At 37.9% G+C, this 72,089-nt stretch overlaps 1 pseudogene; it reads right to left on the bottom strand.

Moving 5' to 3' along the window:
- Positions 1–22,222: 22,222 nt before the first annotated feature.
- On the bottom strand, positions 22,223–60,316 carry LOC131903891 (vomeronasal type-2 receptor 116-like; annotated as a pseudogene).
- Positions 60,317–72,089: the final 11,773 nt, after the last annotated feature.

The raw sequence follows: 72,089 nt of genomic DNA, 5'->3' as shown, positions 1-72,089 counted from the left end.
GTATGACCTGATGATTCTCTGGATTTCCTCAATGTCTGTTGTTATGTCCCCCTTTTCATTTCTGATTTTGTTGATTTGGATGCTCTCTCTCTGTCTTTTGGTTAGTTTGGATAAGGGCTTGTCTATCTTGTTGATTTTCTCAAAGAACCAACTCTTTGTTTCATTAATTTTTTGTATTGTTCTCTTTGTTTCTATTTTATTGATTTCAGCTCTCACTTTGATAATTTCCTGGCATCTATTTTTCCTGGGAGACTTTGCTTCTTCCTGTTCTAGAACTTTCAGGTGTGCTGTTAAGTCACTAGTGTGAGATTTCTCCAGCTTATTTATGTGGGCGTTTAGTGCTATGAATTTCCCTCTTAGTACTGCTTTCATAGTGTCCCATAGGTTTGGATATGTGGTGTCTTCATTTTCGTTGATCTCTAGGAAGTCTTTAATTTCTTTCTTTATTTCTTCCTTAACCCATTGGTGATTCAGGTGGGTATTGTTCAGTTTCCATGAGATTGTAGGTTTTCTGTAGTTTTTGTTGTTGTTGAAATCCAACTTTAGACCATGGTGGTCTGATAGAACACAGGAGGTTATTCTAATTGTTTTGTATCTGTTTAGATTTGCTTTGTGACCAAGTATGTGGTCAATTTTAGAGAAGGTTCCATGGGGTGCTGAGAAGAAGGTATATTCTTTTTTGTTAGGATGGAATGTTCTGTAGATGTCGATTAAGTCCATTTGAGTCATGACATCAATTAAGTCCTTTATTTCTCTGTTAAGTTTCGATTTGGGGGATCTGTCCAGTGGTGAAAGTGGGGTGTTGAGGTCTCCCACTATTAATGTGTGGGGTTTTATATGTGATTTAAGCTTTAATAATGTTTCTTTTACATATGTGGGTGCCCTTGTGTTTGGGGCATAAATGTTCAGAATTGAGACTTCATCTTGGTGGATCTTTCCTGTGATGAGTATGTAATGCCCTTCTTGATCTCTTTTGATTGATTTTAGTTTGAAGTCTATTTTGCTGGATATCAGGATGGCTACACCCGCTTGTTTCTTAAGACCGTTTGATTGGAAAGTCTTTTCCCAGCCTTTTATTTTTAGGTAGTGTCTATCTTTGAATTTGAGATGTGTTTCTTGTATGCAGCAGAAAGATGGGTCCTGCTTTCGTATCCATTCTGTAAGCCTATGTCTTTTTATAGGTGAATTAAGTCCATTGATATTGAGGGATATTAATGTCCAGTGATTGTTCATTCCTGTTATTTTTTGGTGGTGATGTGTGTGTACTTTTCTTCGTTGGGGTCTACTGCTGTGGCTTTATCTATTGCCTGTGTTTTCGAGGTTGTATCTGACTTCCTTAGGTTGGAATTTTCCTTCTAGTGCTTTCTGTAGGGCTGGGTTTGTGGATAAATATTGTTTAAATCTGGCTTTGTCATGGAATGTCTTGTTCACTCCATCTATGACGATTGAAAGTTTTGCTGGGTATATTAGTCTAGGCTGACATCCATGGTCTCTTAATGTCTGCATTACATCTGTCCAGGACCTTCTGGCTTTCAAAGTCTCCATTGAGAAATCGGGTGTTATTCTGATAGGTTTGCCTTTATATGTCACTTGGCCTTTTTCCTTTGCTGCTCTTAATATTCTTTCTTTATTCTGTATGTTTAATTGTTTAATTATTATGTGGCGAGGGGACTTTTTTTGGGGGTCTAGTCTGTTTGGTGTTCTATAGGCTTCCTGTATCTTCATAGGCATTTCCTTCTTTAAGTTGGTAAAGTTTTCTTCTATGATCTTGTTGAATATATTTTCTGTGCCCTTGAGTTGGTATTCTTCTCCTTCTTCTACCCCTATTATTCGTAGGTTTGGTCTTTTCATGGTGTCCCAAATTTCTTGGACATTTTGGTTCATGACTTTGTTGACTTTAGTGTTTTCTTTGACTGATGAATCTATTTCTTCTATTGTATCTTCAACGCTAGAGATCCTCTCTTCCATCTCTTGCATTCTGTTGATTATACTTGCATCTGAAGTTCCCAATCGTTTTCTCAGGTTTTCTATTTCCAGCATTCCCTCTGTTTGTGTCTTCTTCATTTTTTTCTATTTCCTTTTTCAGGTCTTGGACTGTTTCCTTCATTTGTTTCATTGATTTTTCTTGATTTTCTTTCAGTATTTTATTGTTCTCTTCCAGGACTTTATTGATTTCTTCTAATTTGTTTGCCCTTTCCTCTAGTTGTTTACAGCGTTCTTCACATTTTTTTGTCTTTTCCTCTACACGAGCCTCTAGCTTCTTCATGATGACATTCATAAGGCTATTTTCTTCTGCTTCTTCCAATTTCTGATGTTCAGGTCTAGGTGTTGGAGGAGGGCTAGGGCCTGGTGATGGTGTATTACTATTCATTTTGTTGTATGTGTTTCTGCCTTGACGTCTGCCCATCTCCTTGTGGTTCGTTCCTGGCCTTATCCGCACACTTGGTTCAGAGCTGACAGATTCAGGAAGTCTCTCTCTCTTGTCCAGATGGGAGCTCTCTTGTCCAAATTTGAAGTCCGGGGCAGGATGGAAGCTCTTGTTCAGAAGGGAAGTCCGGGGGAGGATGGGTGCTCTCCTCTCTCTCTCTCTCTCTCTCTCTCTCTCTCTCTCTCCTCCAGATGGGAAATCCACGGCAAGATGGGAGCTGGGGGCCAGCCTCTAAGTCTCAAGAAGAGGCTTGGGGCTCAGGCGGATGGGCGTGGGGGCAGGGCGTGGAGACTGCAGGGTCTGCCAGGGGTCTTGGAGAAGGAGATCCTTCCCGGTGGGGCTAGAAGGGCACCTGCCCGGGGACCAGAACCTGGGCCCAAGTTGGGCAGGTCTTCCCCGGAGTGGCTGGTGCCCAGGGATGGGGTAGGGGGCAAGCTAGGGCACTCACCTGTGCTTCAGAAGGGAAGTCCTGGGCAAGATGGGAGCTGGGGGGCCTGGCCTCTAAGTCTCAGGCAGAGGCTTGGGGCTCAGGCGGATGGGCGTGGGGGCAGGGCGTGGAGACTGCAGGGTCTGCCAGGGGTCTTGGAGAGGGGGATCCTTCCCAGTGGGGCTAGAAGGGCACCTGCCCGGGGAGCAGAACCTGGGCCCAAGTTGGGCAGGTCTTCCCCGGAGTGGCTGGTGCCCATGGATGGGGTCGGGGGCAAGCTAGGGCACTCACCTGTGCTTCAGAAGGGAAGTCCTGGGCAAGATGGGAGCTGGGGGCTGGCCTCTAAGTCTCAGGAAGAGGCTTGGGGCTCAGGCAGATGGGCGTGGGGGCAGGGCGTGGAGACTGCAGGGTCTGCCAGGGGTCTTGGAGAAGGGGATCCTTCCCGGTTGGGGTAGAAGGGCACCTGCCCGGGGTCCAGAACCTGGGCCCAAGTTGGGCAGGTCTTCCCCGGAGTGGCTGGTGCCCAGGGATGGGGTCGGGGGCAAGCTAGGGCACTCACCTGTGCTTCAGAAGGGAAGTCCTGGGCAAGATGGGAGCTGGGGGCCGGCCTCTAAGTCTCAGGAAGAGGCTTGGGGCTCAGGCAGATGGGCGTGGGGGCAGGGCGTGGAGACTGCAGGGTCTGCCAGGGGTCTTGGAGAAGGGGATCCTTCCCGGTTGGGGTAGAAGGGCACCTGCCCGGGGTCCAGAACCTGGGCCCAAGTTGGGCAGGTCTTCCCCGGAGTGGCTGGTGCCCAGGGATGGGGTCGGGGGCAAGCTAGGGCACTCACCTGTGCTTCAGAAGGGAAGTCCTGGGCAAGATGGGAGCTGGGGGCCGGCCTCTAAGTCTCAGGAAGAGGCTTGGGGCTCAGGCAGATGGGCGTGGGGGCAGGGCGTGGAGACTGCAGGGTCTGCCAGGGGTCTTGGAGAAGGGGATCCTTCCCGGTTGGGGTAGAAGGGCACCTGCCCGGGGTCCAGAACCTGGGCCCAAGTTGGGCAGGTCTTCCCCGGAGTGGCTGGTGCCCAGGGATGGGGTCGGGGGCAAGCTAGGGCACTCACCTGTGCTTCAGAAGGGAAGTCCTGGGCAAGATGGGGGCTGGGGGCCGGCCTCTAAGTCTCAGGAAGAGGCTTGGGGCTCAGGCAGATGGGCGTGGGGGCAGGGCGTGGAGACTGCAGGGTCTGCCAGGGGTCTTGGAGAAGGGGATCCTTCCCGGTTGGGGTAGAAGGGCGCCTGCCCGGGGTCCAGAACCTGGGCCCAAGTTGGGCAGGTCTTCCCCGGAGTGGCTGGTGCCCAGGGATGGGGTCGGGGGCCCATAATACCCATTTTTAATGTGAAAAATTTTTCTCTTTTTAATAGTTTCCTTTAAAATATCTGATATCTTAATTGACTTACCAAGCCTGTGTAGAACAGTAGAAATCCGAGGGAATTTCAAAACAGCTAGGTATTGTTTGAGGTGTGAATGGAGAGAGAGAGAGAGAGAGAGAGAGAGAGAGAGAGAGAGAGAGACAAAGAGAACCATGTGCATTGGTGTTTCTGTGTAGCTGTTGCAATTACAGTCGAGTGCAGCCTACTGGTAGCTCCGGCAGGTCTGAGTTGTTTGTAGCACCAGCATTAAGCAAGTAGTTCTAGCTATGGTTAACTGCTTGTAGCAACATTCAGTCCGGCCTGAGACCTAAGCTAAGCAGGCCTGAGCTAGGGAGCTGGGCCAAGCTAGGGAGCCAGGCCTGAGCTAGGGACTCAGGGCAGAGCTAGGGAGCTGGGCTGCTTAGGCGGGAAAGCAGATCCATTCCTAAGCCAAGCCCAGCAGATTTTACTGAATTCTTGCCATGTGGGGACCAAATGTAGGTGTAACCATCTTATTAAATAAGAAACACAGAGCCAATGCAAAGGTGAAAGCCCAAGAGGTCAGAGAAATAGCTAAGAGCTAAAAACCTTACCCTTCACTGCCACTTCTGTCCTTCTCTGTAAGAGAGCTACTTCCTGTCTGTTTGTCTTTTTTATACACTTTCTATTCTGCCTTCTTATTAGTTTTAAACCCAACCACATGTCCTCCTAGTCACTGCCTGTCTGTACAGGCTTCCTGGTCTTCTATGGTTGTTATTGAGATTAAAGGTGTGTGTCTCCATGTTGGCTGTATACTTGAACACACAGAGATCCACCTAGCTCTGCCTCCCAAGAACTGGGATTAAAGGCATGCACCACCACCACCCAGCTTCTGCTATGGCTTGCTATTAGCTCTGACCCCCAGGCAACTTTATTTATTAACATACAAATAAAAATACATTTCAGTACAAATAAAATATCACTATAAGCCACAGTACACAACTCTAACAGCTCTAATCAAACAGACAGCCATTCCTTTATTTACATTTACAGAGAAAATGACCCAAGGGACACCACACCATGCATATTTGTAGAAGCAATTCAAACACTTTCCCTATTTATTTTATGTTGCCAAAATTTATGTAAAAAAATCTTCCCATTAACACATAGTCATTTCTATGAATAATTCCATTAATCTTAGAAATTAATAATAGTTCTCATTCCAAGTGCAAAACCATCATGCACACTATGTCACCAATATGAATATATTTCATCATTCTTGTAATGCTAGTTAAATGGAATACTATTAACATAATTTTGTGTTTCCATGTGTTCTTTGTTTTGTTACACTTTTGTACAACTTAAAACATTTAATTAGCAAATACTGCATGTGAAAAGGGTAGAATGAGAAGGTTTGGGATATGACAATATTGTATTCTAATCACTACATTCACCTCCAGTCATATATCTATCACAATCCACAGTTACCACTGGGCATATGAGGACTAAGGACAACAAAATATGCCTTTTATCGTGGTTTAATAAACAATACTGATTATTAACATTCACCCTCCTCTGTTCTGCTAATTCAGACTCTTTATAACTGAAAGATTAAATCATTTTAGGAGGTTAGGAGATCACCTTATACCACAATTTCCTTTACTATATGAGTTCTGTCACTGTAGAACTTAATAAAAAATTGCAGAATTCAGCAATGCAGAGTGTCTAGAACCCTGGTCTTTTTGCTGGCTTAACCTATTCCTTAAGAGTTTCTCTCATTCCTTGATGGTTTCAACATCCACACATGTTCTATCCATAGTCTCTTTTTGAAAGAGTCATTTACCCACACTGTTGACACAGAATTTCCCTTACAAACTCTCCTCACATTCTGCTATATGAGGAACACAACAGTAGATCTTTTCTGGGTTATGGATCCCACTTCCATACTCTCTCTGCCCAGGATATATGGTACAGGGATGCAGCTAGTGCCTGACATATGGCTGTGTGATTCTATGACCTCCCCCCCTCAGACCTACAATTATCAAATCACCTGTGGGGGAAGAAATATGCATCTGTGTGGAGCCAAGAACTTTTCTAGGCTGTATTTGGGTATAATCAAATACAAGTTCTTGCCAGAGTCCTTTAAGAGGCTATTGAAGAGACTTTGAGGCTCTGCCCTGTACAGGAATATCAGGGACATGTTGTGTCTTCTGTGAGTTATCAGGAAATGCTTAGTTTCAGCAAGTCAATTACTATCATGTAGCTGTTTATGTCTCAATGTGTTCCGTGCCTCTGTGCTTTGCTGTATGTCTTACTATTTAGTCATTTCCTATCTACTCTCCAGTGAGGATCACCATCACTTTAGTCAAAAAAGGTATGCAAATGAGAAAAATGTCAGGGAAAGAATTCTATTTACCTGTTATAAATTCTTTTAAATGTGTGTGTCTTTATGGGGTTTCTTATAAGACACTGAAGTGATTCACACAGGACAGTTATTGTCCACCACACTGAATAAGCCAATTTAAATTTTTTTTTACTGATGACCAGAACAAGAAATGTACATTCAGGGTACTGTGGCCATAGATTTATTTTGTTGATCCTTGGTTTAATTTCTTGTGTGTGGTGGCTGCTTTCAGATAGCTGTGGTCTGTGCCTATTGCCAATAGATTTTTTTATTCAGGTATATTATGATCATCCCTTAGCATCATGGAATCAAGTACAGGTAACCCCGGCCAGGAAATTGTAGGCCTAAAATAAGATGCTGAATGAGAACAATAATCTACTTATCCCATTGCTAAACACATAAAGATAATGGCCACAATAGAATGGACACTAAGTTCTATGGTGATATATTGAGTACCCCTATAAAGCTTGCGCTGTGTGGTGTCATTGTGTATGGTGTGAGTATGTGTTGCTCTGATTGTTTGATAAATAAAGCTTCATTGGCCTATGCAAGGCAGCTTAGAGGCAGGCAGAAATCCAGCAAATAGACAGGAAGAGAAAGGCAGAGGTAGAAGAGACACCAGCCTGCTGCCCAAGGGACAACATGCTAGCAGACTGGTAAAGCCATGGAACATGTAGCAAAACATAGATTAATAGAAATGGGTTAATTTAAGATATGAGAGCTAGCTAGCAAGAAGCCTCCCATAAGGCATAATTTTGGAAATAATATTAAGCCTCTGAATGATTATTTTATAAGCATCTGCAGGATGTGGGTGGGAGAGATTTGTCCTGACCAGAAGGGCGGATAAGACCAGAGAAAACTTCCTGCTACAAGCTTGTCATGAGGATCAGAGGACAGAGCCATCCACTAGATTTGACATAGAGGCCAGACAGTGGTGGCATACACCCTTAATCCTTTCATTTGGGAGGTAGAGATCTGTCTGGATCTCTGTGAGTTCAAGGCCACACTGAGCTACAGGAGAGAAACAGAGCCAAGCAGTAGTGGTACATACTTTTAATCCCAGCACTTGTGATTTAATTTCTTTGCTTGGGAAACACACACACCTTTAATCCCAGGAAGTAATATGACAGGACACAGAACGGTATATGAGGTAAGTATGTTTCCTATTACTGTTATTAAAGGTGTGTGTCACCACTGTCTGGCTGTTTCCAGTGTGCCCTGAACTCACAGAGATTGTGACAGACTTCTGCCACCCAAGTGACAGGATTAAAGGTGTGTGCCACCAATGTCTAGCTTCTATGTCTAATCTAGTGACTATCTTTTTTCTCTGATCCCCAGATAAGTTTATTTGGGTACACAATATATCACCACAAAGTTCATTGAAAAAGTAGCAGAGCTGTGAACTCTTCTTGATTGAAGAAGGTCTGAAATGCCATAGGACCCTCTCCTCTGATTTCAGAAAGTTTCCCTTCTTACTCCCCTACAGCTGCAAGTAATCGTGAGAGTATATAAGATGTAGAAGGTGAGACAGAATGTGGAACTCCATGAAAAATCTTCTGTCAGATATGCATCCATGACTTATTCACAGATGGCAGTGACAAGGCTCTTTTTTTTGTCATCCACCCTTTACCCATGTTTCTATAAGTGAACCTCATAAACTCACAGGATCATATATTTCTACCTGTGTGTAATTCAAATGTTGATCTGTATCAGTACAATGGCCAAATGTGTGGCACTGTAGAGCCAATGACAATCTTGGGTAGAGTGATTTCATAGCCATTGTTGTACTGGGGAAAGCATCCAACTGATTCTGTATCATGCAAGAATGTAGCACCCATACGGACAAACAAATTGTGCATCCTTTTACATATATTTTGTGGTTGGATGCCTTCCTGCTAAGACAGTGATTAAAAAGTGGCTGTGGCTTTTTTCTTCTCATGTTACAGCATTTACCCTGATATCTGACTCTATGTTTTTATTATAAGACCAATTAGGATTCATGCAACAAGATAATGAATCTTTTGTTTTATGTTTGATCATGTAAAAGACATCTGTCTATTTTATAAGTATTTTCAGACTTTAAAACAAAATCTCTGTTCATGACTTATGTGTCGATGGCATGTACTAATAAATCATGAGAGCTCAGTAACCAACAAGATTTATCATGTCCTATTTAGTCTCAGACATTTTCTAATGTCAGTGATTAACATATATATATCCCCTGTCCTAAGATTTCCCTAGATTAATTTTTTTGTCTATAACCAAGATTCTCAGGGTGTCTCCTTCAACTAATTCTGGTCTTTATTGATTTTGAAGGAATCCACAGCCTTGATTTACTATGGAAACAAAAGAATAACCTCTCCCTCAATGCAATATATTTTCTGAATTCCATTTTAACTTAAGACATTCGTAAAGCATCTAAGCTGCTTTAATTCAAGAGTTCCTTTTAGAATCCTGTGTCTCTCAGCAGCTGCCATTTGTTCATCAATATGCAAAAACTTCAAAGTCAGTAAAACACAATAAAAGGCACAGACTGCATGTTTATTTCCAAGCTGTACATGCCCTATTCTCCTTATGTTATTTTACTCTTTCTTTAAAGATTTTACTTAATTATTTTTTAAACTATTTCCTTTTTGCTATGACTATGCCCATTTTCTTTTCCTTCTTAGGCTCTTATGCACATTTGTTTAAATTTTTTTAATCTAGGACTATTTTTCTGTTCACTTGTGGCATTCTGACTATGTGAGCCAAACCTTAAACAGCTAAGTAGCAGCTAGGCCCTCCACCATGAGGCTCAGGCATTTGACACTACCCCTGCCATGGTTTTGTGAGAGGTGGATCCTAAACCTGTGGATCTGGCTGAGAGCTGCAATTAACCAGGAGCTGCATTTAACTAAGAGTTGCATTTTGCTGTCTTGTCTCTAGGAAGCTAGTGTCCACACTATGGCAGTTATTTTTACTTAGATTGCTGTTTCTACTTATCATGCTGGGTGCTCAAGTGCTCTGCTACACAGCAGTGCCTCTTAAAGGTTCCCTATCTGTTTATATCTCTCTTTTTCACACTCCATGTGAGAATTCATGTCCCATATCAGGTGCAATTTGCAGTTGAAATTTTCTTTCTTTCTTTTTTAAAATATTTTTTTAACTATGAGATTTTTCTATTCATTTTACATACCAACCACAGATTCCCCTGTCCTCCTTCTCCTTGCACCCCAGCATTCCCTCACAACTCACCACCCATTTCTAACTCCTGCAAGGCAAAGTATCCCATGGGGAGTCAGCAGAGCCTGGTACATTTATTTGAGGCAGGTCCAAGCCCTTCCTCCCTGCACCAAAGCTGCACAGTGTCTCAGCATAGCCACTGGGTTCCAAAAAGCTAGCTCATGCACTAGAAACAGGTCCCAATTTCTCTGCTGGGGGCCCCCTATACAGTTCAAGCTAAGCACTGTCTTGATTTCCAAAGGGCCTAGTACAGTACCATAGAGGCTTCTCAGCTATTGGTCTACATGTCATGTGTTTCCAATAGTTTGGCTAGTTGTCTCTGTAGTTTTTCCAGTCATGGTCTTGATATCCATTGCTCATAGAATCCCTCCTCTCTCATCGATTGGACTCCTGGAGCTCTGTCTGTGACCCAGCCTTGGATCTCTGCATCTGCTTCCATCAGTCCCTGGATGAGGGTTCTATGATGACTGTTAGGGTATGAAGCCATCCAGTCACTAGAATAGGCCAGCTCAGACACCCTCTTGACTATTGCCAGTATTCTATGGTGGAGTCATCCTTGTAGATTCCTGGGAACCTCATTAGCACACTGTTTCTCCCTTGTAGCATGAATCTTAAAAGTCCTTGTTAATAAAATCAAACCTGGAGCCAGGTATTGGGGTGAACCCTGGAAGATCAGAAAAGCAAAACAAGTCAGAGCTTCCTCACCTCGCCAATTTGTCAGGTGATCCTCTTTCCTCGGATTGGATGCCTCTCAGCTGAACTGTGCTGGTCAGAAGCCTAAAAGCTTAAACTGCTTAGTTCCAGGTTTTCATGACATATACCTTTCTGCTTTCTGCCCTCACTTCCTAGGATTAAAGGCTCACTTCTTGGGATTAAAGGTGTGAATCATCATGCCTGGCTGTTTCCAGTGTGGCTTTTAAACTCACAGAGATCTGGATGGATCTCTGCCTCCCAAGTGATAGGATTAAAGGCATGTATGCCACCATTTTCTGGCCTCTATATCTAGTGGCTGTACTGTTCTCTGAACCCAGATAAGTTTATTAGAGTACACAATATTTTGGGAAAACAATACCACTACACTCCCTATTCCCATGGTGTCTTCATTTATCATGGTAACTCTTACGTTCGTCTCCCACACTGTTCCATTCCACCTCAAACCTCCTATTCCTCTAATATCTCGTTCCCCATCCCTTTCTCTCCATTATCCCCCCTAAACCCAAGTTTGCTCATGTAGATCTCATCCATTTCTCCATCACTGGGCAATCTATGCATCCTTCCTAGGGTCCTCCTTACTAGCTAGAATCCCTGGAGCTGTGGGACGCAGTCTGGTTATCCATTGCTTTATATCTAGTATCCACTTAAGAGTGAGTACATACCATATTTGTCTTTCTGAGTCTGGGTTACCTCACTCAGGATGATACTTTCTAGTTCCATCCATTTACCTGCAAATCTCATGATGTCATCATTTTTCTCTTCAGAGTAGTGGTCCATTGCGTATATTTACTACAGTTTGTAGCTAGAGTTTTCCTACCTGTCCCACAGTCAGGATAAATCTCTCACCTGCCAGTCCCACAGCCGCTCAAACCCGACCAAGTAAACACAGAGACTTATATTGGTTACAAACTGTATGGCTGTGGCAGACTTCTTGCTAACTGTTCTTACAGCTTAAATTAATCCATTTCCATTAATCTATGCCTTGCCACATGGCTCGTGGCTTACCGGCATCTTCACATGCTGTTTCTCATCGTGGCGGCTGGCAGTGTCTCTCTGACTCAGCCTTCCACTTCCCATGTTTATTCTCCTCCTTGTCCCGCCTACACTTCCTGCCTAGCCAATAGCCAATCAGTGATTTATTTATTGACTAATTAGCAACACATGTGACATACAGAACATCCCACAGCAACAGTTTCTTTATCCATTCTTCAGTTGAGGGGGATCTAGGTTGTTTCCAAGTTCTGGTTATTGCAAATAATGCTGCCATGAACATTGTTGAGCATGTGTTCTTGTGGTATGATTGAACGTTACTTGGATATATGCCCAAGAGTGGTATAGCTGGGTCTTGAGGGAGATTGATTCCCAATTTTCTGAGAAACCACCATACTGATTTTCAGAGTGGCGGTACAAGTTTTCATTCCCACCAACAGTGTAGGAGTATTCCCCTTGCTCCACATCCTCTCCAACATAAGCTGTCTTTAGTGTTTTTTATCTTAGCCATTCTAACAGGTGTAAGATGGTATCTTAGAGTCATTTTGATTTGCATTTCCCTAATGACTAAGATGTTGAGCAATTCCTTAAATGTTTTTCAGCCACTTGAGCTTCTTCTGTTGAGAATTCTCTCTTTAGCTCTATAGCCCATTTTCTAAATTGGACTGTTAGGTATTTTGATGTCTAGTTTCTTCAGTTCTTTATTTATTCTGGATATCATCCCTCTGCCAGATGTAGGGATGGTGAAGATCTTTTCCCATTCTGTAGGGTGTTGTTTTGTCTCATTGACTGTGTCCTTTGCCCTACAAAAGCTTTTCAGTTTCAAGAGATCCCATTTATTAATTATTGCTCTCAGTGTCTGTGCTACTGGTTTTATATTTAGGAAGGGATCTCCAGTGCCAATGCATTCAAGACTATTTCTTACTTTCTCTTCTATTAGGTTAAGAGTAACTGGATTTATGTTGAGATCTTTGATCCACTTGGATTTAAGTTTTGTGCATGATGACAGGATATGGATCTATTTGCAGTCTTCTACATGTTGACAGTTGACATCCAGTTATGCCAGCACCATTTGTTGAAGATGCTTTTCTTTCCCACTGTACAGTTTTGGATTCTTTTTCAAATATCATATGTTCATAGGTGTGTAGATTAATATCAGGGTCTTCAATTCGATTCCATTGGTCCACATTTCAGTTTTTATGCCAGTACCAATATGTTTTTATTGCTGTAGCTCTATATTAGAGCTTGAAGTCAGGGATTGTGGTTCATCCCAAGGTTTCTTTATTGTACAAGAATCTATTAGCTATTCTGGGTATTGTGTTTTACCATATTTAGTTGAAATTTTCTTTGGGCTGCTTATCAGCTCCCAAATAAAGACACAGTGACTTATTATTAATTATGAATGCTTGACCTCAGTTTTGGCTTATATCATTAGCACTTATAACTGAATTTAACTAGTTTATATTCATATCTATTTGGCTTCAGTGTTTTTCTTTTCTTTCATTGTGTATGCCTTACTTTTCTGCTTCCTCCATGTCTGTCTGTCTGGCCTCTGGTGTCTTCCTGGCATCTCTCTTCTTTCTTCCCCAAGCCTAAATTCTTTATTCCCCAAGCCTAAATTCTTTCTTCCCCAAGCCTAAATTCTTTATTCCCCAAGCCTAAATTCTTTCTTCCCCAAGCCTAAATTCTTCCTCCCACATTCTGTCCCTGCCCAGAAAGCCTGACTATACCTCCTCTCTCAATGTTAGCTGTTTAGCCTCTTATTAGATCAATCAGGTAGCCTAGATAGGCAACATAAAACAGCAAAATATATGTTTACAAAATTCAATAAATGCAACACATCTTTACAAGTTAAAGGAGTATAACTTTCCAATTCCATTTATTTTTTGGCAAATTTCATAAATTATTTTTTCCAACTTTAAAAAATATTTTTGTTTTTACACTATATTTTTATTATCTATTCTTATTTTGATGGATATCTAAATGGGTTCTAGTTCCTTGATATTGCAAATAGACTGGCAATGAATGTGGATGGATACATATTTCTGAAGTTTTCAAAAGCTGCTTTTGGGTACCTGCATATAATTCCTATAGCTGGTGATTCAATATTTTTATTCTTCATAAAATATAATCATTCACCCAGATTTCTATAGTGACTGTGACTATTACTACCCTCATGCAGAGCAGATAATCATTTCTAATTTCTCTCAGTCTCACCATTTGTTCTCATTTATTTTGTTGTTATACCCATTTGTGTCTGTGTAAAATGAAATCTTCAGGTTGTCTTAATTCAAAATTTCTGATAGCTTAGTATGTTGAAGATTAATAAGTAATGTTTAGTGTCTTTTGTATTTGTTTTTTCAGAACTGTCTGTTATTTTCATTAGACTACTGACTGGCAATTTTGTATTCATATTTTTTCTTTTCATATTTATTTACATATGTTCCATACTAAACCTTGTATGATGTAGTTTGCAATGATTTTTACCCATTGTATCAATTGTCTTCTCTGACATAAAATTTACTTTACTGTGAAGAAAATAATTTCATATACTCTCATTTGCTGATTCTTGAAACATTTTCCCATGCTGTTGAACTGCATAAAGTTCATTCTTTATCTGTTATTTCAAGTGTATTTTCTATATTTTCTTCCCAAGGTTTCAGTGTTTTAGGTTTTGTGTGAAACCTCTAGTTCATTTTGAGTTGTAAAAGATGTGAGATATGGATCTATTTCAGTCTGGAAGTGAATGTGAAGTTTTGTCAAAAAGGCTTGTTAAAATCCAGGGCATGTTCTCTTGATACCCTGATCGAAAACAGTGGACCATAGATGTTGAGATTAGTTTTGAGTGTGATTATCTCACTGAACCTTCAGTCACTGTAGGACATGAACTTGTGGATAAGACATAGGACTATGAAGAGTGTAGAATAGAAACTAATTAGAAAAGAGCATCAGATTCCCAGAGGTGCAGTGAGATCTGTTCATGAATAATTTAGAAGAGTGAGATGTGAAGAGCAGGAAAAGAGGGGAGCAAAGAATGTAGGTTTTTGGCAGTCTTGATGGAGGTGTTAAGAAAATGGTGACTCTTTCTATTAGAGACTCTGCTCCACATAGGTCATCTAGAAGATCATGGTAAGAAAGCAGTAGTGATTTTATAGAGTCTCACACAGAATATATAAGAAAAAGTGCTTCATAAATAGTGGGATGTTAGCCACATTTTCAGAATACAAGATGGAGACATTTTGGAAAATATGGAACAGGTTTGACTTAATCAGTTAATTTTTTGCATAGTTACTAGGGGAATAATCATTAAAGGAAAACAGTGACTGAGTTTTAACCTTGGTCTTGATTTGTGTTACATATCAGTAATGTCACTTGAGTAGAGATGACCAAACTTTAGGGAAAGCCAAAGGGGGGTTAGTGAATCTGTTGCAGGTAGGAAAAGAGGTGACTTCTCTTTTAACACTGTTTAGCAATGAGAATAGAATAGTGAATTTGTTTAGAAGAAATGCATTGTCTTTTCTAGGAAAAGAGTTGTAATTTTACAAACTCATGAAAGACCTGTGAGAGGTACATTGCTTTCTAGACCTTCACAGACAAGACCTCAACTGAGGGACATTCCTGTGGCCATCATTTTACATTATAAAAGAATTTTAACTATGTTCTGCCCTTGTTATGAGAAAATCAGTGACACTGAATTAAAAAGAAATGGAAATATAAAATTATAAAACAGTAGACATGTAATGTTTGCTGAACACTCATCTGATTCAAGACAACAGAGAAAAAGAAAATTAAAATAAATTATATGTAAGCAGTATATTGGTTAAAGAAGGAAGTGAGGGAATTTCAAAGTTGCAAACTGAGTTTCTGCCAAACATTTGTAGCTGGGACAGAAATTAACACCACCAAATAGAGTATTTATGTTCTATATAGGAATAAGCACAAACATCTCTTGATGACAGGCTACCACACTTAGAAATTTCAAGAATATGAAAATGCAATGTCCTTGGAGATAGGTGGGACAGGTCTAAATGATGATCAGAGAGTTATACGCTAGGAAATATCTAAGTAGGGAAATCCTTCTATCGAGAACTCACAGAAAATGCTTTAAGTTTTCCAAGCTATTGCTTGAGCAGGGGCAGAATATTGCAGCATTTTCCCCATGGAGGTATGTGGCAACATGAGAAGCCACAGAGAGCAGCTCCAGGAAGCTGTTAAAAAATTTTAGAAAGTCACTCTGTACGGAACTGTATGGTAAACTGAGATTGCCTTCAAGGTGGCACTAAGAGGACATGACATGTGGAGAGACATAATAAGAAGAAATATGTGCCGGGCGGTGGTGGCACACGCCTTTAATCCCAGCACTCGGGAGGCAGAGGCAGGCATATCTTTGTGAGTTCAAGGCCATCCTGGTCTACAGAGCGAGATCCAGGAAAGGCACAAAGCTACACAGAGAAACCCTGTCTCAGAAAACCAAAAAAAAAAAAAAAAAAAAGAAATATCTATATAAGAATGGATACTGGCAAAGATAGAGGCACCTTGTTCTGTAGCAATGTGGAAAGGTGGGGTGCTGTGGGATGGTCTATATGTCAAATGTGTTGCTGAGGTGGGTGGAGCCAGCAGCCACAGCTGCTGCAGTTTAAAGCAATAGATTCACAATAAGACAGATTCAGATGTAATAGTTTACAATGTGTGTAAAAGATACTTAGGCTTGAAAGAGACAAAAAAGGTGCTATATACAGTTATAGAAACAAATACATAGTTTTAAAAAATAAAGTCTTTAAAGAGACAGTAAAATTAATATATAAAATAAGCCACGTAAAGATGAATATTACACAGAGAATCTGGATTGTGTTGTCTTTGGGATTTTTAACTGCAGAAAAACATTTGATTGTAAAAGCTGTTGAGTTATGCCAAAATGTATATTTTAAAGGTGCCTTGACTTCAAAATTTGGATATAAGGATATGTTGCTTTGGAAAGGAGGCTCTGCTTTTGTTCCCACAGAAAGCCAAAGGCTATGGATTTGTTCCAGATTAAGATACATCAGGTTTGACAGGCCAAGACCCCCTGAAAGGTCTCCAAAGACACCATGGCCCAGATGATCCAACATCCAGAATGGTTTAAAGGCAACTGGCTCAGAAAATACAGCCTCATGGACTATTCCATAATCCTAAAATTTTCTTTGTGTCCCCATAAGATACAGCGCCGCCCTCCAGCAGGAAGTAGTAAAAGAAGCTACGCCCAACTTCCTAAATTATATGTAATTTTACTTTGTTAAGGTTAAAACCTTCCTTTTTGAAAAAAAAAGGGGGGGAGTGCTGTGGGATGGTCTACATGTCAAATGTGTTGCTGATTGATCAATAAATAAATCACTGATTGGCCAGTGGCCAGGCAGGAAGTATAGGCAGGACAAGGAGAAGAATAAAGCTGGGAAGTGGAAGGCTGAGTCAGAGACACTGCCAGCCGCCATGATGAGAAGCAGCATGTGAAGATGCCGGTAAGCCACGAGCCATGTGGCAAGGTAAAGATTAATGGAAATGGATTAATTTAAGCTGTAAGAACAGTAAGCAAGAAGCCTGCTATGGCCATACAGTTTGTAAGCAATGTAAGTCTCTGTATTTACTTGATTGGGTCTGAGAGGCTGCAGGACTGGCAGGTGACAGAGATTTGTCCTGACTGTGGGCCAGGCAGGAAAACTCTAGCTACAGGTGGGGTTACCCAACTGGAGACGATGATCCACAAATATCACTCAGATTCCAGATTAACATCTGTCCTGATCTATGCTGTTATTTTTGCACTTTAGTCATCATCATCCCAAAATCATGGTGGGATTTTGAAGATGATGGAACACTTTTAGAGTTTAGACCTTTGAGTGAATGTAAATTATTATCATTACTATTATTCATTAAAATTAATCTTACCACCAAACTTTGAAGGTAATCTCCACTTCTGATTCCAAACTACAGTGCTTGTTTCATCATCTCCCATGTGAAGACTTGATACCACATGCTCTCATCAGCAAGATACTGCTGTTATTTTTTTTACAGGGCAAAATGTTATAAAATTTCTAAATCCATTAACCCAGGTAAAATTGGTATCTTTTAAGTGCTTCATCTCAGCTCATTTCTTTCAACCAAATAAGAAGTAACTAATGCCAATATACACAAATTGTTTACCTCCAGGGGAAACCACATTCTGCTTATCTTTTTCTCCGTAAAGTATCTTTGGTAAGATTAACTCCCATGCCTATTGATGAACTGAACTGACTCTGCCTGCCTCTGCTCCGGTCCACTGTGCTCATAACAGTGATCTCCCACCTTATCACTCACTCACTTTTGATTCTAAGTTTTAATGTTATTAACAAATATTAGATATCCATCAGGCCTCTCTGTTAGTTCCACACTGTGAGTGGTTCCATTTCCTCTCACAAAAAATAGAAGTTAGAAAGAACAAAAGAAAACACTCTGAAACAAGTGAATGAGCTGTTCTGCCATGCTCCTTTGTGCTACTTCCTCAGAACATAACTAGAAATGGTAACCTGCTAAACTGTTGCATGGGGAAACAATCTCCTGTGTAATATTCTACATAACAGTAAAAGACAATACAGCATTCCATTTATGTAATTGTCTGGAGTAACTAACCTCTGATTCAAACAGTTTCCTTCTTTTGTCATTGCTCATTTTTGAGGCAGTTTGTTAATTAGAATATTTCTCCAATAAAAGGCTCTTTTACTGACTTTTGGAACCTCACTCCTCATTTTGGTTGCCTTGCCCAGCCTTAATAAATGAGGAGGTGCTTATATTTATTGTTACTATTTGCCATGTTCTGTTGACATCCATAGGAGATCTGCCCTTTCCTGAACAGAAAATGAGCAAGAATGGATTTACACTTGGCAAAAGATGTAAGGTGGAGTGGAAGATCTGCAAGGAAGGAGGAAGTGGAAACTGCAACCAGGATATAAAATAAAAAAGAAAGAAAGAAACAAGGAAAGAAAGAATAAAAAAGAATATTTCTCCCTCCCTCTACCTTTCTTTAAATTGTCCTTTTTATCACACTCTGATCTTCTTCAAATTGAAGGTTTCTTTCTTGATTAATTGTTATCACATGCATATTTGTATTTGGATTTGCATATATATTCCTAAATATAGCATACTGAGCACATGTAATATTACAAGTATTCATATTTACAACACTCAGTGTTTGGCACTGAACAAAAACTTTTTAAACAACTCCCTGGAGAGTGCTACCTCCCATCATCCCAGCTTTACTCTTTTGTCTGTAGTTATTTTTATATGGCTGATGATCTTATCAATGACCTGCATGTCATAGTAACACAATGGGTACTAGAGTGACAGAAATATCTTGGTGGTAACCAACACATCTCTAATTAGGCTCAAAACTGGCACAAATGAGAGGAATTCCATGTCAACAAACTACCTGCTTGGAATTTTCTCTGAGTTCCCTTCCAAAAGATCATTGAAGCTGAGTGAGTTTACTATTATAACCTGTCAAGTCTGCATGTGTCCCTGTCAAGTCTGCATGTGTCCTTACAAAGGAGACACAGATACACAGACACAGACACAGACACACACACACACACACACACACACACACACACACACACACACACATACACACACACACACAGACACACAGAGAGAGACAGAGACAGAAACAGAGAGACAGAGAGAGACAGAGAAAGAGACAGAGAGACAGAGACAGAGACAGAGTACTAAACGTGGATAGAGATAGAGAGGAGGGAAAGGGAAAGAAGGAGAGAAAGAGTGTTCAGGAAAATGAGACAGGAGGTATTGTCTATGTGTCTAAGAGCCCTAATCCCCTCTGAAATAAACTTTGCATGTACAAGCAGTTGGGTTGGAGTCCTCACCCCAGTGTTAAGAAATCCTCATCTATATTCTGTAATGAAGCCCAGTAGATGGATTTGGTTCACAGCATGAATTTTAGAGGATTTGAGACTGTAGTTCTTAATGGTACTTTAGAAGAAGGGCTAGCTGTAGCTTATGGCTTCCCTTAGGAATGACTTTTAGCAACAAAAATGTTTTAAAACTTTTTATGGTACTTTCATTCTTGAGAATACAGATTTTGTTGTTTTAAATTACTTTTGATTTGAAGCAAAGTACTTCCTTTATAGATGCTCATAATGAAAAAGCAGTAGGATGTTAGTAGAATGTTAGGCTGACCTGTCCCATAGTAAAGTAAACAGATTATTATTTTCACAATGTTTCTAAATCATAAAATGTTTATACTGTAAGGAAATTTTGTCTAATTTTTGCTATTAGATTAAACCTGAGAGTAAGAAGAAATATCTCCATTCATTCATTGTCCTTGAAGTATAAATTAATTTGTTTCATCATTGATAATTGGACAACTCTTAAATATAAGATTGATGTAAGTTTCAGAGTAATTTCAGAACATATCTAAATTACTTGCTTAGTAAAGAAATTTGAGGACCAACTTTAAAAGCATAGATGACATACATAAGTTTTGAATGCCAATGAATAGAAAAACGTTTTTATTTTTGAGATTATAATGAAATTACATCATTTTTCTGTTCTTTTTTCTCTCACTAAATGCTCCTGTTTACCCATTCCTTCTGTCTTTCAAACTCATAAATTGTTTTTTTATAATTGTTATTACATATTTACATAAATGTATTTTTGTGTAGATTTCAGGAATATAAATGTATATATAATAATAATGATATATAACATATAACTTATGTTTATATGCACAAATAACCCTTGCATTTAATTGAAATAATATATATAATTCTCATATGTGAATATGTACATATATAGTCCTAAATAATCTATGAACACCATTTTGTCTTAGAAATTATTTTGTTTGCTCTGCCCAATGATAGACTTTTTCTTCCCCTGTCAGCATTACTTTGTACACTGTAGTTTTTGTATGGTTGAGGACCCATGAGATTTTCCCATTCACATCAGGATGCTAAAAGTTGTGGTCCTAGTTCAGCTCATATTTAGGAAGTCATCTTTATCAGACTTTCTGTGTCTGTATGAGCAATGTACGGCATTACTAAGAGACATAGTCTCAAAGCAAACTCCCTGGTCCTCAGGCTCTTACATTCTTTGTATTTCGTCTTCCTCAGTGAAATCTGAAACTTAGGAGTGGCAATAGTATTTATGGTAAATGTATCAGGTGGAACTGGGACCCACAATTCTTCATTTTGATTGGCTGTGGCTTTTGATCATTGTATGCATCTGTTTCAATATGACATGTCCTTAAAGAGATGGGAGGAAGAGACTTAACTGTATGAATGGGAACAAGTATTTAGAATCGTTAGGGCTATGCTGCTTTAGTGAAGTGGTAGTTACAGTTTCTCCTCTGAGATCCAAAACTTAACTAGCTCTTGGTAGTTCGTTTAGTTTCTATAAGTAGGCACAATTTTCCTTTTGACCAGCAGAAATTCTGTTCAATTACAGCTAACAACTGCATTTGCAAACCCTCCTAGACAAATATATAGACATAAGAGCAAAGAAGTTACCACAACAAGGATAAAACTCACAGTAGTAAAAGTCTAACAGTTCTATATAATTTTACTTTTATTTAAATATTTGGAAATGGAAGATATTTTACATAATATATTGTATGTATTTTTAGGAACTGGTGAAGAATTCTGGAGAAATGTAAAATAATAAAGTTGCATGTTGTAACCTATCCATGACTTCAGATAAAGAATACATATCAATTTGTGTAAAAGAAATGAATTCAAAGAAGCATTCAGACAAATAATGTGTAAATATCTAGATTAAAAGAGAAAGTGGGGGTATTCATCAAGACTTTAAACAGTTGGAAATGTGACATATGTCCTCAGAGGTTAAATAAGAAGGGGTTTTCCACATTATTAGACTTAGTTACTTGTTCTGAGTGTCTGACATTGACATTGGGTAATATAATTCTTACTAAGTCTACATTATAGCTTAGCATGCAATATATTATGCAGTGACTGATGAAGTATTATATTCACAAAAGATTACATTCATATTTTGAAAATCCTGTATTCTTCAGGATAATCACTCAAACCCAAATGGAGCATGAGAATTTTCTAAAGGTCCTTGAGGTCTTAAGACACAGATTGATACCTGTGTACAAATCTGGTATGTTGAAAGTTGAATATAAAATAAAATTATAATCTACATATTAATTCACGGAGATTGGAAGACAAGATAAAATTTATTAGAATCCACTTTCAAAATTTAAAACAATCTGTGATTAAGTGGATAAGAGAATATGTATGAAGCTCTTAAAAATGTAAATCAGTAATGTAAATATTAATAGTGTATATTAGAGAAGAATATGATGGGGTGCTGGGACTGGTCATCTTTAATCCCAAAAGAGCAGAGGCAGACATAGGCAAATCTCTATGAGTTGAAAATAACATGATATTCACGTAAAGTTTCAGAGGAGCCCAGATGTATACTGAGGTCCTGCTCATATGAAAATACAACTTGGATTTTAAGCATGGATAACTCCATTGGCCCCAGTATAAAGAAGCTGTAATACAGTTGGTTAAACACATAATAGCCCAATGAATCAAACCTATACTCTAACGGTGTAAAACACATTTTCTATAGATATCATCTGGACTTCTTCTTGGAAATTCATCAATTATCATAAGAACTGTTTAAATTAAACTAGGCTTTGGGAGGATTATTCCTTCTAGAATGTGACCTATTCCTGATATGATGAACTGAATTCTTATCTGGCCTTACTAAGATAATATAACACTTAGGGGCAAAAATGAAGCCAAGGAGAGCTGTACTAGAAGCCAAGATAGAGAAGACTTCCATAGCCACCATGACCTTCCCCTTGGTGCTGTGGTAGACAGGGAGAAATGTGACCCAGACACAAAAGAACACCAGCATGCTAAATGATAGGAACTTGGCTTCATTGAATGTGTCTGGCAGATTCCGGGACAAGAAAGCCATAATGTAACTTCCAAGTGCCAAGGAGCAGAGGTATCCCAATATACCATGGAAGGCCAAATCTGAGCCCTTGTTACACACAAGGATGATATGTCCATGTTCAGCATGAGCTTCTGTGTCCAGGAAGGGAGGAGAGGTTCCTAGCCAGATTCCACAGAGGACAAGGTGGACCAGAGTACATATGGGGATTATAAGGTTTGGAGCCTTTGATATCATTAACCACCTCACCACTTTATTTGGAAAAGTGACTTTGAAGGCAATAATCACAGTGATAGCTTTGGCCAACACAGTGGCAAGAGCCACAGTGAAAGCACCTCCAAATGTGATCTGCTGCAGGATACAGGTTGTGGTGTTGGGACGGCCAATGAAGAGTAAGGAACAGAGGAAACAGATGATGAGTGTGATGAGCAACATGTAACTGAGGGTCCTATTATTAGCCTTGACAATTGGAGTGTCTTTGTGTTTCACAAATAGTGCAAGAACTACAGCTGTGAGTACAGAGAAGCACAGAGCTGTGGTTGTGAGAAACATCCCCAAGGGGTCCTTATGGTTGAGAAAATTCACAGCTTTCTGGAGGCAGTGTTTCTTCCCTGTGTTTGCATAATGACTTTCTGGACACTTCATGCACTTTTCCATATCTGGTAAAAATGAAGGTGATATTTTGTCCAAGTTGATGTTATGTCTGTAATTCTAACCCATTTCTCTGTACCTGTTAACAGGACTGTTATCTACATCGCTTTCCTTCTTCTCAGTGACAAAGAAGTATGAGCTTTGTAGTGAATACTTTTATATTTATAATACATACGTTCCTTATTAGATATTTCAGTTATAATTTATATGCACATATAACCTGTGTGGCTCCAACTCAGCCATTTTTCCTCGTGTTCCATTCCTCACTTTCTCCATCTTTTAATACCCAAACTGTGCTCTCTATCTCTTCTTACATTTTAATACACATTGAGTCTATTCTGTGATGGTTGTATTTACAGATTATAAGGGAATCTACTGGAATGTGGGTAACAATTCAGAATCTATAACCTTAAAGAAGAGTGATGTCCCTTTTTTGTAAGTAGTTATCAATAACTAGTAGCTTCTCATACAACCCATTGTCTTTATAGTGACATAAATTAAATACACCTTTTCTCTCTTAAATATTTTCAGTGCCTCTGTGCTATTGGTATATCTCTTTGCAAGTCTTTAGAATACTGAGTTACAATGTATGAACATGCTTTCTATCTGATTCCACATCATAAGTTATATTACATTATGAATTTGAATATGCAAAAGAGAGAAAATGGCCTTTGATATTATTTTGATAAACTTTCGTTTATAAACATAGTTTCTCAAATTTCTTATCATTATAAAATGCTTTATGTTTTCTAATTTTTACTTTTCTGTGTGGAAACTTGAAATAGGCATGACTATATAGTTTCAGGATTGAATAGTGAACTAGTGAATAGTTGCAATTCTGGTTGGGCAAAGGTCAGAACTAATTTAGAGTATGAAATCAAACAGTCCTATATTATTCTGCTCTTGAAAATTTGCAAAATTCATCTTGTATTTGAGTTATATTTATACTGATTTATTCATGCCAGATTTCTACTGTCATTTTTTTCCCTGTATTTTTAAAAGAAACTCATCACCAGACTTTTAATTTTCTTTTGTTGATAATTTTTTAACATATTATTGAATAAACTTCAGTAGAATAAAATGTATTTCTATATATTTTGTAAGTACTTCTTCCTTCAGCTATTGTGACACATTGCTACAGTTATTGTCAGGGCCTACTTTCAATGTATTGCCTCAGACTCTGCTATTTTCTTCTCTTTTATGTGGAGGTTTTCTACCTTTTAATGGATGACTAACATGTATAACTCCATTACTAAAGGAACATGATACATGTAATAAAACTACTATATATAGAATAACTATATGTATTTCAAGATATCATAACATTTTTTGGTACATTGAACCAGTAATCTAACTTCAAGTATCTGACATATTTGAGCTATATAAGTTTTAGAAGTATACTCATTAATTAAGAACTATGAAGGACTTTTTGTGGGAAAGTGAACCATTCCATATATATATTGTACATTGTGTGCATAGATATTCACTAAAGGAGTACTTTTTAGTAACAACTAGAGATACAGTCTATTATATATCAAGGTAAGACATTCATGGGAGAAGTCGCAAAAAGATTCTAAATTCAGAGGTCATGAAATAATGCAAGTGATAGAAAGTTACAGAAACAGCAGGGCAGTATATATATATATATATATATATATATATATATATATATATATATATATATGGTATGATATCATAAACTCAGGGAAGGTCAAACATCATAGAGCATGTAAGGTTGGCGTAAGGTACTACCCTTAACTAAGAAGCTATTTGACCTCATAGCAGCTATAAGAGGAAGACCCATTAATGTTTAAGAAAGTGGCCATTGCTAAAGAATTCACACTCCACTGCGGGCCTACAGTAAAGAGTATTTGGGTAGTAGAAATTGAATTGAATGAGTTTTTCTTAATTAATTAAAATTGAGAGAGAAGAAGTTAGACAGGTAGAAAAGTGGAAGATTTGGGTGGGTATGAATATGATTCAAACACATAGTATAAAATTCTCAAAGTAAAAGAATTATTTAGCAATTTCAAAATTGGTATAACACCAGTCACAAATTTAATATTAGGTATGAAAATACTAGCTTTCAAAGATTTTTATTCCCAATGAAACATGCTGGAATATGTTCATGACCTATTCTTCTAAATGGACATTCTATATTCCTATGCAGGTCTTAAATCTTGGTACAGCTCTCCATAACAGACTGTAGAAACTGCCTTCCAGATACTGTTTCATATAATACTTCTCAAAATTGAAAAAATGGACATGATCCTATTCATTAAGGAAATTTGAAATTTTAATTATGATTTGCAGTCAAAAATTATATATTGTTATTATCAAACACAAATTTCTAATCTTCTGTTCTGTATGAAAAAGCTTACTGGGAAGAATGATTAGAATAACTTACCCTACACTTTGGTGAGTTAAAATCATTATTGAAATACAGTTTTAAAAACATCCAATTTGGTAGATTTTTTACTATGTGTTACATTACATGTGGGAAAAAGCATATTGATCAGCACAGAGGAAAGGAGTTCCTGCAGCAAACAATATCTGCAGTTGACCATCAATATAAGTCAATTACACATTTCAATGCCTATGTTCTACAATTTCAAGACACGGTGATGTACACTTCATATCCTAAATAAGAGAAGGAATAAATTTGTCTGACTTTTGTCCATGTTTTCTTCAGTTTTTAAGATAATGCATAATTCTGTAGAAATGTGGAACCATTCCTTAAGATTTATTCTTACCTGTCTCATTAGAAATCTCATTGTCTGCACAAGGAGTGCAATCATAGCAGCAAACAGCCTTGCCTTCTAGGGAAATTTTCCTGAATCCAGGCCCACAGCTCTCACTGCATACAGACTTGGGAATCTGAGAAAAATGAGACTAAAGTTAACAAATGCTAAGGGTTTATTGAAAACCTCAATAATATTGTTTTTAATGTCACATAATTAATTTGCAAGTTTTATTCCTATAAATGTAGAGAAGGATCTTGAGCATCTGTGATCTACATAAGATTCTTCCAAGGATTATCACAATCATAGACTAAAGAATAATGAGGTAGGAAAAATTATGATGCTGGTAGGTGATAGAAGCCATGACCTAGAAGGTTAAATGGACCTTCCAGATGGATCCTGTCTCTATACTTACTTTCTAATGCATTGAAAAATTTTATTTTCACTATGGTTTTGAATGTTGCTTGACAACTTGACAGAACTTAAAATCCCAATGTAAACAAATTGTTGGGCATTTCTGTGAGTATTCATGAAGAGCAGTTTAAGGGGTTCACTCTATGAATGAGCATCATCATTCCATAGGTTGTTGTCTGAGAATGAATGAGAATGAGAAAAGTGATCTGTGGTATTTACTTTTTTATATTGACTGAGGGTATGATGTCGTCAGAAACCTCATGTTCCTAGAGCAATAAATTTGTAAAGATAAGGTCTGCTGTCATACTGTCAGCCATAAGAAACACTTTCTTAAGTGTATTGGGTATGTATGTATTTGCAGTAACAGAACAGGAGAGAAACATACACACATGCACACTATAATATTGTCCCATTTAAGAGGTGGATAAAAGAAAAATGGTAACTGTTTATTGTCTGTAATTTTTAAGCATGGAATAAAAATGAACTGCTCAAATTTCAGACACAGTGAAGGAATCCTAATAGAGTCATGTATTGGTTTGAATGAAAAGTGGCAATAAAAAGCACAGATATGTAACTACATGTTTTCTCAATGGTGGTTCTATCTTGAGAGTTATTGATACTTTAAGAGTTGGAGACTTATTGGCAGAATTATTTCAATGGTTGGAGTTCTGAACATTTATTAGCCTGACACAATCCAAGTATTCACTCTCTGTTTCCAGTGTGTGGACTGAGATATTTTGTTTCAGATTCCTGGCCATCAGTCCATGGATGCCACACACTGGTATGCCTCCTGACCATAAAGGACTCTCATATCTCTAGAAATGTAAGTCAGATAAACTCTTTTTTCCAAAAGTCACTTTTGGTGATAGTGTTTGACCATAGCAAGAAAATATAATTTATTCATTTTTGTGTGGTAGATGTAAAATTTTCTACATCAGTGTGTCCTGGGAGACATTATGAAGATTGCATGTACCACTTCTCAGTTATACTTAATTTGTGAAAACTTGACAACAAGTAACCCATGCATCACTGAATATTAACAGACATTTAAAGCTAAGACTTTCCATTTTTAAGAATCAATGAATGATGAAACGCGGTCTTCTATTAATTATGTTTATCCTTTTCTACTCAGAGTTTTATGCTACTAGGATTTAAACTCAAAACCAGGAGTTGGTATACTGTGGTATGTATTTGTGTTATTATGGTAAGCTGAATGCATTGAGATAATACATAACCTACCTCTGAATATCTTTTTGGCCATTGTATCACCTGCTCAGATAGAGACAACTGTTGACCCAGGGGAGCATTGGGCGAAAAGGTTCCTACTTTCACTTTTAGTCCAAGACCCTTTGGAAAATTCCAAAAGTTGAGAATATCATACTTATTATCATGTAACTTCTGTTTCAATTCTAAAGCCATGTTGGCTCCCACATGGATATTCCTCAAGAAAGGATGAAGCTGAAAGTGATGCAAGAACATATTTTAATGTAGTTGTGAGAGGTTGACATGAAATGAATTATAAAGTGACTATCAAGGGTCGTAATCTATGGTGTAGGCCATCAAACTACATATTATATATTTCAATATTTTCCATATATAATATATATGTACATACCCACACAGACATATATGAATATATGCATATGTATGTATGTATGTTTATATACATTTTTACATTTAAAATGTTGAAATATGTAATACCTAGTTTGGTGCCTCTGAAAACTCCCAAAATATCACATTATTGATGCTCTGATACAATGGAGGGGATATTACCTGCCAGGGGAAGAACACCATTCTCTCCCCATTTCCTAATGGTTGCATTTGTATTTGCTGAAAATTCATCTCATGGAGACTGTGGGCCACAGTATAAACAGCCTTGTATGTATTGTAGCTGTCTTCATTCATTGCCATGTCAAAAATGTATCTAGGCATTAATTCCAAGGAAGCATTTTGGTGGCAGTTCTCCAAAAGTTGACAATCCAGCTCTGAAAATGAGCACTTGAAGAACATAATCCACAATTTAGGAAGGTAATTGTCTTCTGGGTATTTATAAGGATTAACTGTTTGTATAAAATTTTTAAATTCAGCCACCTGCTCATAGTGTTTTGAAAAAATGAGACTTCCATGGAATGAATCTAGCAAGAAAAAATCAGCGATATTAGTAAGGTCCCATTCAGAGGTCATGAGCCAAACTTTCATTGTCAAAATCTGTTGTCCTAGATTTCGCATTAAACCTTGTAGTGAATCATTGTCACCATAAATGATGATGACATTGGCCGATGATTCCTGAACCATGCCAAGACTTTTCCAGTACTTGTATGAAAATGAATTCCAGGTACTTTGGATCATTTCAACAAAAGCTATGCAGACTTGATTATTCTCCATCTTATCTGATATCTGATAGAAACTGAGTCCCTCTGTGGTCATCTGGGATAAGCAAACCAACCCAGTTCCAGCCAAAATGAAGCATCAAAGAGACCATGGGAAGAGAAAGAGATGTGTCTTTGGGGGCCATCTGGTAGAGAGAAGTAAACTGACCTCGGTCACTGAAGATAGAATCAAAAGGACCAACAGTGAGCTGAAGAGAAAACATTTGGGAACAAGAGAAAGAACAATGGCATTATGCAAAATCGTGTCCTGCAGACACAGATGGAAAAGATCAGCATTATGATGGATTCATCTTGATTTTAAAGGCAAATTTATGATACAGTTCTTCAGAAAATTACTGGACTGTCCTCCATTCTTTTTTTTTTTTTTGGTTTTTCGAGACAGGGTTTCTCTGTGTAGCTTTGTGACTTTCCTGGAACTCACTTGGTAGCCCAGGCTGGCCTCGAACTCACAGAGATCCGCCTGGCTCTGCCTTCCGAGTGCTGGGATTAAAGGTGTGTGCCACCACCCCCTGGCTCCTGTCCTCCATTCTTATTAATCCTTCTTGTCTATTCCATCTTCCCCTTTCTTTCCTATCCAAGTGACTGAAATAAATGTCCATCTTCAATTGTCTGGACACTTGTCATCGATAGCTAACTAATTCAAATGTCCACTTTGACCTTTTCATACCTCCAAACGTCAGCAATGGAGATCTTGCACTTTCTCCCATACAACTCCTCACCTGTGGAAATTTGTAGAGCTGAAGCAATGTCCCAATATGAGCAGATTTTGCCCACGATGGTCCTGTTAGGGCAGCAGCTAACATTCTTGACTTTACACAGTTATAATTAAGGTAGGGATTACTCATGTTTGCAAGCCAAATGAGGGCATTCATAAGAATGTTTTTCTCACTGTATGGAACGTTATAGAAGTCAAATCCCAGAGATATGTTTGGTAATAGATGAGGGTTCCTGTTGATCTCCTCAATTGCAAATACCAGAGCCAGAACCAACTCGTATATTTTAAAATTATACCTGCAGAAATTGAATAAAAATATGCCTGATGAAATTACAGACCACACAGAGCTGCAGATTTTGTGCAATGGTTTTCTAGTTCAAATATTAGTGTTCATATAAAATCCACATTTAAAAATTTGCCACTAAATACCTGGAATTCAACTCACTATGTTACATGTTAGGATGATATAAGATCATGTAGGTTCGACCCTTATAATTGGCAGTCCTATGACTGCTTATTGTACTTTCTATTGTGTCTGGTACACTACAAATTTTACCCATAAATGTAAAAGAAGTCCCTTATAAAACATCATATCTCCTGCTGCGTTGTTCTTTGTTGTGTGATTCATCTTTATAAATATTTCTGATACATTGACAGTATTATCTTTGTTTGAGTTTATATTACTTTTCTATCTTTTATGTGTGTGCCACCGTGTGTGTAAATGTTTGAAATTTAAATGTTATGTAGATAAGACAGAGGATAACCTCCACAAGCAGATGTGTCTTTATTTTTACTTTTAAAAGTGGATCTACTTATCCATTTGTGTATGCTTGAATTACACGTGTTCACTCATGAAATTTTTGTAGATCTGAACTCAGGTAATCTCATTTGTACCTGAAGCATTTTTACCTTCTGAGATATTCCTTAATTGTTAATGCCTGAAATTTAGAAAAAAAAGTTTCATTAGAACACCATAAAATATTACTTAAAATACCTCATTGCCAGGCAATGGAAACCTGTTTTTGAACTGTTGTTTTTCAGGGAGTCAAAGAGATTTCCTCCAAAAATATAGGCTGTTTCCCATGTTCTTCATGCCTTTTAGAAAAAGAGGGTAAGATCTTATTGCTGAAGATATCACACACTTCAAACAGTAAAATGGTCAATCTATATTTACCAGGAAGCTTCCCTACTGGGGACTGGCTCCCAATGTTACAGATGCAGTCATACAACCTCACAATGAAGAAAAGCTTCAAGTAATCCTATGCATCTATAAGGACAGTGAATGACAATTATAGTAAGCAGAGTCAGATATTCTGATAGGTAATCATGACACTTATGGCCTTGGATATCTCACAGTTGCCAAATTGGACTTAAGGCATGATGGGATAGTAAGGAAGATATGCCTGTAACTGTACTTGTACATTTAGATACCCACCTGTGGCAGAAGGAATGGACTTTAGAAGAACCTACTACTGTCAGTTTTCTTAACTAGTATAATCTCTAACTATAATCTAAACTAAACTTTATTCACACAAATATGTATAAACTCCCCTGGTATAAAGATGCTTCTTTATATGGTAGACACAGATCATTACAGGATGCCTTAACTTGTAATAATATACTCTTTTCCCAACTGCAGGGTGCCTACCCCCAATTAGTATACTTATAATACAATGGGTAAACTTAAAGGCCAGGAAAATTCATAGAAGATGGGTCAAAATACTGTTATGAGACAGAGAGAGGCCAGGACAAATGTTGCAATATATTCAAAGTCCATAGTTCTGGGAATGTCTCTAAATATGCTAACTTACTTTTAGCTTTGGTAGTTCTGCTTTTGGCTAACCTGTCTTGTTAACTGAAATATATCAATCCAGAAGATGATTTTTGTGCTTAATAGCTCATCCTGATAACATCTCTGTGCTCAACTGAGATATTGAGCACCTAGTATAGATGTAAGCCAGCTAAAAACAACTTTGTCTTGCTTTAAACTCATGTCCAAGCAGTGTTCTATGGTCAGTACCCATAACATTTTTGGAGGTTCCACCATCATCACAGAGGAAGACCTTGAGACCTAAGTGTCTCAGAGCTATTCAGAGCAAGGAAGAGTGCAGGAGTCAAGATACTCATAGGGTGTTTGCAGCCAGTGGTCCATGTACCCGGAATGTCCTATGATCAATTTCTGCCTAAGGAATCTGAGGAATATGACACCTTCACCCCAAAATGAAACAAATTAGAAAGTCTCTTTTCTGTCACCTCTGAAGGTAAGTCTGATTAATGTGTCTTCTGTGTGTACACATAGGAAAGCAGTCAGAGATGACTGCTACCCAGTGTCCAGTAACCATGTGAATGACAGTGGATTCCCTCCATCTGTTCAGGTGTGTGAATTTGTGGTGGCCAATCCAGGATGCTTTCATTGTGTTTGTGTGCATGTATGTGTGTGTGTCTCTGTATCCTTCTATGTCTTTCTGAAAGTTTTGTTTACCTATATGTATGAGTGGCTTTCTCCAGTATGACACCCTCTCCCAACCTGACCTCAGACCTATGCCTCCTTAAGGGGACCCAAAAACTTTTGGCTCTGCTAGGTCCTCAAGGGTAACAAACAAGCAAACAAACAGTTCCTTCTCTCCCACACTAGGAGCAGGAATACTTTCTCTTTCTTGTTTTGTTGCTTGACTCCTACACAGAGTCCAGGCTTGTTGCTGTGTCTCCACACATGGATCAGACCTCTGATCCATGTCCTCCTACATCTAAGGAGAATACAAAAAGGGAAGGTCGAATAGTTCCCCCAGGGAAGCATTCTCTACAATTTCAGCTTGCTCTAAGCATTCCTAGAGAAGTGGGAAGTTCCCCCGGGCTGAGCCTGAAGGAAAAGAGAAATCCCTGCTCATTTTCTTTCATGATTTAAGTCTTCTTATTAATCAGTGATCCATACAATTTGAAAACTCAAAACCCACAATTCTCTCTTTAAAAATTGAAATAAAGGTAGAAAACCCCCCACCGGTTCTTGGCACACAACACAGCTTGGGCAGAACAGATATTCCTTTCTGTGCAACACTGACCAAAGAACTTTATGTAACTTTTAGTAAGTACTTTTTTAATGATTAAAGACTGCTCCTAAAAAGATTCCCTTTGTCACTTAGCTGGAAACAGATATTAGAAAATGTTAATGAAATTCAAAAATCTAACGGATAATAAGGTCCTTGCTGCTGGAGGTAGCTAAAAGTGTGATTATCAACAAGGAACTGAGTGGGATAAGTCCCTTTGCATAAAATGAAAGTCACCATTGCTTTTTCTCATTGTGAGATACAGACTTATAGACATCCAGCAGAATTTTTGTGTCTTACCAACTGTCAGAAGAAACCAATACCACAGGACTAGCTCAGTACCAAGTTTCTGTAACTGATCAACTACTCTGTTCAAATATATCTCTGCAGATTAAACAATATTCCTCAGTGAGAAGAAACAGGTAGTCTGTCAGTTATCCTGGAATATACCTCTCCTGCATTTAAAGAAACCTGGGTCCTCTGATTCTCATGAGTCTGATTCCTCCAGAGAAAACTGTGTACACTCCCATGGTCCAGAATGATGTATTCTTCTGTCTCCTATTGAAAGTGGTGAATCAACCCATTTTTGCTTTTAAATGCACAAACCCTGAGAGAGGTCTACAGTGAAGAACTTACCTCGATCAGGATGCACAAAACCTGGATCAGTTTTCAAAATCTCTACAACCCTGTTTGTGTAGACACTAAATGCTGAGCTCCTACACTTCCATCAGAAGATTAGTAGGAAAACAGTTTATAAAATGGTCATTGAGACACTGGAAATAATCTGAAAAGGACCCAAAAGGTGATTTTCTTCACTCCTCTGGTGCTGAAGCTAGGTGCTCTTACAACATAGAGCCACCATACACAGATAATAAAACTGAAAGCCACAGATGATGCTCTCAAATGGACTGTCTCTGGACCATGGCCCCATTGTAACACGAATCTTAACAGGTCTTATTAATAAAAACAAACCTGGAATCACATATTGAGGTGAATGCTGGAAGGTCAGAGAGGCAGAACAAGCCAGTCACCTCACTTCACCAACTCCTTAGGTGATCCTGTTTCCTCAGACTGGATACCTCTTAGCTGAACTGTGATGCTCCAAATCCTAAAAGCTTAATCAGCCAAGAGCCTATAGTTTCTGACCTTCTCACCTTATCTACCTTCCTGCCATCACTTCCTGGGATTAAAGGCTCTTGTAACCATGCCTAGCTGTTTCCAGTGTGGCTTTGAACTCACAGAGATCCAGACGCAACTCTGCTTCTGGAATGCTAGGATTAAAGGTATTTGTGCCACCATTTTCTGGCCTCTATGTCTATCTAGTGGCTGTTCTGTCCTCTGACCCCAGATAAGTTTATTAGGATGCATAATATATTGGGAGACACAATATATCACCATACCCCATTAATAATAATGTTTCACAGGTCCCCAGGCTCTTCCATTCCCTGCCCTTATACCTCTTACTGAATCTTGTATTTTCCACTAAGAGTATGAACACAGGGTCATAGTCGAAACCCCACTCCTCTCAGGGCTAGACTTGAAAATGGGCAAGACAGATACATAGAACGTATTAACTAGTGTGGCTACAGAGCAGCAGACTTTATCTCATCTTGACCTTAACTTGCTGATGCCTACTTTAAGGGTTTGATTGTACTGGAGAAATGAAGGACATTGGAGTTAATTTTTAGATAGTAATACTGAGGTTACGATTCTATGCATGTTCTGTGTCTTGGTCCACTAGCTGACAGAAAAGAAATAGGTTTCTATTGTAGAACTGGAGATTCCAAAACAGATTGATTTAAAAAGATTCTGGTCTTTGGGAAATAGAAATAACCTAAGCAATTAGAATTGATCTTGTAGGAAGGGACTCTAGGGAGAGGGTTAACCATTCACAGCCAAAAAATCTTCCAGTATTGCTTGTTATGCATAGACACCTGGCCCCCATACTACAGAGATACATGCACTAAACAGACTGTCAGCCCACTCACTGACAATACTTACAGTGACTGGGAGTAGCCTTAGTTAACATTAGGGGATTTACAGGGGGCAAAGATGCTGTGGGACGGTCTGTATGTTCTCTGATTGGTCAATAAATAAAACACTAATTGGCCAGTGACCAGGCAGGAAGTATAGGCGGGACTAACAGAGAGGAGAATTGAGAGAACAGGAAGGAGGAGGGAGATACTGTCAGCTGCCACTATGACAAGCAAGATGCTGGTAAGCCATGAGCCATGTGGCAAGGTATAGATTTATAGAAATGGATTAATTCAAGATATAAGAACTAGATAGATAGAAGCCTGAGCCATTAGGCCAAACAGTTTAAATAATATAAGTGTCTGTGTGTTTATTTTATAATTTTATAAGTGGGCTGTCGGACTGCCGGGGCTTGGTAGACCCCAGAGAGAAGCTCTCCAGCTACACAAATAAATCTAGGGCCCCCAGCTCCGATCTTGCCCCGGACTTCCCTACTGGAACACAAGTGAGTCCCCTAGCTTGCCCCAGACCCCATCCCTGGGCACCAGCCACTCTGGGGAAGACCTGCTCAACTTGGCCCCTGGTTCTGGCCACCAGGCAGGTTCCCTTCTAGCCCCACCGCGAAGGATCCCCTTCTCCAAAACCCCTGGCAGACCCTACAGTCTCCACGCCCTGCCCCCACGCCCATCCGCCCGAGCCCCAAGCCTCTTCCTGAGACTTAGAGGCCGGCCCCCAGCTCCCATCTTGCCCCGGACTTCCCTTCTGGAGGAGAGAGAGAGAGAGAGAGAGAGAGAGAGAGAGAGAGAGAGAGAGAAGAGCTCCCATCCTGATCCTGCCCCGGACTTCCCTTCTGGACAAGAGTTCCCATCCTGCCCCGGACTTCCAATTTGGACAAGAGAGCTCCCATCTGGACAAGAGAGAGAGACTCCCTGAATCTGTCAGCTCTGTCTGAACCAAGTATGTGGATAAGGCCAAGAATGAACCACAAGGAGATGGGCAGACGTCAAGGCAGAAACGCATACAACAAAATGAATAGCAATACAGCATCACCAGGCCCTAGCCCTCCTCCAACACCTAGACCTGAACATCAGAAATTGGAAGCAGAAGAAAATAGCCTTATGAATGACATCATGAAGAAGCTAGAGGCTTGTGTAGAGGAAAAGACAAAAAAATGTGAAGAACGCTGTAAACAACTAGAGGAAAGGGCAAACAAATTAGAAGAAATCAATAAAATCCTGGAAGAAAACAATAAAGTACTGAAAGAAAATCAAGAAAAATCAATGAAACAAATGAAGGAAACAGTCCAAGACCTGAAAAGGGAAATAGAAAAAAATGAAGAAGACACAAACAGAGGTAATGCTGGAAATAGAAAATCTGAGAAAACAATTGGGAACTTCAGATGCAAGTTAGTCAACAGAATGCATGAGATCGAAGAGAGGATCTCTAGCGTTGAAGATACAGTAGAAGAAATAGATTCATCAGTCAAAGAAAACTCTAAAGCCAACAAAGTCATGAACCAAAATGTCCAAGAAATTTGGGACACCATGAAAAGACCAAAGCTACGAATAATAGGGGTAGAAGAAGGAGAAGAATACCAACTCAAGGGCACAGAAAATATATTCAACAAGATCATAGAAGAAAACTTTACCAACTTAAAGAAGGAAATGCCTATGAAGATACAGGAAGCCTATAGAACACCAAACAGACTAGACCCCCCAAAAAAGTCCCCTCGCCACATAATAATTAAACAATTAAACGTACAGAATAAAGAAAGAATATTAAGAGCAGCAAAGGAAAAAGGCCAAGTGACATATAAAGGCAAACCTATCAGAATAACACCCGATTTCTCAATGGAGACTTTGAAAGCCAGAAGGTCCTGGACAGATGTAATGCAGACACTAAGAGACCATGGATGTCAGCCTAGACTAATATACCCAGCAAAACTTTCAATCATCATAGATGCAGTGAACAAGACATTCCATGAAAAAGCCAGATTTAAACAATATTTATCCACAAACCCAGCCCTACAGAAAGCACTAGAAGGAAAATTCCAACCTAAGGAAGTCAGATACACCCTCGAAAACACAGGCAATAGATAAAGCCACAGCAGTAAACCCCAATGAAGAGAAGTACACACACATCACCACCAAAAAATAACAGGAATGAACAATCACTGGTCATTAATATCCCTCAATATCAATGGACTTAATTCACCTATAAAAAGACATAGGCTTACAGAATGGATACGAAAGCAGGACCCATCTTTCTGCTGCATACAAGAAACACATCTCCAATTCAAAGATAGACACTACCTAAAAATAAAAGGCTGGGAAAAGACTTTCCAATCAAACGGTCTTAAGAAACAAGCAGGTGTAGCCATCCTGATATCCAGCAAAATAGACTTCAAACTAAAATCAATCAAAAGAGATCAAAAGGGCATTACATACTCATCACAGGAAAGATCTACCAAGATGAAGTCTCAATTCTGAACATTTATGCCCCAAATACAAGGGCACCCACATATGTAAAAGAAACATTACTAAAGCTTAAATCATATATAAAACCCCACACATTAATAGTGGGAGACCTCAACACCCCACTTTCACCACTGGACAGCTCTCCCAAATTGAAACTTAACAGAGAAATAAAAGACTTAACTGATGTCATGACTCAAATGGACTTAATCGACATCTACAGAACATTACATCCTAACAAAAAAGAATATACCTTCTTCTCAGCACCCCATGGAACCTTCTCTAAAATCGACCACATGCTTGGCCACAAAACAAATCTCAACAGATACAAAACAATTGGAATAACCTCCTGTGTTCTATCAGACCATCATGGTCTAAAGTTGGATTTCAACAACAACAAAAACTACAGAAAACCTACAATCTCATGGAAACTGAATAATACCCAACTGAATCACCAATGGGTTAAGAAAGAAATAAAGAAAGAAATTAAAGACTTCCTAGAGATCAACGAAAATGAAGACACCACATATCCAAACCTATGGGACACTATGAAAGCAGTACTAAGAGGGAAATTCATAGCACTAAACGCCCACATAAATAAGCTGGAGAAATCTCACATTAGTGACTTAACAGCACACCTGAAAGTTCTAGAACAAGAAGAAGCAAAGTCTCCCAGGAAAAATAGATGCCAGGAAATTATCAAAGTGAGAGCTGAAATCAATAACATAGAAACAAAGAGAACAATACAAAAAATTAATGAAACAAAGAGTTGGTTCTTTGAGAAAATCAACAAGATAGACAAGCCCTTATCCAAACTAACCAAAAGACAGAGAGAGAGCATCCAAATCAACAAAATCAGAAATGAAAAGTGGAACATAACAACAGACATTGAGGAAATCCAGAGAATCATCAGGTCATACTTAAAAAACCTCTATTCGACAAAACTGGAAAACCTAAAAGAAATGGATAATTTTCTGGATAGGTATCACATACCTAAATTAAATTAAGACCGGATAAACTATTTAAATAGTCCAATAACCCCTAATGAAATAGAAACAGTCATTAAAAGTCTACCAACCAAAAAAAAGCCCAGGACCAGATGGTTTCAGTGCAGAATTCTACCAGATCTTCAAAGAAGAGTTAATACCAATACTCTCTAAATTGTTCCACACAATAGAAACAGAAGGAACATTACCAAACTCCTTCTATGAGGCTACAATTACCCTGATTCCTAAACCAAACAAGGATACAACAAAGAAAGAGAACTACAGATCGATCTCCCTCATGAACATTGATGCAAAAATACTCAATAAAATACTGGCAAACAGACTCCAAGAACACATCAAAACAATCATCCAGCATGATCAAGTAGGATTCATTCCAGGGATGCAAGGATGGTTCAACATACGAAAGTCTGTCAATGTAATACACTCTATAAACAAACACAAAAAAAACCCACATGATCATCTCACTAGATGCTGAAAAGGCATTTGACAAAATCCAACACCCCTTCATGATAAAGGTCTTGGAGCGATCAGGAATAAAGGGAACATACCTAAACATAATAAAGGCTATTTACAGCAAGCCAACAGCCAACATCAAATTAAATGGAGAGAAACTCAAAGCAATTCCACTAAAATCAGGAACGAGGCAAGGCTGTCCGCTCTCCCCATACTTATTCAATATAGTACTTGAAGTTCTAGCCAGAGCAATAAGACAACCTAAGGAGATTAAGGGGATTCAAATTAGAAAGGAAGAAGTCAAGCTTTCACTATTTGCAGATGACATGATAGTATACTTGAGCAACCCCAAAGATTCCACCAAAGAACTGATACAGCTTATAAACACCTTCAGCAACATATCAGGATACAAGATCAACTCAAAAAAATCAGTAGCCCTCCTATATACAATAGAAAAAGAAGCAGAGAAGGAAATCAGAGATACATCACCCTTTACTATAGCCACAAATGACATAAAATACCTTGGGGTAACACTAACCAAGCAAGTGAAAGACATATATGACAAGAACTTTAAGTCCCTGAAAAAAGAAATTGAAGAAGGTGTCAGAAAATGGAAAGATCTCCCATGCTCATGGATAGGCAGAACTAACATAGTAAAAATGGCAATCTTACCAAAAGCAATCTACAGATTCAATGCAATCCCCATCAAAATACCAACACAATTCTTCACAGACCTGGAAAGAATAATACTCAACTTCATATGGAAAAACAAAAAACCCAGGATAGCCAAAAGAATCCTGTACAATAACACAACCTCTGGAGGCATCACGATCCCTGACTTCAAGCTGTACTATAGAGCTACAGTAATAAAATCAGCTTGGTACTGGCATAAAAACCGACATGTGGACCAATGGATTCGAATTGAAGACCCTGACATTAATCCGCACACCTATGAACACATAATTTTTGACAAAGAAGCCAAAAGTGCACAATGGAAAAAAGAAAGCATCTTCAACAAATGGTGCTGGCAAAACTGGATATCAACATGTAGAAGGCTGCAAATAGATCCATATCTATCACCGTGCACAAAACTTAAGTCCAAGTGGATCAAGGACCTCAACATAAATCCAGCTACTCTGAACTTGCTAGAAAAGAAGGTAGGAAATAGTCTTGAACGCATTGGCATAGGAGACCACTTCCTAAATAGAACACCAATAGCACAGACACTGAGAGAAACAATCAATCAATGGGACCTCTAGAAACTGAGAAGCTTTTGTAGAGCAAAGGATACGGTCAACAAGGCAAAGCGACAGCCTACAGAATGGGAAAAGATCTTCACCAACCCCACATCTGACAGAGGACTGATATCCAGAATATATAAAGAACTCAAGAAATTAGACATCAAAATGCCCAACAGTCCAATTAAGAAATGGGCTATAGAACTAAACAGAGAATTCTCAACAGAGGAAACTCAAATGGCTGAAAGACATTTAAGGAATTGCTCAACATCCCTAATCATCAGAGAAATGCAAATCCAAACAACTCTGAGATACCACCTTACGCCTGTCAGAATGGCTAAGATCAAAAACACTGAAGACACTTTATGCTGGAGAGGATTTGGAGCTAGGGGAACTCTCCTCCACTGCTGGTGGGAATGCAAGCTTGTATAACCACTTTGGAATTCAATATGGCGATTTCTTAGAAAATTGGGAATCCATCTCCCCCAAGATCCACCTATACCACTCTTGGGCATATACCCAAGGAATGCTCAACCACACAAGAGCACTTGTTCAGCTATGTTCATATCAGCATTGTTTTTAATAGCCAGAACACGGAAACAACCTAGATGCCCTTCAACTGAAGAATGGATAAACAAAATGTGGTACATATACACAATGGAATACTACTCAGCAGAGAAAAACAATGACATCATGAGGTTTGCAGACAAATGGATGGATCTAGAAAAAATCATCCTGAGTGAGGTAACCCAGACTCAGAAAGACAAACATGGTATGGACTCACTCATAGGAGGATACTAGATGTGGAACAAAAATGACTGGACTGCTACTCACATCACCAGGGAGGCTACCTGGAAAACAGGACCCTAAGAAAGACACGGGGATCGCCCAATGACAGAGAAATGGAATGAGATCTACATGAACAGCCTGGACATGAGTGGGGGTAGTGAAGGGCAAGGGTCGAGGGAAAGAGAGCTTGGGGGATCGGGAGATCCCAGCTGGATCAACAACTGAGAAGGAGAACAAGGAATAGGAGACCATGGTAAATGAAGACCACATGAGAATAGGAAGAAGCAAAGTGGTAGAGAGGCCCACAGAAATCCACAAAGATACCCCCACAACAGACTGCTGGCAATGGTTGAGAGACAGCCCGAACTGACCTACTCTGGTGATGGGATGGCCAAACACCCTAATTGTCATGCTAGAAACCTCATCCAACTACTGAGGGATCTGGATGCAGAGATCCATGACTAGGCCCCGGGTGGATCTCTGGGAGTCCAATTAGCGAGAATGAGGAGGGTTTATATGAGCAAGAATTGTTGAGACCAAGGTTGGATAAAGCACAGGGACAAATAGCCAAACAAACGGAAACACATGAAATATGAACCAATGGCTGAGGGGTCACCAACTGGATCAGGCCCTCTGAGTGAGTGAGACAGTTGATTGGCCTGATCTGTTTGGGAGGCATCCAGGCAGTGGGACCGGGTCCTGTGCTCATTGCATGAGTCGGCTGTTTGTAACCTGGGGCTTATGCAGGGTCCCTTGGCTCGGCCTGGGAGGAGGGGACTGGACCTACCTGGACTGAGTCTACCAGGTTGATCTCATTCTGCGGGGAAGGCTTTGCCCTGGAAAAGATTGGAATGGGGGGCAGGCTGGGGGGAAGGTGAGGGGGGCGGGAGGGGGGAGAACAAGGGAATCCGTGGCTGATATGTAGAACTGAATTGTATTGCAAAATAAAAATTAAAAAAAAGATTTATATCATCTAAAAAAAAAAAGAAATCTAATATCCCAAACTTTTAACCTACATACTTTCCCTTAATCTGACAGCTGCCATTCAGCCTAATGGGTTAATTTACATGCATGAAAGCAATATTACTAGTCGTCTGAGAGGACTTGGTGTATGTGCTAATGGTTTAACTAAATGAGTCTTCTAAATGAGTCTTCTAATGCTATCCAAATTATGTAGATAGTTTGATCAAGACTCAGAGGCATTAAAAGTTCCTTTTTCTGAGTTAAAAATAGAGTCCTTTGCTGAAATGATCCTCCGAACCTGGAGACATTTAGAGATCTCATGAAACAAAGGAAAATATATATGAATTTTAGAGAAACTTGTTTCTCTTTTCTTATTGATATGAAGTAATTAGAGAAACTCTTGGCATGGTCAGGAAAATGGTGGGCCCTCCCTGGCTAACTACTCACCTATCAGCACTGGCTGGAATTCAAATTCTTATTCTGATTGGATAAGGCCTGCATCATTAACTAAAAAAGTCATTAGTTGGCTCATTCGCTAAGATCAGTAGTGAATGCAGTAGTGTCTCAGTTCTTAGTAGGTCTCCACACCTTTGTGCAACTGACTATATGGTAGATGTGCCATTCAGCTGTAAAGCTCAGCAAATATACAGTACACCTGAAATAAATGGAAACAACACACACAATTCTCAGAAAGAATCGAAATGTAATACATTTGCTTTTGGCATCTTTGGTTTCACTTCTAGCTAATTGTACTTGTTAACTGATGCATGTTAATACAGAACATGTTTTTTTTTTCTTTTTGCACGTAAAACCTCATTCTGAGAAAATATCCATGCTACCCTAGGATTCTAATAACCCAGCATACTTGCAGTCTGATTAAGAAAGGCTTTCTATAGGCTTAAACTAAGTTTCAGCATTCTTATCTTGTGACTACACTAGAACACTTAATACTATCCATGAAACTAGGAATAAAAAGTAGTCAATATCATCCACCTATGAGCCCTGCAAGATACAAAAACAACTGACCCAATAATTCATGCCCTCTGGTGCAATAGCAAGAGAAATGCTACATGAGTATTCAAGTAATTTTCTGTGTGAATCTAGGGCATGTTCCATGAGAAGAAACTCATTGATAGCATGTTTATTTGGAACACAAAATTGTGACTAGTGAGGCCATAAAACAAAGGAGAGCATATAATAGAATTATTCTGCTGCATGGGCATTGAGTTAACATGATTCCTAATAGCTTATCGGTCAAATCATAGATCAGAGCATTGATCAACCTTGTCAGAGAAACTTCTGGTTGATATAAATTACCAGAGACCTTCAACTGTTCACTTTGGAGAAAATGAGGCACCGTATAATGCTCAGCTCTTGATGGGGAATACATTTCATACTCAATCACAGAAATCTTTGTGATCTTCCACAGGTTGTAGATAATTACAGATAAATTATTTTTCAGAAAGAATAGAACAATTGTGCACATGAATGCATAGTTCTTGTGACACCAGACCTGCCAAAGCTCATGTAAAAATAAAAAACAGAAAGGAAACAAATCAAATTAGTTTTTTCTGAATCAGCACTCAGCTGTATTCAAGTCAAGGAAACTTATGACACTCTCAATTGCATAAATGTGATCTGAATATTTCACATTCTTTATATACAAGAAAGTTTAATCCTATCTCCTACATACTTTTTAAAAATTGATTTTATATTTGAATATATTTCATGCATATTTATTTTTAAGAATTTTCACTAATGTGTAAACCTTAAGTAATTGGTGAACTCTGCCCTAGTTGCCGACCAGCAGGGAAAACTCTTGTGGCTAGGCTCCCCCAGCAAACACACCCATGAGACCCTGCCATTTACAAGACCCACACCCTATCCCAATATCCATCAGTTTATGACCACAGTAACTTCCTGAGACATGGACCAAGAGGTGAGTGACTCTTCTCCCACCCAGAGATTCCTGCCTCTAGGACCCAGGCCCTGGGACACAGCCAGTCAACATGAACCTCCACCCAACTCTGCCCTAGTTGGTGGCCAGCAGGGAAGAACCCTAAGGGCAGGACCCCCACTAAAACCCTCCATTGGACCTTGCAATCTACATGTTCTACACTCTACATATTCTATGCCATACTCCAATACTCAACCACCTGTGACCCCAATAACTTCCTGAGACATGGAATCTGCCAGCTCTCATTTGACCAAGAGAGGCTTCTAGAGACACAGAATGCATCAGCTCTGACTGGACCAAGAGGCCTGATAAGACCAAGAGTGGCTCCCTGAGCCACAGAATCAGCTAGCTTGGATTGGATCAAGAGTAGCTCCCTGACATACAGAATCTTCCAGGTCTAATAAGACCAAGAGCTAAGATCAGACCCACAGGGACCCTACAAAACACAGATTGGACAAATAACAGTACAGATTGGACCAATAGCAGCTCGCTCAGACACAGGCACCTCTTGCACATATTGGAGGAAGAGACAGGTAGACACCACTGCAAAATTACATACAACAACATAAAGAGCAGTTTGGCATCACCAGAACCGAGCCCTCCTACAACAGCAAGATATGAACATCACAATGTAGAAGAAGCAGAAGAAAGTGACCTGAAAAATAACTTCAAGAAAATGCTAGAGGGCTTTAAAGAGGAAATGAAAAATTCCCTTAAAGAAATTGAGGGAAAACAAAATAAAACAAAAAAAAATTGGAAGAAATCAAAAATGGAATAGAGGAGAAGACAAACAAATATTGAAAGAAGTCACTAAATCCCTTAAAGAAAGCCAAGAAAACAATGAAAACACAATTAAACATGTGAAGGAAACAGTTCAAGACCTGAAAAGTGAATAGAAACAATGAAGAAGACACAAACTGAGGGTTTGCTGGAAATAGAAAATCTGAGTAAATGAACAGGAAACACAGATGCAAGCATAACCAACAGAATACAAGAGATGGAAGAGAGAATCTCTGGTGTAGAAGATACAATAAGAGATACAGATTCATCAGTCAAAGGAAACCCCAAAGCCAAAAATATCATGACACAAAATGCACAAGAAGTCTGGGACTCCAAACCTAAGAATAATAGGTATAGAAGAAGAAGAAGAAGAAGAAGAAGAAGAAGAAGAAGAAGAAGAAGAAGAAGAAGAAGAAGAAGAAGGCCAACTCAAAGGCATAGAAAATACATTCAACAAAATCATAAAAGAGAACTTTCCCAACTTAAGGAAATACCTATGAAGATATAAGAAGCTCACAGAACACCAAATAGACTAGACGCTCCAAAAAATTCCCCTTGCCACATAGTAATTTATGGTGATATTTTATTTGTACTGAAATGTGGTTTTATTTGTATGTTAATAAATAAAGTTGCCTGGGGGTCAGAGCTAATAGCAAGCTATAGCACAAGTCTGGCAGTGGTAGCACATGCCCTTAATCCTGATCACATGACAGGCAGATCTCTGTGTGTTCAAGGATACCACCAACATGGAGACACATGCCTTTAATCTCAATACCAACCATAGAAGACCTGGAGGTCTGTATAGATGGAGTAAATATAAAATATAACCATAATAATTAAACCACTGAGCATACAGAATAAAGAAAGAATATTAAGAGCTGCAAAGGAAAAAGGCCAAGTGACTTACAAAAGCAGACCCATCAGAATAACACTTGACTTCTCAATGGAGACTCTGAAAACCAGAAAGTCCTGGACAGATGTAATGCAGACACTAAAAGACCATGGATGCCAGCCAAGACTAACACACCCAGTAATATTTTGAATCACCATAGCCAGAGTGAATAAGACATTCCAAGACAAAACCAGATTTAAACAACACCTATCCACAAATCAATAAAATAAAAACAAAGATGATGGGGACTGCAGGAGGAAGGGTAAGGTTTTAGCTTTTAGCTCTGACCTCTTGACTTTCTTCTTTGCATTGGTTCTGTGTTTCTTATTTAATAAGAAGGTTGGTTACATCTACATTTGACGCCCAACGTGATAAGAATCCATTAAAAACCACTTGGCTTGGCTTGGCGGCAGGTCCGGTTTCTGGCCTGGGTGGCCCGGCTCTCTAGCTCAGGCCCAGGCCTTACTGACCCGCAGCTGGGGCTACTTGAAACTGCTACAAACAATTCAGGCTTGCGCTGCCTAACAGGGCCCCTGCCTGTAAAGCCAAGGCTTGACTCAGCTCAAGCGGCTACGCTTTCTTGCTCTCTCTCTCTCTCTCTCTCTCTCTCTCTCTCTCTCTCTCTCTCCGGATTCACACCTCGAACACCAGGTGGATGTTTTGAAATTCCCTTGGATTCTACTGTTCTACACAGACTTGGTAAGTCAATTAACATATCTATTTAAAAGAGAATTTTTTTCTACATTAAAAAAATGGGCTTTATGTGCACATAGGAAGAAAATTGGGCTTTGCTTGAAATTTTAAGCACTCTGACAATGGAACAACTATATGAGAAGTTGAATGTTGATCGAATTATTCAGTTTATTACTTTTCTTATCCTCATTTTACTATTTAAAAAGATAGTCAATTTAAGTGCCAGGATAACAGTCTTAGAAAAACTTCTTAAACTGGTAAAAATGAATTATAGAGAAATTCAAATTCAGACAGAAGAAACTAACAGTGAAGTTGTTTCAAAATTGGATCATAAGGTTACAGAAAGAAAGCCAGTTTTCACACAATCACCCTTAATTTATCTGGTAGCCATACAGCAGCTACCTGATGAAGTGAATGAACAAAATACTTGGATTCCAGTTAAAATGTTAGACTTACGAAGATTTAAGGAAGCAATAGCATCTTATGGCATGAATTTCCCATATGTAAAGCAAATGTTAAACACCTGGTCAACTTGCAATAGGATTCTACTAAAGGACTGGCGGGATTTGGCACAGGCTGTTCTTGAAACTGGACAAAATCTCCAGTGGAAAATGTGGTTCAAAAATGAGGCTAAAAATATAGAAAAACAATCGAGGGATAACGGAATACAAGTCTGCCAGGATCAGCTTATTGGAGAAGGCCAATATGCTTCAGTACAAACACAATGTTTATATGATGTCCAAACCCAAGTTTTATGTCGAATGGTAGCCTTGAATGCATGGGATAGAGTTGAAGAACCAGGAAAAATAACTGAGTCATATTCCAAGGTTATACAGGGCCCAAAAGAATCTTTCACAGATTTCTTACAAAGATTGATTTCAGCAGTACAGAGAATGGTCCTGAATTCAGAGGCTAGTCAGATAATAATTGAATCTTTAGCCTTTGAGAATGCAAATGCAGCATGCAAAAGAATAATCAGGCCGTTAAAGGCAAGATCTGCACCTTTGGGAGATTGGATTAGAGATACAGTTAATGTTGAGGCTTATGACCATGATGATATGTGGGTAGGAGAACCAATTTCAAAAGGTTTGAGAAATGTTAGACGTTTTGGATGTGGAAAGCAAGGACATTTGAAAAGGGATTGTAAACAGCTCATTCCTAGAAATAATGTTTCTTCAAGGAACACTGGCAACAGAATGCCCCTTCCTTCTGGAGTATGCAGAAGGTGTGGTAAGGGAAAACACTGGACCAACGAATGTAGATCAACAAGGGACAGACAGGGTAATCCTCTGCCTCGAGCTTTGGGAAACTCTCAGAAGGGCCTCAGGCAGGCCCCCACAGTAAAGCCAGTTCAAACCTTTCCTGCAGTTGTAGAGGAAAACCCTACTCAAAGCAACTAAATAACCAAATGCCTATTGGAATAAATCATGTTAGTCGAGATGATGAAACAGAGAGAATAGGAAATTCAGGAAAAAACATAAAGAAATTTTTTTGGCAAACTTCTATTAATGAACAAAGACCAAAACTAACAATAAAAATAAATGGTGTTTTGTTGTCTGGTCTGGTAGACACAGGTGCGGACATTACCATAATTGCACCAGAATTTTGGCATCCAACTTGGCCTCTACAGGAGGTAAACGTTCAACTGTTAGGAACTTGGACATTATCTCGAGTGAAACAAAGTGCAAGATGGCTTGAATGTATAGGTCCAGAAGATCAGAAAGGAAAATTAAAACCATATATGGCTAACAGAGCTATGAACCTGTGGGGTCGAGACTTGTTACAACAATGGAATACTCAGATTAACATCCCTCCAACCTCAGAAACAAATCATAAACTACCACATGCTTCTGAGAGAAATATTAGAAGATATTATTCTAATGAGTGCTCACTAGCCATCCATGTCATACAAGAACAGGGCACAACAACTGATAATCTTCCAAAAACACCAACATCTCTACCTTTAAAATGATCAACAGACAAGCCTGTATGGGTTCAGCAATGGCCTTTAACAACAGAGAAACTCCAGGCTTTAGAAGAGCTGGTAGAAGAACAGTTAAATGCTCATCATATTGAGGAATCAACCAGCCCTTATAATTCTCCTGTATTTGTTATTAAAGAGAAATCTGGTAAATAAATGGAGAATGGTAACAGACCTTAGAGCGATTAACAAAGTAATTCAGCCAATGGGCTCTCTACAATGTGGAATTCCTTTGCCTACTCTGTTACCAAAAGGATGGCTTTATTATTTATTGTTATTGATTTAAAAGACTGTTTCTTTTCAATACCCTTACAAGAAAAAGACAGAGAAAGATTTGCTTTCACAGTACCTACTTTTAATAATTCTCAACCGGTTAAAAGATTTCAATGGAGGTTTCTCCCACAGGGAATGTTGAATAGCGCAACTTTGTGCCAATATTTTGTACAACAGCCATTAGAAGTGATATGTAAAAAATTTTCTAAATCTATAATTTATCATTATATGGATGATATTTTATTAGCTGACTCAAATGCAGATACTTTAGAGAGAATGTTTGAAGAAGTAAAGAAAATTTTGCCTTGCTGGGGATTACAAATTGCTCCTGAAAAGATACAAAGAGGAGATTCTATTAATTATTTAGGATATAAAATAGAACTTCAAATAATTAGACCTCAAAAGATGCAAATTAGGAGAGATCGACTACAGACTCTTAAAGACTTTCAAATATTATTTGGAGACATTTCTCATCTAAGAACTATTGTTGGGGTAAAAAATGACGAACTGAATAATTTTTTTTAAAACCTTAGAAGGTGACAAGGACTTAAATTGTCCAAGAGAATTATCACCTGAAGCTGAGAAAAAATTGGCCTTGGTAGAAAAGAAAGTACATGAAGGGCACGTCTATTAACTTTGAATTTTCTCAGTGCCAATGAGAAAGGAACAACAGCTGCAGAGAGATATGGGATAATAGAAAAATCTACAGAATTAAATCAACCTATATACTTTAAGGATGTGCTGACTTCAGATGGAAACCAGGATATGTGTTATATTGGGGACGAGATTTTGCTTTTGTTTCTACAGGAGAAGATAAGCTGTGGGTACCATCAAAATTGATAAAGGTTTGATTTGAACAAGAGAGACCTCTTAATTAGAGGAGGTGATAGTTCATCAACTATCATGAACATCCAATTTAAACTAACTTATACCAGTAACACATGCCTTTTTATTTAATCAGATAATAACTTGCCAAAAAGGAACATCCCCAAAAAACCTTGGGGAAAGGTTTTTGTTTTTGTCTTTTAGGAGAATGAAGGTTAAGGAATTTGAAGAACACTGGACAAATGAGACAACTGAAGAAAAGGGACAAATTGTTTTTCCTAAGAAACAGAGTGAAATGGCGTATGGGTATGTCATCTAAAAAAATTTATGTCTTCCTAAATGTTTGTTTCTGCTTTTCCTTAAAGATTCAACACTATTGGTCTTTTAATAGTCCCAGTTCAATTAAAATTTAAAGCTGACTTTGGAGTTGGAGAATGGGTCTCTCCTTCATTAAACTCAAGCATGTTGTTAAAAGGAAAATGTAAACTCCCTGTATCATGCCAGAAGAAAAGAGCCATCTTCTGCTATGGGACAGGAGAAAAGCCAAATTAATTAAGGGACTATTCTATTACTAATCTTAACTCTTTGATTCTATTCTGATTCTTTAAACTTTTCTTAAAATATGAATTTTATATCAAAATTTACAAGATTAATATATATACATACATTTTAAACTTTGTTAAGATATAAATGGTCATATAGAGTACTAATTAATTCTAAAAAGCTGCATATATAGTCTTTGTGTTCAAGTTTCTTTTTTTTTTTTTTTTTGGTTTTTCGAGACAGGGTTTCTCTGTGTAGCTTTGTGCCTTTCCTGGAACTCACTTGGTAGCCCAGGCTGGCCTCGAACTCACAGAGATCCGCCTGTCTCTGCCTCCCGAGTGCTGGGATTAAAGGCGTGCGCCAACACCGCCTGGCGTGTTCAAGTTTCTTATCAGTATTTTGCAGGAAATCACGTCCAGGCCTAACATCAACTGAAGGCTCCAGGAAGAAGATGGGATTCCACAACAACAACAATTCCACATGGAAAATAATTACATCACTTAGCTGACAAACATCATCTACAGATCAGCTTTGAACTACAAAGTGCTCCGAGCAATTTTGAGAGAGCCAGCTGAGATGATCCAGTCTCAAAGACTACTTGAATAAAGATTTGAGTTAAACCCTGAACTTTGGCATTATAGACAGACTGGATAATGAAGGATATAGTTACCTTTCCTAGAATTTGATAATTAACCTAAAATTTTTCTTTTAAGGATAAAGATACCTTCGCCCATACCCAGCAGGAAGCAATTTCAAGAATATGATGTCCACATTCCCAAGGAGGTGGTGTGGGGCGGGTGGTTTTTTTGGTCTTTTAATGGGTTTTGGGTCTGGGATAATTTTCATTGATTGGGGGGTTGGTTACAAGTTGTTGTCAAGGGTTAGGAAAAGGGCTAAGCAAAGGAGATTAGATTTAAGGTTCTTATTTAAAAAAAGAAAGAAAAGAAAAATGTAAATACTTTACATTGGATTGGATCATTTTATATTGTATACAAATTATATATATTGAAATTGATATTGTTATAAAATGCTATGTGTATATTTCTAATTATACCGTTCATTTAACAATGTAATGCAATTTTCTCATCCTTGAATGTTGTTATTACCAACTATTAGGATATAAAGAAATGAAAGTTAGTAGTTAGACATTATAACAGAAGTTGTAGTCATATTAGGTATGTTTGCAAGATTGAGTAGATATAATTTAGATAGACAGGTTATCTTCAGACCCTTCAGAGATCTACAGAATATGGCATTTAAAATGTTTTAATAACTTAGAAAATTTTTCTTTTTTGTTATTGTTATGAGACATGTCAGCTCCTGGCAGTACCAATCTACTTTAGAGAAAATATGGGCATTGAAAAAACTGCAAATGGAGTTACCTTTCATTGTGGCAAAAGTTAGTCACTGGACAACAAAGTATCCTCGAATCAAATACTGACAAACAGGACAGACAGGACAGGAAACAAAGGACTACTGATTCTTGTCAAAACAAGTATGGTTATGGCTTTATCAAAAGGAATCTTCTGAGGCTAGGACAATATGGCACCATCCCTGAAGTGGCCTTTGCAATCCAGGAAAGGTACAGTGCCCTTTTCTTCAAAGGCAGCTGAACAGGCAGTGGGCCGATGGCTTCTGATGTGCAATGGGACAGTAGCTGAAACAGTTATTCTTGAGTAATTAAGCTTATGCCTCTCAATAGTAGACTGGCATTTAATAGAGGGATGTGGAGAAGAACGGGATGCTGAGATGAAGCCACATGCACACATAGCCAAGAAGAATGGACAGCTGAATTAAAAAACCATCAACAATTTCCAGAATTTAAAATCCTGAATCATGACATGACACTAGTGGAATTCAGGTGTTTCTGGTATATAGACTGCTCTCACCCAATGTGAGGTTGAACTATTGACCTTGTGTACATCCTACTTCACAAATGAGTCTGTCAGATAGGCTAAGCCTATAGGCTGAAGATGATGCCCCAACACTGCGGAGAAACCTCAGATGACTATACAAGCAGCTGGCTGTTTCTGTCAACTCACAATTTTTTGGAAGTTGCTTGCATGTACTTCCTGTTTTTATTTTTGTTAGCCTATATTATTTCCTTCTTGGGTCTCTGAGGGAGTTAAAGTTTAGTTAGTTATAGTTGAAGATTAATTAGGATAGAAAGTGAATTAGATACAATAGGATAGATAATGGAATTATTTTCTCTGAATTTGTCAAATACAAATGAACTAGACATTGTTTAGGTATTTATTACTTGTATTTATTGTATATAGTTATTGTACTTTTGTATATACTTTTTCTTATGTTAGTTATACGCTTTCTCCTTTTTTCTTTTTATTAAAATAGAAAAGGGGAGATACGGTCATATTTTATTTGTATGAAAATGTTATTTGTATGTTAGTAAATAAAGTTGCCCAGGGTCAGAGCTATAAACAAGCCATAGGAAATCAGGGCAGTGGTGTCGTTTGCTTTTAATCTCAGCACGTGGTAGGCAGAGCTAGGTAAGTCTCTGTATGTTCAGGGATACAGCCATTATTGGATACATATGCCTTTTATCTCAATACCAATCATGGAAAACCTGGAGGTCTATACAGACAGGCTGTGATGAGGCGGTCATGTGGTTGGGTTTACAACCAATGAGAAAGCAGAACAGAAATTTTATATAAGGACTTTAACACAGAAAGTAGCTCTGGTTCAGAGAGGTAGGACCACCGCAGGAGGAAGGGTAAGGTTTTAGCTCTTAGCTCTGACCTCTTGGCTTTCTTCTTTGCATTGGTTCTGTGTTTCTTATTTAATAAGAAGTTTGGTAACATCTACACTGCCACCTCTCATTGGACCAAGAGAGGCTTCCTGAAACATAAAATCTGTCAGCTCTGATTGGACCAAGAGCCCTGATAAGACCAAGAGTGGACCAGTGAGTCACAAAATTATCTAGCTTTAGTTGACCCAAGAGAAGCTCCCTGAGACACAGAATCTGCCTGCTCAAATTAGACCAAGAGCTAAGACAGGACCCAGATGGGCCCCCCGAGACACAGACACAACAAGTACAGAGTGGACCAATAGCAACTCACTCAGACATAGGCACCTCTTATATCCATTAGAGGAGTAGATGGGCAGACTTCAAGGCAGAAGTACATACAACAACATGATGAACAATATGGCATCAACAGAACCTAGACCTCCTCCATCAGGAAGAACTGAACATCACAAGGTAGAAGAAACAGAAGAAAGAGAGCTTAAGAATAGCATCATGAAAATGCTAGAGGCCTTTCAAGAAAAAATGAAAAATGAAATTGAGGAAAAGACAAACAAAAAAAAGTGGAAGAAATGAATAAAAAAATGAGAAAAAGACAAATAAAAATTTGGAAGAAAGTTATAAAGAAATATAGGAAAATAAAATTAAAAAAATAGGAAGAAATCAATAAATCCCTTAATGAAATTCATGAAAAAACAATGAAACAGGTGAGGGAAACAGTTCATGACCTGAAAAGGGAAATAGAAACAATGAAGAAGACACAAACACAGGGAATGCTGGAAACAGAAAATCTGAGTAAACGAACAGGAAACACAGATGCAAGCATAACCAACAGAATACAAGAGAAGGAATAGAGGATTTCTGGTGTAGAGGATACAATAGGGGAAATAGATTCATCAATCAAAGAAAATACCAAAGCCAAAAAAGTCATAACACAAAATGTCCAAGATATCTGGGACACCATGAAAAGACCAAACCTAAGAATAATAGGGATAGGGGAAGGAGAAGAATACCAACTCAAAGGCACAGAAAATATATTCAACAAGATCATAGAAGAAAACTTTCCCAACTTAAAGAAGGAAATACCTATGAAGTTACAAGAAGCCTATAGAACACCAAACAGACTATTCCCCCCAAAAAAGTCTCCTCACCCCATGATAATTAAACCATTAAACCTACAGAATAAAGAAAAAATATTAAGAGCAGCAAATGAAAAAGGACAAGTGACTTATAAAGGCAAACCCATCAGAATAAAACCCGACTTCTCAATGGAGACTTTGAAAGGCAAAAGAACTTGGACAGGTGTAATGCAGACACTAAGAAACGATGGATGCCAGCCTAGACTAATATACCCAGCAAAATTTTCAATGACCATAGTTGGAGTGAACAAGACACTGCAAGACAAATCTAGATTTAAACAATACCTATCCACAAATCCAGGTCTACAGGAAGCACTGGAAGGAAAATGGAACCGTCTCTAAAATCAACCACTTACTCGGCCACAAAGCAAATATCAACAGATACAAAAAAATTGGAATAACCTCCTGTGTTCTATCAGACCACCATGGTTTAAAGTTAGATTTTAACAACAACAAAAAACTACAGAGAGCCTACAATCTCATGGAAACTGAATGATACTCAACTGAATCACCTTGGGTAAAGGAAGAAATAAAGAAAGAAATTAAATACTTCCTAGAGATCAATGAAAATGAATATACTACATAGCCAAACTTATGGGATGCTATGAAAGCAGTCTAAGAGGAAAATTCATAGCACTAAATGCCCACATATAGAAGTTGGAGAAATCTCACAGTAGTGACTTAACAGCACACCTGAATCTCTAGAACAAGAAGAAGCAAAATCACCCAGGAGGAATAGATTCCAAGAAATAATCAAATTGAGAGCTGAAAACAATAAAATAGAAACAAAGAGAACAATACAAAGAATCAATGAAACAAAGAGTTGATTCTTTGAGAAAATCAACAAGATAGAAAAGCCCTTATTCAAACTAACCAAAAGGCAGAGAGAGAACATCCAAATGAGCAAAATCAGAAATGAAAAGGGAGACATAACCACTAACAATGATGAAATCTAGAGAATCATCAGGTCCTACTACAAAAACCTCTATTCCACAAAACCAGAAAGTCTAAAAAAAATGGATAATTTTCTGGATAAGTACCACATACCTAAGTTAAATCAAAACCAGATAAACTATTTAAATTGACCAATAACCACCAAGAAAATAGAAACAGTCATTAAAATCTCCCAGGACCAGATGGTTTCAGTGCAGAATTCTACCAGATCTTCAAAGAAGAGTTAATACCAATACTCTTTAAATTGTTCCAAAAATAGAAACAGAAGGAACATTACCAAACTCCTTCTATAAGGCCACAATTACCCTGATTCCCAAGCCAAATAAAGTTGCAACAAAGAAATAGAGCTACAGACCAATATCCCTCATGAACACTGATGCAAAATTACTCAATAAAATACTGGCAAACAGACTCCAAAAACACATCAAAACAATTATCCACCATGACCTAGTAGGCTTCATCCCAGAGATGCAAGGATGGTTCAACATACCAAAGTCTGTCAATGTAATACACCATATAAACAAACTGAAAGAAGAAACTCATATGATCATCTCACTAGATGCTGAAAAGGCCTTTGACAAAATCCAACACTCCTTCATAGTAAAGGTCTTGGAGAGATCAGGGATACAGGGACCATATCTAAACATAATAGAGGCAATTTACAGCAAGCCAACAGACAACATCAAAGTAAATTGAGAGAAACTCAAAGCAATTCCACTAAAATCAGGAACAAGACAAGGATGTCCCCTCTCCCCATACTTATTCAATATAGTACTTGAAGTTCTAGCCAGAGCAATAAGACAACATAAGGAGATCAAGGGGATACAAATTAGCAAGGAAGAATTCAAGCTTTCATTATTTGCAGATGACATATTAGTATACATAAATGATCCCAAAATCAACCAAGGAACTCAGTTTATAAACACCTTCAGTAATGTAGCAGGATACAAGATTAACCCAAATCAAAATCACTAGCCCTCCTATATACAAATGACTAATGGGCTGAGAAAGAAATCAGAGAAACATCACCCTTTAAAATAGCCACAAATGATATAAAATACCTTGGGGTAACTCTAACTAAGCATGCGAAGGACCTATATGACAAGAATTTAAGTCCCTGAAAAAAAGAAATTGAAGAAGATGTCAGAAAATGGAAAGACCTCCCTTGCTCATGGATAGGCAGGACTAACATAGTAAAAATGGCAAACTTACCAAAAGCAATCTACAGATTCAGTGCAATCCCCATCAAAATACCAACACAATTCTTCACAGACCTGGAAAGAACAATACTCAACTTCATATGAAAAAAACAAAAAAACCCAGAATAGCCAAAAGAATCCTATACAATAAAAACAACTTCTGGAGGCATCACGATCCCTGCTCTTAATTAAAAATAATAGAAGAAAAGAAATTGGCAAAAATGGTGAGAAATAAAACCATAAGATTCTAACTTTACAGAAATATAATTTAGTAACTCATGATGTACAGTATTGTCAATGGATGATAACTGTAGATGATAGACAGGCTTATTGGAAGTCATAGAAATCTTATAATATGGCATAGGAATTACTGTCCCTTAATTATATAATTTCCATTGGACAACAGAAATGTCATTATTACATGAGACATAAAAGTGACATTGGACAAGTTAATATTTTTTTTAATTTCATCAGACAAAATCAATCTAAAATGGTCTGAATTATTACTGAATGTGAATGCAGTGTTATATAGGCACATGCATTTCTGGAAGTGACACATTGAGATAAACGTTAAAAGAATCACTACAGTGGTAACTCTGACTGCCATCAGCATTCACTTCTATGAAACCACAAAAAAATTCTTACACCAGGCATGTTGGTGTGTATCTTATAACTGCCTGTATGTGTGTGTCTTGTTGTGGTGTAATATATCAGGGCAGATTACATATTCTTTGTGAAACACCCTACGAAAAAGAGGCTAGCAAGTAAGATCTCAGTACTAGTGAAAAGTACATACTAAGGATTAACAAAGCCCAGTGGCTACACCAGAACAAGCGCCAAAGAAGGGCTTTAAAAATAAATTAATGCAGTCCACCTAGACCTTCATAAAAGGAAGTAGAGAGTATTCAGTGATCATGCTGCCCATATGAAGAGAGAAGGCCACAAAGCTTCAGTTCATGGAAAGAGGAACATCAATTGTGAGGCCACAGGCAACAACGGAGGGAAGAGCTCAGAACCATAAACAGAGTTAGGAGTAGAGCCATTTTCATTGCTAATACACAGAAGGAGGACACACCGAGAAAACATGCAAGGTGACTTGCTCTGTCTGAGTTATGCTCCAGAAAATTGATAGTTATATATCTTTATTGCTTGTTTTTCAACTCTGGAAAAATAAAATGTACATGTATTTATATGTATGTAGTTTTGCCCGTAACTATTTGTCCTAAAAAAGATAATAAAACTGGTTATTCCTTTTATTAAAAAGCAATGTTAATACATCTTTATCAGTTCAAGTTATGGAATTTGTTCAAAAATTGTGGCATTTTATAATTAGTGTCTCATCCTGAAAGCTTCATGAGCATGACTGCCTAAACATGATATGAATGAGTAGGAGAGTATTAGAGATACCAAAGTATCTGGGAGAATGATCATAAGGTCTTAATCCTAAACAAAGAAGTACAGGAAACTAAGGAATGTGAAGAATCAGAGAAATGATATTTTACAGGGTAAAGCAACTCAATGAAATATCAGATATCAAATGGTCACCCTCAAAAATATACAATGTATACATACACCATTGTGTATTTTTGAGTGTGACCTTTATATATGGTGTAGCTTTATATATTCTGACCTGTTTTTATTTAGTATCGTGTGTGTGTGTGTGTGTGTGTGTGTGTGTGTGTGTGTAGAAACATATGTCCATGTAACAACAACTTTTTAAATAGCCTATGAATTTGAAAGGGAGGAAGCAGAGTTATTTGGAAAGGTTTGGAGGTAAGGAAAAGAGAAGTGCTACAATTATATTATAATTTCAAAAATAATGAAGTAATAAAAATTTTAAAACAAGCATCGCACTGCAAAATATTATAGAATAAGCTGTAAGAAATACTTTTGGATTACAGTGTGTGAAACTTCATACAAAAAGCAATATATTTGTAATAAAACAGAAAAACTCTTAACATCCAAATTGTGAAAGATAAAATTCATATGATACATGAATTTATACTACATCATATACATAAGATATGTTTGTAGATTTGGGGAGATCTACTTTGATGTATCAAGACAACCACATTTTTAAGTAAATGGGAGGGACATGTTCTTCATCTCATATTTTCTAGAGATGATACCAATTTTAATTTGATAGGATAACAGTCATCATATATAACAGGATTTGCTATATGGGAGAAAATATGGTTCACCCAGGGCAAAATTCTTGTACTGAGATGGGATGAGTTTGATCTCAACACATAGTGGAAGGTGAAGTTATCTTTCCACAGATGATCTCTCCCCTGAATGTGAAACCTGAGACATGAGTGTGCATGGAAACACAAAAATTGTGGTAAAAATGCTTTGAAAAGTCTGTACCTTGTGGATTCCAAAAGTCTAAGTCAAGTTGCCCCTAAAAGATCACTTACATTAATCTGGAAATTGGTGTAAAATTTTATTTTTCAAATATCATATTTTCTGAACAGTTATGATAGACTTAAAGTAAAATCCATTTAGTAATTTGGAGCACACAAAAACCAATTTAGTGGAGCAAAATTCCTGGCCACAGCTTATAAGTTTTGTAATGTTGATAACTAAGATGAGTATTTCCAGGCATGTAAAAATTCAGAAACAATTGAAAAGAGACAAAGAGACACAGCTTAAGAGAGAGAATTCATTCCCTCTTTGAACATGTATATGAACTCTCATACTGCAATAAAGGATGGTAGTTCTGATAGATATGTATGTATATTTTATATATATATATATATATATATATATATATATATATATATATATATATATATATATATATATATATATGTCTTGTATCCTAACTTGCATTACTAAATTTAGGAAAGTTGTTATACAATGGTAGATTTTGAGGGAGAATAGGAAAGGCAGAAAGACACACATATTAATCATTTGTAGTAACAAAAATATTTCCCTACCACAAACTTAGTTTGATTTTATTTCTGACTTAATACAAAACAGTCCTATATGGCCATAATCATGTCAATGTGTCTTATGAAAACAATCATGAAAATGAGATAAAAACATATTTAAGATGCATGGAACAAACATGTAAAAGGGAAAATATGTCTGGGAGTAAAAGATGAGCAAATAACCTTGAAGACAGACAGAGATGTCTAAATACAATGAACTATTTCCAAATTCTAAATGTGACTCTTTACTCCTAAATCAGTGGCATTTAACACATGAAAACTTGTGACTCTACCATCAATCCCTCTGAAGTAAGAGCTTTTGGGGGCTTCACTCTTTTCATAGTAGTATATCTCAATTTCCATACTGCCCTGCAGAGGTAGGTCAAACTTTGATAAAACCATCTTCCCTCTGAAAATCTAACATGAAAAACATGTGGCTGTAAAGGTATGGTCAAGTAAGATCACAAGATCACAATTATCATATTTGGAAACAATATTCAATAAACAAACAAGCAAACTTACTGTATCATCTTTGAGAAAATAAAATAAAAGAATAACATACTATTAAATAAGAAGTTTAGATTGGAGGAGAGTTTTTCTTCATAAAAAAGGAAATTTGGAGGTTTGAATACATATATCACCTGTGACATATGTAATATGAAATCTGAAACAGGATAAATGAATAACAACACTTACTGTATGTGAACATCAGTGAAATAGTATGGCAGATAAGGATGTGGAACTTTGTTGCTTGTGTAGATAGTATGAACTGGGAAAAATGCACCAATGACCACATCTCCTTCATGGTGAAAATCTTCTTTGATTCTGACATAACACTCAGAGAAGCTGTAGGCATATACATGACTGTGATTAGACAAGATCCTGATAATAGTAAATAAAATAAAACATCCCACCAACACACGTGTCTGCTCAGACATAAGTCTGATGGATCCAGATCTCACAGTGTCCAGCAGGTTTATACTTAGCTCAAATGTTTGTGACCATATGCGCTTCTAACTTTGTTGATGGGTGAGGCTGTCACAGTAATGCAGAGAGCTGTCTCAGTCTGAGCACTTTCTTATACCTCTTCCACTGTCACTGAGAATTCTGGAACTCTTTCTACCCTTGGGCTCTGCATCTGAGGCCCTATACTCAGGTGAAAAACAAAGCTGGAAAATATGTTTATAGATTTTCTTCTGCACCCGCAGGCATCATGATTTCAGCTCAAACAACAGGCAGTAAGAGCTCAGGGATGAAGTCCTCTTTGGCTAATTTGGCCACAAGAATGAAGCAAGAAACTTTTCATATGAAAAGAACTGAGATTGGTGTAAACAGCCTACATCAGAGGACAACATTCCAAGTATAGTGGAAAAGAGAAAGGGCCTAAATCCCATGAAGGATGAAACCCACCAAGATAATTGAGACATCATGATTTTCCAAACTAAAGGAAATTAGTGGATTCTACCTTGCTTAATGTCTGTGTCTCAGAGTTTCCTTCCTTCTATGATACATCCAAACATGCAGATCAATGTTATGCCCACATGCAATACAATCCATTTATTTTCACTTTGAGAAAATTAATTATCCTACTAAATTATTCATTTCCAAATGAGCCAATGAATTGAGAAATGAAATTTCCTGTTCAGATTCTGGGCTTTGAGCTACTGCCCCACTGCTGTCCTAGTTAATCCCCAGTAAAGCACTGAGTAGATAAGATGTTCTAATCCATACCTAGTGGGTTTACCAGCTACTTATCCTGTTGTGAAAATATGAGGGTGATGGGAAATCTTTCTCTTTTCTGTATAAAGCATAACAATTTAAAAGCCTCTAAATGAATCCTTCATCTAATAAACCAAATGAAGCTGTGATGAGGAGGGCTCTATTTCCTAGTTCACAGCATAAGGTAACTCAGTGAAAGTACTTTGCATTTTGTTGTATTAATGAGTGGATGCTGCAACCTGTATATAAGCACCTTGAGGAAAGGATGAAAGAATGGAGTGAATAAATACCCATCGAGTCTATTCTGAAGATTGATAACCATTATTATCTCTTTTTGAGTCATATGTAGAAGGCAGATTGATACATCTAAATAATTCTGTTGGCAGTGAAATTAGGAAATCCCTCCATCACTATTGCATAGAAAAATATCACTTATGTATTAAGAATATAGAAAGATGAACTGAGATAACCTAACAGGATATGTGGATGCTGTGTATTGTCCTATAAGGGATGTGCTACTTAGGCACAACACTCTTATTACTTTATCACTTAGAACATATGATGTGCCGGGTTTTGGTTTAGCTCACTGTATTTTACCTTATGCTTTGTTGTTACATCTTAGAAACTCATTCTTTTCTAATGAGAGAAAGAAATCAAGTGAACCTTAATATGAGGGAAGATTGGGTGGAACTGGAATGACTGAAGGGATGGAGAACTGTGATCAGTATATATTGTATGAGAAAAGAATGTTTTCAATAAAAGTTGGAAAATTAAAAAGAAGAAAGCAAAATACTTTCACCTTAATGGACTAGATACTTATTCTTTTTATAGATTTGCTTATCTGGACATAATGCACATGTCAAAACTAACATCTAGTACCTTAATGAATACCTTATACACCATTATGGTATTCCACACAGATTATTTCTTTGTGTGTATTTATTTGTTTTTTGTTTTTAAATCCTGATCACTTTCCCCTCCCTCCCCTCTTCCCAGATCCTCCACTTCTCCCACTTCCCCAACACACCCTTCCAGTACTCCTCCCCTGTTTCCCTTAAGAAACATGGATATCAGCCAGCCATGGTATATAAAGTTTCAGTAAGACTAAACAATTCCTCTTCTATTAAGGATAGAGGAGGTAGTACAGTAAGAGTAATGGGTCTCAAAATCAGGCAGCAGAGTCAGAGACAGACTCTCATCCCATTGTTAGTAGTCCCACAAGAAGACTAAGCAACACAACTGTAACACATATGCAAATGGTTTAGATCAGTCCCCTGCAGGGGAGTACTAGGATAGACAACTGGATCCTGGGGCATCTCTGTGAGTATCTAGAACCCAGAGCAATGAAAACTCTCAGGAATCAATGAGGTTGTCCCTAACTAATACTGTTAGCAGTGGGGAATATGGAGCCAAATCCAGTCATCTCCTGTAACCAGGCAAGAATTTCAGAGAAGGAACTTGGACAGCAACAGAGCATTATTTCTTACCAAGGAACTCTTAAAAGGCAGAGAATTACATTAGATCCATTTTCATGGAATCTACTAGTCTTAATATTGCCTCTACCTTCTCTTATCAGCCAGCTTGTAATGGTGAAGTGGCCTTTTCAAGGTAAGATACCATTTATGTGGTGTTTGCATAGAGGGCTATGACAGTGCTCTCCAGGAGGTAGTTATGACTTTAATCAGAATCCAGTAATTGTAAGCTTTCTCTTTTAGTCACCACTATATGGGTCCAGGAATTACAGTGTGGCACTTGGAATGTATCCACTCAATATCACCTCTAGTGATCTAGGAACTAATGCTTATTGCTGCCATGATTTCATGGTTTATTTTCCTAGAAATGTGGTTTTAGGAGCTAGAGTATTACTGCCTGGACACACCACAAATATTTCTTCAAATTAGAACCTTATACCTCACCCTGGTCAATTTGAGCTTTCAATGCCCTTATGTGAGCAGGCTACTATAGAACTAACAATGCTAGGAGAATTTCTTGTTCCACACTACTGAGGAAATTTTTTGTTGTTTTTCTATAATGAAGATATAGAAGATTATGTCTGGATTACAGCAGATCCCTTAGGACTATGGTCTGTGTTACCGTGTCCAGTGATTAATGCCAGTGGGAAACTGAATGCAAAACCAATCCATGTAGGATGATACAGAGCCCATTACATTGAGTATGAAGCTAGACATCATACCTACAGGAAAGGAAACAAGACCTTTATAGGTACTTGGTTAATATGGGGAGAAATAAATAATGAGTGGGAGAAGAATAAGTTTATTAATATCAGCTAAAACCATATGAAGAGTTGCAGAATTGAAAACATTTTTGATATGAACAACTTTTTGTGTATTATCATGTGTATGTCAGTATTTGTGATTTAACTAATTATTTCTCATAAGTCATAAAATTTATACACACACACACACAAACACACACACACACACACACACACACACACACACACACACACACACATATATATATATATATATATATATATATATAACTGGTTACTAAATTTGTGAGAAAAAAAAGCTAGGTATTCCTCAAGGGACTTCACCATCTATTTTAAAATGTATAATGATGAATTTGGTATTGTATGTGAGATTGTTGTATTATAAAAATTTGAACATGTGACCTGATTATTGTTTTCATAAGGAATTAAGCAACACAGAAAGAGATTGGATTGTGTGTCAGGTTGATAAAGAATGGACTTTTGATGGTTAGGCTCTGTTTCCCACTAGACTGCATATTGAATAATATAAAAAACTATTAGGAATGCCGGTAACATTTTTTATGAGGTTACTGGTAGTAAAAAGAATTACCATAAAGGTGGGCATAAACTTCTAGTAACAGACCAGACAAAGGTCATAGGACAAAAAAACTTTAATTTTCAAACACATGCTGTCACTCATGTACCACATCAATCTCTGCTGCTGCTCTGGAATTAGTTTACTGAAATTTGTACTAGATTTTTTTTATTTCAGCACAGAATGGCCATAAGCTTCTCTCCAGGAATCTTAAATGATTCCAACCCCTGCTTTGAACTGCTGAGACACCTAGCCTCCTGAACTGAACTACTGGATTTTCAGTCATTCCAGTATGAGATATCCATTGCTGAACTACCTGGAACACACCAGGGAAATATGTCCCATAATTTCCATAAATATACACATATATGTACTCATTCTCTATGTTCTCTTTCTTTGTAGATTCCATAGTAATACAATACATTTTTTTACTCTCATCCTCAACTTTGTATGTAGTGGATATTGTAAGTTCTCATTAGCCTACTCATCAGACTTACTACTATTTGGTCTTTGACATGATGGTCTGAAATCTCTATAAAACAAAGAAATAAATAGTACTCTTTGTTTTTATGAACTTCATATCCTTTAAATTCTCATAAATAAGAGAAAAGTAGATAAAGCAAATATCAAACAGTTGTTTTCTTGCAGGACATCCCTCTGTCTCTTTGGATACATGCACTAATGGTTTTGCAAAATTCCATTGCAGTAATGAAATGCTTGAACTGCAGATATATTCAAGAAGGTGTGAGTATACTTTAAATGTTTATAGTCTGAGAATTCAAACACATTGTAATGTCAAAGAAGTATTTTTCATCAATATATTTTTGTAGATGTGATATAAATGAATGGAGAGAGAGACTGACACACAGACAGACAGAGAAATAGAGAGACAGACAGAGAGACAAAGACAGATACAGAGAGATGAAAGAAGATAGATAAATATGGAATATAGTAAAAGTTTTGTATGTTATTTTAATTGGTTTTTATATTTTTATAATGAAAAAATTTTAAGTTAAAATATATTTTGTTCATATTCTTCCCCTCCTACAAGTCCTTCCAGATGCTTTCCTTCCCCCTAGCCACCAAATTACATTCATTCTCAAAAATCAAAGAATCTCAATAAACACCCCAAAACCAAGATAACTAAATATACCTACACTCCCAAAAGAAAATAACACCCACTAAACTATAACCAAATAAAATTACAGACAAAAAACTATGGAGTCCATTACATGTTAATAACAACTTCTGGACATGAAGGCCACCTTACAGTGGTATATACAACCTGTCATTCCATAGGAGAAAACTGAATTTCCCTATTGCAACAGGTCTTAAAAAGAGTTGAGTGGTTAAGGTTTATGTTACTGGAAAGGTTTTCATACTTACATTCATTCACTCATTCTCTCTTTCCCTTATCCACCACTTAAATATAATGAAATAAAATGAGATATCAAACAAAACTGTCATATCAATGTTGGAGAAGACCAACTAATAGAAGGAATAGTGTCCAAGAGATGGCACAGGAATAAGAGACCCACTAGTTTTCACACTTAGAAATCCAATGAAAACACTAAACTGGAAGCTACAATATAAGAAAAGGGACCTAGGACAGACCTGTTCAGGCAGTATATATGCTGGTTTAGCAACTGTAAAATCATGAGAGTTTTGGTCATATTTATTTAAAGTGACTTAATTTTTCTCCTCAATCTCCACTGTCTCTTACATTCTTTCTTCCTCCTCTTTCATGTGATTACCTGAGCTCTGAGGGAAGGGAATTGATGGAGACTACCCATTTAGGGCTAAGTACTATAATGTCTCTCACGTTTTGCATAATGTAGGGTGTTATCTCAATATTTGTTCCAGTCTGATGCAGTAGGAAGCTTCTCTGATGATAGTTGAATAAGATCCTGATCTATGAGTATAATAGAATATCACTAAGAAATGTTTTACCACTAAAAAAATATATATATACACACATATATTCTTCATATCTCTAAATATATAGATACATAATATATAATGTAACAGTATAATATCAATATAAAATATGATATATTATATGTAAGTATACAATATATTATATAAGAAAAACATAATTTTATGATTAATCTTATATTATCCTATTAAAATTGTTTATTATATAATAAAAAACAAAATACGTTTTTTTCTTTTTTAGGCCAGTATTACTTGCTTTTATTGTAGATCTCTAGGCAATATAGTCTTAGGTTCTTGGTCACTCACTCAGTGTTGGGTATGGGTTTTATATTGAGGAGTGGGCCTTAAGTCAAATCTCTTAAAAGATGGTGACTTTCACATGCACTGTGCCTTTATTACCCTATCATATATTTTAGGCAGTACAGCATCATAGATAAAGGGTATGTGGCTAACTTGTTGTTTACATTTCTCTTTTGGCAGCATGCAGAGTAAGTTTCTGTGCAAAAGATGCTAGAAAGTAAAGGTTAACGTACTACATACACACCAATTTGACATCTCCATGCTCAATAATTTGTGTAAGTGTTGTGTTAAAAAATGAGACTTTGCTATTAGTGATAGGAGAAGAAACTTGTCTTGGGAACATCCTGGGTTGTTTAAGGATTTCCATGGAGTCTCTTGGGACAAGAATTCAATGAGATATGACCCAATGCTGTTCTAGAATCTTCATTTGGTGACAAGAGATGACAGGTTGGGACTGCCCCGTTTATATGACAACTTCCTTTAGATCAACTTCAGATATGTGTATATACATACATACACACACACACACACACACACACACACACACACACACACACACACACATATATATATATATGTATACATATATATATATCATCTCAGGATGTTTTTACTGTATTAAGTTTCCATACTCAAAATACTCTCAAATACCCCTAGTTTTAGTTGTCTATCCATGTTTTCTCTCTCAACTCCCTCTCCCTCCTCACCACTTACCTTGTCCTACATTCCAGCTAAGTATGCACTGTAGAGAAAAAGAATCATCAATTTTATGTCTCTTTAGCTGTACCAGAAAAGTATAATGCATATTTCTTAAAGATTAAGTAACCTGTAGCTAGAGTTTTCCTGCCTGGTCCACGGTCAGGGCAAATCTCTCTCACCCGCCAGTCCCACAGACACTCAGACCCGATCAAGTAAACACAGAGACTTATATTAGTTACAAACTGTATGGCCGTGGCAGGCTTCTTGCTAACTGTTCTTATATCTTAAATTAATCCATTTCCATTAATCTATACCTTGCCACATGGCTCGTGGCTTACCGGGACCTTCCCACGCGGCTTGTCATGGTGGCGGCTGGCAGTGTCTCCCTGACTCAGCCTTCCACTTCCCAGAATTCTTCTCCTTGTCCCGCCTATACTTCCTGCCTAGCCAATGGCCAATCAGTGATTTATTTACTGACCAATCAACAACATACTTGACATACAGACCATCCCACAGCACTTCCCCTTTTCTTTTCTTAAAAAGGAAGGTTTTAACCTTTATACATCTCCAAAGTCAGCTTGGTATATTTGGGAATTTGGGCGTAGCTTCTCTTACTACTTCCTGCTGGAGGGGGGCGCTGTATCTTATGGGGACATAAAGAATATTTTAGGATTATGGAGTAGTCCATGAGGGTGTATTGTCTGAGCCAGTTGCCTTGAAACAGTTCTGGATAAAGAAAATGTACCTTATGCACATGTATTTGGATGCACTGACTAACATGATGAAGATTTATTCACCTGTAAGGAAGTAAAAAATCATAATAATTGTAGGAAAAAAATGGTTAGAACTGGGGACTATAATTTTAAGCCAAATGTGTCATAATCTATACATAAAGCACTATACATTTTTCATATTTATTATCTAGCATATAAATCGAGAAGGCACAGGATTAGATCCTCCATAATTTAATGGCAAGACCCCATTGCTGAAGACATCACATGTTGGATCACATAGTATAGAGGAACCAAGTTGTGACTCATCTGAAAGCTGCATCTCTTCTAGTTTGATTTCATAGTGTTGGGAAACTATGAATCATCTCATAGGAGAAATAAAATCATCACATTCACACAGCTGTGAACCAGGATGGATAGGTACAGTAACAACTGACCTGTGGTGGGAATTTGACTGAAAATTATGTTTGTAACCAATCATTTTTTGATTGGATCTAAGATCCCTACCATGGTATGGTGTGGGGCGTTTACCCAACTACCCCCACAGTTCCCCAGAGTTTTCTTGAGTGCGAGCAGCAGGAAATATTAGATAGAAGGATTGATTGCAGAGAATATCACGGAGATAGACAGATAGAAAATAAAGGATAGCCTCGAGAGGGCCTGGAACCTATTCCAATGGGCCCTGTCTCTGCCCCAGGGTTTTTATAGAGATGCCAAGGGGTGGAGCAAAAGACCTCCTCCCCCAGAACAGCCAAGTGCAGACCATCTCAAACACCTGCACTCAGGCCCATGGTCCTAATCATCCTCTATGCGTACCTGCTGGGTAAAGCCACGAGGAACCTGAGAATGGGCTCCCACAGGTCCCCCTTTCTTAATATATAAAAAAATAACTATTAATGGCTTACAGCAATCTCCATAGCTGTTACACTTCCCAGTATGGGAGTAGAGGATGATATAGATGGCATTTCTCTTTTGAATTAGGTCCAAGGTGACTACAGCAGTCTTAGCTACCTCAAGCCCTTTCTAAGCCAAAAACTCTTAAGGCGAGTACAAACTTAAAGAATCCCTTAGCTTCATCATTACCATTAACAGGTTAACATAAATATTGCTATACATAGCCACAATTCTCTCCATCTTACAACTCAAAGCAAACTCTTAACAGAACCATTTGAATTAGCATATATGATGCTATATATAGTTAACGATTTTCTCCGTCTTACAACTTTAACTCACTCATTTGAATTTTCTTGCTAACAGAACATAGGAAAAACTTCGATGTATTCACATCAAACTTAAATATTCCTTAACTCCACAAAACCAGGGTGCATTAATACCAATAGGTTTCTGCGAACATACATTCAACCTTAAGTCACTCATAATTCCTCCTTTTCTTTATAATTTTTAAACAAAATCTCAAACCTAGTTAGAAAAACCCCAAACTTATACCATTCCTACAAACCCATATTGAAAAGCAATATTTTCAATCTAACCATTAACACCTTGAAAACTTAGCAAAACATCCAAAAGCAGTTTCTTAATAAAACTCTTTACACTTTAAAAGTAGTCTCTTAGTATACCCCATTTGCCTTTCTTACTAACAAAATGTGACATTAATCCACTCAAACAATTTTTAAATAAAGTAGACTAAGGAATATTAACTCTCCCTTTTATAATTTTTTAAGCAAAATCTCAAGCCTAGTTATAAAACCCAAACTTCTGTTTAAACAGTTCCATTTGTAACACAAAACCAGCTCCATAAGTAATTCCATTTTTACATTAACAGTTCCACAAAACAATTCATGAATAACCAGTTAATAAAGCATATATGCATACACAAAACTGCATCTTGATCTAGGTAGAAATAAGTTTCTTCATTTAAACAGTTCTATTTTTAACCCAATTCCAGCAAATAGTTTCTTCATTTAAACAGTTCTATTTTTAACCCAATTCCAGCAAATAGTTCCTAGGTCATTACTATGAATAAACTCAAAATTGTCCCATTGCAATGAAATCTATTGTTCAGTTCATTAAGTCCTAGAATTCAAATGATAAATTGAATTCTGGTACTTGCCTTCCAAATATGAAGAAATCCAGAACCAAAATTTTTCTGTAGTTTTATCTCATTTTAAGTTCAAAAAGTTCAAACAAGAAATAAATTCTGGTATCAGGCTTTCACATCCAAATATGAAGAGACGTTTTTCAACCAAAAACTTTTTGCGGTTAATTTTTGTTCAAACAAGCATCTCTGAACTTGTATTCTCAAGCCAGAGACCTTTTTAGGTACAGTAGTATTCTAAACCGCACCGTTTTTTATGTTAGCTCAGGTTTTTCTGTGTTGTGTCGATTTTCCACAGATCTCAGCTGCAGATGCCTTGTGCTGGTTCTGGCGTCCACCATTCTTAGGTTCTTAGCGGCTTCTGGCCCTTTTGAAAACCACTCAGACTGCCTGCTTTGCAGTCTCCTAGGACACTAACTTCTGTATCTCAGGTTTTTTCACCATATACATTAAGCATAGACTCACAGTTAACATATACACTTTTTTACAAACTCACATGTAACCTTTTTTGCATTTAGACTCACATTCAACATTTACATGTTTTTATAAACTCACATATAACACATTAACATCTACTTATTTATACTCCTTAAGGAAACTATAGAACTACTTTAGCAAATATATTTCTTATTACTTATATACTTATCATATTTCTTATTTAAACTTACATTTACAATTAGTATCTTTACTTCTTACAAGCTTAATACTACATGTCTTAAGACTACCTTAGATATTTCTTGCAAGCTTATTTTCTTAAAGGAACTCTATAGATCTATTTTACAAACTTATACAGGGCTACCATTAGCATATATTTAACTTAGCAAACATCTAAAGATTTCTTAACACAGATCTAACAAGAGAATTTTTACAAACTCACATATCTTATTTTCACCTTTTTCTACTTCTTACTCTTAATTATTATCATCAATATCTCTATTAGAAAGATTCTTAACTAGACAGGAAGTACGTACATCATTTCTAAAGTTTAGAGTTTATAGTCAGCTTTGTTATAAAGCACTGGGATTTAATGAGTGTTGTTATAGAATTGTGATAGTTGTTGCTAGGGGACTGTAAACTTCCCAGGATGACGCCACACTCCAAAGTTGCCAGTTCTCTCAGCCGTTCCAGAACCGGCAGAGATGCACTGTCAGCGGTAAATGGTTTTTAACTAGAGGCTGTCCCTTCACCCAAATTCATAGTAGTTCCCCTAAGTGCTTCAATTCAGACAAACGTTTCTATTACTGAAAAACTTCACTTCACCCTGAGGGTGAAATTACCATATTTAGCTGCTGTTAAGCTCTTCACCAAATACTGCACAGCTATAAGGTGATATAAAGTATTTTTCTAAAGGAGTGAGTAATGCCACAAGTGGTACAGCTCCGAACTGTATTTAGTATTTTCACTTCATTAGCTTTAACTCCTGATGTTATTAGCAGCTGTAATATTTAGCATTGATTTCTTATAAGGAACTTTCAGGTGAAGCAACTCTTTTGTAAGACAGCTAGGTTGTCTGAAGTTTGTTTCCCATCCATAAAGCAGTCATTTCTTTTTGAATGCCTGTTTCTTATCCCCTTAATTAGATTTGCAAAGGAATCACTAATTGCAGGCTGTTTGTTCAAAAGGCAAAGAACTTTTAATTTCACATAAGTTTCTTCATATCTAAGACAACGTTCAGTGTATAAACTGCTTTCCATTGTTTTAAGGATTTTAAGTGGCTTGTTTGCTCTTATAGGTAGCTTTTTGTCATCCAACTACCATAAAAACTTTGCACAGCTATTAGGGTAAATAAGGCATTTTACCAACCCCGCAAACCACAAAGCACCTAGTTCCATATCCTCTCAATTTTTCATTGGAACTGATACTTAAACTCTTAAAGGACAACTTTCCTTATTCTTTCAAAGGCTGTATTTTAAGTTTACCATGAACGTATTTTCGAGCTGATCAAAGTGTTTCAGGGCAATGTCGCCATCTTTAGCGGAAAAAACTACCTTTCCCAGAATGCATTTCCCTTATAACAGTCCATAATAATATCAGTCCCTTATATCAGTCCTTTATATCATTTTCCTTATATCAGTCATTTCCCATAGTTCTTTTTGGGTCTGAGAGTCAACTGGTTCTTTTACCAGACTTGCTTACAAATGCTTGCCCAGGAGGTTTGAACAAAGTTTTTTGCTTTTGCAACGGGAGATTTGAACAAGCATTTTACATTTTCAGCTATGGCACATTGGGAGATTTCTATTCTCTCCTCAGCTGGCTTCAAACAGGTGTCTCTCCTTCATTTGACACTGGCCCCCAAATCAGAACCACACCTGCCTCATTAGCCAGCATTGAGGTTGGCATTTCTGATAGCAACTTTCCTAGGGGCTTGTGTTTGTCTTAGCCAGTCAGTGAAAAACATTTACAACAGAGCTTTTCAATAGCTCCTTCAGAGATTTTCTCCCACTGATTTTATTCTCATTTTGCTTGTTCCTTCCACCCCCCCCCCCAGATGCAGAGCTTCAGGTATCTGTCTGCGACTCTGTTCCTCTGCTAGCTGCCTTTGGAGGTAGGGGCTTTTTTTTTTCTCCCCCCGAATCTGCCTCAAATTCTAGCAGCTTTTTTAGGTCATATATTTTTCTGGGGAGGATTATGTCCCATCTCTGTTTCTTCAGAGTCTTTCTCCCAGACAGTTCCCAGTTTGGTCTCAGTTTATCCCCTCTACCCCAGAAACAGTTTCCGACACTACAGTGGCGGCTTTCCCTGCTACTGAAGATAGGGGCTTTTTGTTCATTTGTTCTCAGGGTCTGTGTGGTTTGCATACAGACTGAAAATCTAAGGAGAGGTTTTTGCCATTTCTAAACTCCCATTAGGACAGGTGTTTTTCCCTCATCAGGCCTTCACCTGGCCCAGTCCCCAAGTGGGTTGCATTTGCTTGTCTGGGTGCTCAAGGACAGAGCTTATGCCAGAGGCAATCACCCCTCAGGGCTACACTCTCTCATCTCACCGGAGTCAGTTGAAACAAAGCTTTTCTCAAAGAGATACTTTCTCTGACAGAAAAGAAAGCTTTACTCCTGGATAGTTCTGTTCTGCCCTGGCTGGGCTCTTTCCCCAGACAGTGTTCTGACTCAGCAGCACAACTGCTTCAGACACAGTTCAGCTTTACTGTTTTCCCAGAAAGGTCCTTAGTCTGATAGGAAAGCTTTTCTCAGATTTCTTTTTGCAGCTGTGGACATATTAACCCGGGACTTGTAGGAAAGTGGACAACTGTGCTGTTCCCACTGGCTTTAGCTTTGGTTGTTCATTAGCAATCTTCCCCTGGGTCCTGCACCTTCCTGCCTCAGCTCTGTGCTCCAGGAAGTTTGCAACTGCAGGAACCCTAGTATCCCCGAAATGCACCCCAACTCAGACACTGGCCAGTCGCCTCTGGGTTTTTGGTCAGAAGCTAGGATACAATGCTTTAGGGAATCTTTGCATTAGGATGATTAGGAGCACCTTTTCATTCTGAAACGCTCACTCAGAAACAAAACCCTTGATGCCTCAGCTCCGCTGTAACTGAAAAGCTTGGCTTTTTTGCTTTTCTCAGAT

This window comes from Peromyscus eremicus, chromosome 1 (assembly GCF_949786415.1).
Source record: "Peromyscus eremicus chromosome 1, PerEre_H2_v1, whole genome shotgun sequence".
In the NCBI taxonomy this organism is placed as follows: domain Eukaryota; kingdom Metazoa; phylum Chordata; class Mammalia; order Rodentia; family Cricetidae; genus Peromyscus; species Peromyscus eremicus.
The sequence above is the reverse complement of the archived record's forward strand: the minus strand, read 5'-3'. Positions and strand labels throughout refer to the sequence as shown.